At 42.6% G+C, this 72,089-nt stretch overlaps 1 protein-coding gene across 1 annotated transcript; it reads right to left on the bottom strand.

Annotated features, from left to right (window-relative positions):
* Nucleotides 1-23,456: 23,456 nt before the first annotated feature.
* LOC126260884 (odorant receptor Or2-like) lies at nucleotides 23,457-69,361 on the bottom strand. The gene is made up of 5 exons (XM_049958326.1): nucleotides 69,290-69,361; nucleotides 66,493-66,595; nucleotides 54,478-54,579; nucleotides 41,480-41,635; nucleotides 23,457-23,533 (listed from the first exon to the last, which is right to left on the bottom strand). The coding sequence occupies exons 1-5, from the start codon at nucleotides 69,337-69,339 to the stop codon at nucleotides 23,477-23,479; spliced, it is 468 nt and encodes a 155-aa protein (XP_049814283.1). The 5' UTR covers nucleotides 69,340-69,361; the 3' UTR covers nucleotides 23,457-23,476.
* Nucleotides 69,362-72,089: the final 2,728 nt, after the last annotated feature.

Genomic DNA, 72,089 nt, shown 5'->3' with positions numbered 1-72,089 from the left:
TTATCGTACCCAGTTATGAAAAAATGGTTTTAAAGCAAAATTTTATACAGTCATTCGATACGGCAGTTCCATATTAGTCTGGATTGATATTAGTTTAATCGATGTATATTAACAAGGACATTAAGGAAACCCAAAGAACACCCAGTTCCCCAATCGTAGCAAGACGCTAATCCGTATATCTCGCATAGAGGCCGTAGGAATAAGAGAGAGAGCCGGAGTAAAAAGTAGATTTAATGTTTCGAGATCTGTATCGTTTAGCAGTATTACATACAGAAGAGCGAAATTTGTAAATATTTAGCGCATTGTTCACTTCCTTCACATGCTATTTGAGCATCAGTGACTTCGATCTTGAATATAGGGTCTGTTGCAGTAATCTCTAAGTAATTTCTTTAACAGTCTGTTCGATACAACGCCATATTTTCTTAAGTCGAGTAACAAGATATACATCTGGATACAAAGCAAGCGTTGTCTTTAAGTATTTTCAATTACATGTTTCACAATATTATCAACAGAAAATCTGTACCAACTACCCTTCACCCAGTTGACCGATTGCGAAAATAATTACAGAAACAGAACTGCTAACGACAACAATGTAATTGTATTTTCAGAATCAGAAAGCGGAAATTTGGTGTTATCTCGAAGAGGATGGTTTTGCAATGGCGAGAATATAGATGGAGGCAGAATTATAGCTCTCCAGAGCAACGACGAAAAAAACCTTTAATTTTTATAATACTATGCCTACTAACTTAAACACCTTTCGAAATAAAACCGCATTATGAGAGGATCCTAATTTCTATACGGGGACTGTAGTGAGATGAGAAAATCAGATTCGTAACACCTACATGTCACCTTAGAATGTGTGGTGAAGAGAACATTAAAAGCCATGCTGTTCCATTTGTGTGGAAAGAATGGCTTTAATTCTTCGTTTCAGTCGTTTTGCCAGATGTGCGTCAGAGGCAATAATATATCGCCTCAAAATACTGTCATCTCGCTGTTGTGCACAGCTCCTAAAATGTAGTGCCCGCCATCTAGGGGAATTTAAAGATATTAAAGTGACATATCGTAGCTTGACAGATGTGCTTCATCTTTGTGCAGTAAAGCAAAACACTGCAAAACGTGAATCTATCTGCACCGTTCTCGACAACTCTTCTCGCACACAGGAATTATTAACTTATTGCCCGCGAAAGGCAAAGGTCCCGAGTTCGACTCTCGGTCCGGCACACTGTTTTAAACTGCCAGGAAGTTTCAATTGACTGACTGTTTCGATTGGAATTAGAAATCACGCCCTCACGTAAAACACGCTTCGCCAAAAGTAGTTTGTGCTAGTTTATTATTTGTCATGTATCTTGCTATCCACGCAATGGATTTAGCGCAGAATTGATGATAAATATTTTTTGCACCAGTGGCAAAAACTTCGGGGAATACGGAGCTGTTGTCTGCCATAGTTCATGGTTCTTCACTGAAAATAAATATGTCTAGTATCATGATCTTACACAATCTTAGTTCAGTGGGCAACTTAAAAAGATTGCGACCCCAGTAAGTTTGTTGCTGAACCGCAAATAGTGTAGAAGTCTCTTCAATCGATTTCCACGTGGTTCACCACTCCACCAAAATGAATGCTCGTTAAATATAATTATTCCACATGTTTTAAAAAACTTAGCAACGACACTAAAGAGTGTTTGTTGGTAAAACTACATATCATCTCTTGTTTCTAGGATTTTCTCATTGCTCTCTTATCACGATACATATGTCGGAGGAAGTAATATGATGCACTTGTACAGATATGCTTTTTGTTACTGTCCATTCATGGTCTATCTAACATAGTTCGATTATCAACTAACATACACTTAGACATATGTATCATTTATTGTTCATACTTATTCCATCAGCAAAGAAATTATCCACACTAATGGCAACCACACCCTCAACCTCTATTCATCTCTCAACCCCTATTCATCCTGTATGCTACTATGACTGTCCGCACTATTAATGTGAAAACCATTTAAAGTTATATATTTAAAAGGAAGTGCACTTTTTTCGGTGTTCTGACTCCAGTGTACTGTTGTCATTATGGGTGAGAAGGAAGTGCGAACAATAGCACAATATTTTACTCAACTGGTTCTTGTAACTACTTATTGATAATGAACCTTGTTGAAAACATGGATTGCTGAAAATAGTTTTTTCTCTGTTTTTTTTTTACATCTAGAAGATTTGATCGGCTTTGTTACTTTTCAACACTGTAGGATTCTGTTTCTTCCATCCATTATCATTTGTATTTTCCTCATTTCATATTTCCACATTACAGTACTTCACAGTTCAGTCTCTATTTTACTACAGACAGTAATCAACTCCCAGCTTCTACACACCACAACTCAATTCCCTCATAATACATGTGAAAACCAAGAAGAATATAGATGATACAAACAGTATTAGTCATCTTACAAAATACCTATCTTTTACGTTCAAAGAACTTTATGCAGGATTAATTCGTTATTACACAAATATTATCAATTTATTACTCAGAAAAACATCCAGTATGACGCTGAAATTTTCAAATGTGATTACAATTTCGAATTAAATTACATATATGAAAATAGTTATCTTATACTAATTTTGCTGTTTATAAATATAGAAAATCATTTTAGTTAAGCTGCAGAAATTACTCTTAATTCATATATTACAAAATGTATACAAATGAGTCATATTGTAAATTTATCTGTATCTCATCCTACAATGTGTTGGAAAAATGTGCTGACCAGGTCAGTTACAATGTGTACTACACTTCTGCATATAAAACATCAGGACCCACCCAGTATATAGTTATCCTCCAGTGGTTCTACAACACTCATCATGTAAATCGAACGTTTGTAGTTTTGCCTGCAGTTTAATTGAATAGTCCTTAATGATGAACAAATATTACATATGTATTTGTCTGTATTATGGAGAAGAATGTCCTGGATTGAGAAAAAAATCTTCGCAAGCTTTAATACAATAACTATGTCATCTTTACTAACAATCTATTCCTCTTAGTTTATAGGTATAAAAACTAAAGGCAAACAGAGAATTCCCATCAGTAGACAAACTGAGAAGTAAAAGTAGTGTAGTATATGGGTGTTACATTCGGAAATATCTACTATGGAATGGTTTACGTCTTCTCAACACATTTAGGCATTATCCAAATGAATATAGAATTTCGACGCATTGCGTATCGCTGTAACAAGCTCTTGCCTTTAAATGTCAATATAATACCTCTGTAGTGTTTGTTGGAGTCAGTATTAACAAAGATCATCTACAAGACACATGTCAGCTGTCATTCTGCAGCATAGTATCCTACAAGTTTTGTTATGTGCAGCTGTCGGTTTCTCTGTTTTTTTAATTAAAAAATGTTGTTAGTGGCACTGGCATGAAGGACACATCACATTCATTTGGAAATGAGGTATTACTCCAGAAGAGCAATGGAGTCAGATGTGTAACACGGTTAATCAGCTTCCTTCTCAAGGAGAGTAATGGTGTCCCTAATACTGCTTCCTGTCACTGATGTCAAAGCTACAGCATACACATCATACCGATTTGAAGGCAATTTACTTATGAAGAATAGCCATTACAACAGCAGAGCGACAGAATCAGATTCAAAACAAAGATTATCTCCAAGAGGTAGTTTACAACATGCCTGACAGTCCTACTTTTTAGAAGAGTAATGATGTGTGTAGTACTTCACAAAAATTTTCTATCAACAAAATCCTATTGTCTTCTATTGTGTATGTACCAAATCATGATTTTGAAGTACAATTTGCTTCTGAAAACGACCTATTTCTAGCAGAGCAATGAAATTGTATTTATAACTAGGATTACCACCCATAGGTAGTTTACGATATGCCTGTCAGTCCCGCTTCTGGTAGAGTAATGCTATGTGCAGTACTGGCTCTTGCTATTGCCTAAAATTGACCATTAAAAAGACTACACTCATCTACAGCATACACACGCAGCTGACATACAACACTAATATATAATATATATTATGTTAACAAACTCATCCTAAGTTACAAGTCCACCTTATTAAAACTATAAGCAGACAGAACCTAGCACACAGAAATGATAATCTGTACGGCGTACTGCTACAGCAGTCAACTTTCATATGCTCTTATTACTAGAGAATGACAGGAGTGCTACATATACACTCCTGGAAATGGAAAAAAGAACACATTGACACCGGTGTGTCAGACCCACCATACTTGCTCCGGACACTGCGAGAGGGCTGTACAAGCAATGATCACACGCACGGCACAGCGGACACACCAGGAACCGCGGTGTTGGCCGTCGAATGGCGCTAGCTGCGCAGCATTTGTGCACCGCCGCCGTCAGTGTCAGCCAGTTTGCCGTGGCATACGGAGCTCCATCGCAGTCTTTAACACTGGTAGCATGCCGCGACAGCGTGGACCTGAACCGTATGTGCAGTTGACGGACTTTGAGCGAGGGCGTATAGTGGGCATGCGGGAGGCCGGGTGGACGTACCGCCGAATTGCTCAACACGTGGGGCGTGAGGTCTCCACAGTACATCGATGTTGTCGCCAGTGGTCGGCGGAAGGTGCACGTGCCCGTCGACCTGGGACCGGACCGCAGCGACGCACGGATGCACGCCAAGACCGTAGGATCCTACGCAGTGCCGTAGGGGACCGCACCGCCACTTCCCAGCAAATTAGGGACACTGTTGCTCCTGGAGTATCGGCGAGGACCATTCGCAACCGTCTCCATGAAGCTGGGCTACGGTCCCGCACACCGTTAGGCCGTCTTCCGCTCACGCCCCAACATCGTGCAGCCCGCCTCCAGTGGCGTCGCGACAGGCGTGAATGGAGGGACGAATGGAGACGTGTCGTCTTCAGCGATGAGAGTCGCTTCTGCCTTGGTGCCAATGATGGTCGTATGCGTGTTTGGCGCCGTGCAGGTGAGCGCCACAATCAGGACTGCATACGACCGAGGCACACAGGGCCAACACCCGGCATCATGGTGTGGGGAGCGATCTCCTACACTGGCCGTACACCACTGGTGATCGTCGAGGGGACACTGAATAGTGCACGGTACATCCAAACCGTCATCGAACCCATCGTTCTACCATTCCTAGACCGGCAAGGGAACTTGCTGTTCCAACAGGACAATGCACGTCCGCATGTATCCCGTGCCACCCAACGTGCTCTAGAAGGTGTAAGTCAACTACCCTGGCCAGCAAGATCTCCGGATCTGTCCCCCATTGAGCATGTTTGGGACTGGATGAAGCGTCGTCTCACGCGGTCTGCACGTCCAGCACGAACGCTGGTCCAACTGAGGCGCCAGGTGGAAATGGCATGGCAAGCCGTTCCACAGGACTACATCCAGCATCTCTACGATCGTCTCCATGGGAGAATAGCAGCCTGCATTGCTGCGAAAGGTGGATATACACTGTACTAGTGCCGACATTGTGCATGCTCTGTTGCCTGTGTCTATGTGCCTGTGGTTCTGTCAGTGTGATCATGTGATGTATCTGACCCCAGGAATGTGTCAATAAAGTTTCCCCTTCCTGGGACAATGAATTCACGGTGTTCTTATTTCAATTTCCAGGAGTGTATGTTTATGTATTTTGAGATTAGCTAATCCTTCAACAACACTTTGTAGCAAGAATGTAATTGTTGCTTCTTTGATAATCGTTAAAAATGAAAACCATAGGTTTAGGACAGCTACTTCTTGGCAGCCAGATAGATATAACTGCTGGGTGGCTCCCATGAGTCAGTGAAGACATTCATGAAATACCACATCGTGGGGTAGTAAGAGTAAAATTCTTGAGGACTGTATCTTTTTTCATCGCAGAGAAACTGACTTTAGAATCTGCGAATGTATATCAGTGAATTTTATGTAATATATCTTCCAGATGTATATTTGTCTCAAGCAGTGGATCTCCCATATCTTGTACTACGAGAGAAAATTGCAAAAAAGGGGCTAAAATTGTGGTAACAGGCTTAAAATTACGCAAGCAATGATGGCAGCTAATATTATTATGAATTTATTTGAAGCATATACTGTCAGTTGCGTCAGGCTTCCTATCGCTCCATGACCACCCAACAACAACAACATCTAGTCGGCATCCTCGTTGTATGTACTAATGCAGAATACAGTACAACTAATGTAGCTACAGATTTTTATATACTTTAAAGATACAAGACGGAAATAATGTTCAGAATACAAATCAAATTTAGCTATCGAAGCTTCTACATATTTATCCACTAAAGATCCAGGATGTATGAATGTAACAGTGGAATTGATAATAGTAATTGAGCCGTGGTTGGCTCATGCTATGCGCTGCATTAAACCTTCGTTGCAATTCTGTGTTTAGTCTCCCGCGGTTATCGCGATTATGCTGCTATCCTCTCCTTCCGCGGATTGCAGCAGCGGTGTGTATCGATATTCGCACCCTGGACTATCTTTGACCTGCCGCTTATAGTTTCCGGCTGGGCGGTGTGTAACCAGTCGGTCGGTTGGCGTGGAGCAGCGAGGAATTCTCTGCGGGACGTAGTTTGGCCGGGGCCGCTCGCAGTGCCTACGTGGTGTCGGAGTGTGTAGGGCTGTTCCCATTGCTACGAGATCCGTGGCTCACCGACCCCAGATACGAAAGTTGAGTTCTGATTTCACCTACCAGCAAGACAAGACTGTTCCCATTGTGTTGTTCGGAGTTTGTTGTCCGTTATTGGGATATTCCCGAGAGCAACAACGTGGTTTTCAAGTTGGAAAATTCTAGCCACCCTCCAGTGGAGTCTCATTGTATTTGAATTGAAGTGCACCAGCGGAATCTTCTGCCTTGTGGCCCTTAAAGTTTCGGTTACCTGCCCTGGCCATTGACGTAAATTTCAGACAGTGTAGTTTCTTCATCGTGTTGTTGCTGTCCAGCACGGTGTGTAGTTTGACAGCTCCAGATATGAGTGGTTGTGGGCGCCAATATCTTTTGCGTTGTTCCGTTGAACTCCCTGTCGGGTGAAGTGGAAGTTATCTTGTCGGTGGGACCATTGACTGTCGGTCGGTTGGGTTGTCGGATCGTGAATGGTTGGCCCGACTGCCTGTCTCACCTAAGCGAGCGTTAGTGTTTGAATTCCAGGCCGCCCCTCGAACATCTGAGTGCCCTTAGGTGTACTGCCATTTTGTTTTTAATTGTTCTTGTTGTTTGTACTTCTATGGCTTCCAGCCGATTTGTTTTAAATTAAGGTTGTTTTGACCTTAAGGTGTACGATTCTTTAGGCCTTCAGTCTGATTCAAACAACTGCTTCACGTAAGGCCGGCCGGAGTGGCCGAGCGGTTCTAGGCGCTATAGTCTGGAACCGCGTGACCGCTAAGGTCGCAGGTTCGAATCCTGCCTCGGGCATGGGTGTGTGTGATGTCCTTAGGTTAGTTAGGTTTAAGTAGTTCTAAGTTCTAGGGGACTGATGACCTCAGAAGTTAAGTCCCATAGTGCTCAGAGCCATTTGAACCATTTGTTTCACGTAAGGCCTTTGGTATTGAAAAAAATAATGTTATGGAGTTTTAAGTGATAGGCCTTCAGCCGATTTGAATTTAACTCGTTTGCTCTTCAAGTGTCGCATTCCTTGGGTCTTCAGCCTAACTAAAGAACTGTTTTAAGATAAGACTTTGACATTTAAATTTCTGTTTTGGTTGAATTTTGCCTAATTAAGAACATTTTTTTTATAGAAACGAGTGTGGTTTAGCCTTAAGTGTTGGGCTTTCAGCCGATTTTGGATTCAAATTATTTGCTCTGAAAATCTCAGATTCTTTGGGCCTTCAGCCTAAATAAAGAACTGTTGTAAGATAACGCTTGCCTTTAAAATTTCTGATTGTGCTTGCGTTTTAAGTTATTGGCCTTCAGCCGTTTGTAATTAAAGTGGCTTTCAGCCGGTAATTAAGTCCCAAAGATTTAAGCTGTGTGGTTAAAAAATAAAATATTGGGCTCTTGTAAAGTTTGATCAAATAATGAAGTTGTATATTCGAGTGTAACTGACAGCCCCTCATTTTGGCCCCTTTCCACAATTTAAACTACCTGTCCTGTCCTTCTGGTTAAGCTGGGCGTTTCATTGGTAGCAGAGCGTGGTTGCGCTTGTGCCTGCCATTCTAGTTGCCGTGAGTTTCACTCTTGTTTCGTTTGCGTTCTGTGGCACCATATTGTTTTGTTTGCTACTTGTTTCAGATGCTTACCGTAATGACTGTTAGACAGTGTCCGGGTATCGGCCTGCTTAGAAAAGACGACCTTGATTACGAGTTGGTAATTAGGTGCCAACTGATTGAGGGCTGTGTTTCGGGATTGGTAACCCGTTTGCGCGCTGCCGTTCTTCAGCGAGTTGACGTCATGCAGGCGGTGGTGGGTGAGACAGGAGCGGCAATTGAGTTCTTGTTTGAGGATATTAGAGGCCTTGAGGACTCTATTTGTCTTTTGGAGGGAACCCAGTCTAGTGACAGTCAGCTGGACTGGGCGCGGGCACAGTTAATGGATTTAACTAATCGGATAGCGGATTTTAGCACGTTAGATTTGGAAGATCATCACAAAAAATCAACCGCTGAATTGGGAACTTTGGTAAACGCATTACAGTTTAAGCTTACGTGTTTGGAGTTCGATGGGAGGAAGCTTGGAGATAGACTTGCGCTGTCAGGGAGAGAGTGAGAATCAGCACAGGGGTGGTACTGTGACAGCCACTGTCAAGTTAAATGCTGTGTTTGCTAAGTTGACTAATCCTCTGGCCTGTTTCTTTAGAGATACTACTGAATTGGTTGTGGAGCGACTTGATCAGGTAGAGGAATTATTGTGGTTATTGGTTTGCTTAGAACAACACGCGGCCGCTTTTCGGGTTCCGCACCAAGTAATTTTGTCGTTGTTGTACCCGTTAGCTAGAGGCGAGCTGCACAACCTCCTCTCGCGAGCCATGGCGGAAGGGTTTTCCTTGCAGCAATTAAGAGAACTCGTAAATAGGCGAAGGTTGACCACCGGGGCTCGTAAACAGCTTGATTGTCGTTATATGTGGGAAGTGCAGTGGGGTGAGGAGCAGTTACATCACTATGTCGATAGAGTTCAGACAGCCTCTTTGGCCTTGCTGATTGACTGACCTGAACAAGAATTGGTCTCTATCGTTCTTAGGGGAATGTGTGCGGCGGATAATTCGCATTTTGTCTTCCGTAAGCAGCCTTCAACCTGGGAAGAGCTCCGTGAAGTGGTTGTAGCAGCATCTGCGTTACCACTTGAGAACCGTGTTCGTCACGAAGCTAATGGACGAGACGTCAGCACTGATGCCGGAGTATCTACATCTGCTGAAGTTATCAAAAGGGAACCCCGGCTTGGTTTCAGGTGCGACAGTACCACTCATTTGTTGCGCTCTTGTGTTCAGCCTCGTGCACCCAGAGCCAATAGATGGCGCCGGTTTGGGCGTAAAGTCGGGTTCGAGCTTCCCGACACTGGTGTACTCGGGTGGTCGCTCCCTCATCACCCCTCTTGCCGTATGTTTGTTCTCAGCTGGGTGGCGAGCCGGTTTGTGCTCTTTTGGATTCTGGTAGTTCCTTTTCATTATTGAGCTTCGAGTGGTTTTTGGAATTTGGACATCTCACGAAACTTAGGTCGGTCCCTTCGTCGGTGCAGAGATGTCGGGTGGCCAATGGATAGATGTTGCCTCTGTACGGTTGGGTCCGGTGGAGTATATGGGTCGGCGATGTTTCCTGGCCTATGTCTGTAGCCTTGGTTAAGGAACTGCTCGTTAATCTAATTTTGGGGTGTGATTTCATCAATAAAACCGACTTGGTCTTGGATAATTCCAGACACACCTGTTTCTTTAAATTCGCTCCTCGAGAGAAGTCTGGCCTTTGCGAGTGCCCTAAACTAGTTGTGCATCGAACTGTTGGGGCGTTGGCCATTGAGGCCGTAACTAACGAGTTCGATCTAGCCCATCTCTTGCCCCATCAGGCTTCTCAGTTACGCGATTTGTTGCACAGCTTTCCCTATCTCCTTAGTGATAACCTAGGTGTTACTGAGTTCTTGATTATTGTATCCGTCTTCCGAGAATATTCCAGTTAGGCAGTCTCCATACCGCCTCTCACCCCCTAAGGTGAAGATGCTCAAGGCTAAAATATATCAGATGCTCCAACAAGGAGTGATTAGGCTTTCTATATCTGCTTGTGCTTCCCCAATATTTCTTGTACCTAAAGACACGGGGTGTGGTTGACTACCGCCGTTTGCCCGCATCTCGTGGTCGTGCGGTAGCGTTCTCGCTTCCCACGCCCAGGTTCCCGGGTTCGATTCCCGGCGGGGTCAGGGATTTTCTCTGCCTCGTGATGGCTGGGTGTTGTGTGCTGTCCTTAGGTTAGTTAGGTTTAAGTAGTTCTAAGTTCTAGGGGACTTATGACCACAGCAGTTGAGTCCCATAGTGCTCAGAGCCACTACCGCCGTTTAAACGCTAAGGTTGTCCTTGAATCGGTACCCCTACCTCATCTGCATAATTCTTTTACTTGGTTTGCTGGCGCTAATTGGTTTATGGTTCTTGATTTGAATCAGTCCTGTTATCAGATTCCATTGGCTGAAGAGTGTAAACATGCTACTGCATTTTGTACGTTTGCTGGATAATATCCTCCAATGACTGTAGCGCTCTTATCTGCTGTCCACAAAACCAGAAACTCTCTGTACGGTGATGACAGTATCGACATCAGTAATGTGCGATGATGAGTTGTTCGTGCTAGCAACAAAGGAAACTTTGGTGCTAGCCTCAACGTGCGTAGCACAGTTCTGAGTGGTCGCTCTCTTACGGCAACCGACGAGACTCAGAGGAAGCTGGTTAGTCAGCTCTTCAGAGAAAATCGTCAGATAACACACACATAGCTCTCAGGTAAGTGCGGCATATCACGAGAGCGTCTGCAGGCGACCATTGCTGAACTGCGGTCCAGAAAGCTATGTGCACGACGGGTGCCTCGGATACTCACACCTAACGTGAAACATCTGTCAGCAATTTCTTCTGCGTTTTGAGCGTGAGGGTAAGTATTCCTTAGCAACATTGTGACAGGAGATGAAAGCTGCGTCACGATTATGACCACCAAAATACACCAGTGCAATTCCGCGCCAAAGGGCACCAACGTCAAAAAGGTTCAAGACCATGACATCTGCAGGCAAAGCGATGCTCACAGTGTTCTGGGACGTTCAAGGTACGGTGCATTTGGAATTCAGTCCTGAAGGCATCACTATAAACTCTGAAAGATACTGCGAGACCTTCAGAGGACTGAAAGTACGAATTCGAAGAAGTCGTCCACAGATTGAGCACTCTCTCTTCAGCATGAAAATGCCAGACTACAAACGAGCGCTGCGACATCTGGAACAATCTGTCACCTTTGGTTCACTGTCATCGATCATACACCTCCAATTTGACTTCATCAGATTTTCATCTGTTTCCGAAACAAAGTTAACCAACGTTAAACATGCTACAACGACGGTATCAACAACTGTGCTCGTCTAAGGGTCGACTATAAGAAAAAGGTACGCACGAAGGCTAAAAACGTATAATGTTAGTAAAGTTTGTTTTATTTAAAAGGTTTTAAGATTTTTCACATAAAACATTCGGACGCGTTAGTTTTCAGCACGCCCTCTTAGTTTACAAAACACTACTTCGAGCAATACTTGAATACAGTTTGTCAATCTGCGATCCCTACCCAATAGAGTTGATATAAGAAATGGAGAAGATCCAGAGAAGAGCTGCACGTTTCGTTACAGGTTCATTTACTAAGTGCGAAAGTGTCACGGTTATGCTCAGTCAACTCTGATGAAAGACACTCCAACAGAGCTGCGTCACGATATGATCTAATGTTAAAAGTTCCGAGAGTTTACGTTCCTAGAAGATTCAACGAACAGATTCCTTCCTCTTACGTAAATCTCTCGGTAAAATATCAGAGATTTGAGCCCACAAGTTGGCTTACCAACAATCGTTCTTCCTGTGAAACATTCGCGACTGGAACAGGAAAAGGGAGAACTGATACTGGATCATAAAGTAGCCTCTGCCACACACCGTAAGGTGGCTTACGGAGTATAGATGTGCAGAGTAAAATTACAAAATAGTTACAAAATGTAAGTCAAACTTGAATTACTGAAGATACATAAAAAAGGACCTGAAAGAGCAGCTGAACGGAATGGACAATGTCTTGAAAGGAGGATATAAGATGAACATCAACAAAAGCAAAACGAGGATAATGGAATGTAGTCGAATTAAATCGGGTGATGCTGTGGGAATTAGATTAGGAAATGAGACACTTAAAGTAGTAAAGTAGTTTTGCTAATTGGGGAGCAAAATAACTGATGATGGTCGATGTAGAGAGGATATCAAATGTAGACTGGCAATGGCAAGGAAAGCGTTTCTGAAGAAGAGAAATTTGTTAACATCGAGTATAGAATTAAGTGTCAGGAAGTCCTTTCTGAAAGTATTTGTATGGAGTGTGGCCATGTAGGGAAGTGAAACATGGACGATAAATAGTTTGGACAAGAAGAGAATAGAAGCTTTCGAAATGTGGTGCTACAGAAGAATGCTGAAGATTAAAAGGGTAGATCACACAACTAATGATGAAGTGTTGAATAGAATTGGGGAGAAGAGAAGTTTGTGACACAACTTTACACAAAGAAGGAACCGGTTAGTGGGACATGTTCTGAGGCATCAAGGGATCACAAATTTAGCATTGTAGCGCACCGTGGAGGGTAAAAATCGTAGAGGGAGACCAAGAGATGAATACACCAAGCAGATTCAGAAGGATGTAGATTATAGTAAGTACTGAGAGATAAAGAAGCTTGCACAGGATAGAGTAGCATGGAGAGCTGCATCAAACCAGTCTCTGAACTGAAGAACGCAACAACAACAACAACAACAACAACAACATAAAAAAGTATGTTTTTGGAATACTTACACCTCTAAACCGATACTGCATCACCCCCTGCTGTGGATTACTATCAAATAAATTCGCAAGAACAAATTTTTAACAAATTACTAGCTAATTCAAACAGCAAGACGAAATAGGATGACCTATTTTAATCTGCGTCACAAAGAATTAATGTCTACAAGGCGCGAGTGATCGAACTTAAATTTATGTATTGTTTGTCTTATTAATACAAATGTCGTAGATCACTTTCTTTGGTGAAACTTCGTGAGTTATGAGTCTCATTTCAGCTCATTCTCAATTGGAGAGTCTCGTACTTTTGTGATGTTAGATTCATTTTTCTTAGGGAAATTAGTTTTCTCGAGATGAACCGCGTAATTTTCATTGTGTCTTAACGATGATGCTGACACGTCAACAGGTTTTATATCAACAAGTTTTATTTTTATTGCTGGAGTGATTTCTGTTTCATTCCTTAAACGAACTACATTACTTTCGTGTCTTCTGTGAATGCAGTTCATCTTGTTTTGATATGCTTTTATATAAATACACTACTGTTCATTAAAATTGATACACTACGAACATGACGTGCTACAGACGCAAAATTTAACCGACAGGAAAAAGATGATGTGATATGCAAATGATTAGCTTTTCAGAGCATTCACACAAGGTTGGCGCCGGTGGCGACACCTACAACGTGCTGACATGAGGAAAGTTTCCAACCGATTTATCATACACAAACAGCAGCTGACCGGCGTTGCCTGGTGAAACGTTGTTGTGATGCCTCGTGTAAGGAGGAGAAATGCGTACCATCACGTTTCCGACTTTGAAAAAAGGTCGGATTGTAGCCTATCTCGATTGCTGTTTATCGTATAGCGACATTGCTGCTCGCGTTGGTCGAGATCCAATGACTGTTAGCAGGATAAGGAATCGGTGGGTTCAGGAGGGCAAATTCGGAACTCCGTGCTGGACCCCTACGGCCTCATATAACTAGCAGACTAGATGACAGGCATCTTATCCGCATGGCTGTAACGGATCGTACAGCCACGTCTCGATCACTGAGTCAACAGATGGGGACGTTTACAAGATAACAACCATACGAACAATTCTACGACGTTTGCAGCAGCATGGACTATCAGCTCGGAGACCAAGGCTGCGGTTACAGTTGATGATGCATCACAGACAGGAGCACCTGCAATGGTGTACTCAACGACGACCCTGGGTGCACGAATGGCAAAACGTCATTTTTTCGGATGAATCCAGGTTCTGTTTACATTTCTTCTTCATGTAGCAATTTTAATGACCAGTAGTGTAAATTGCTATTTGCAATTGTAGTGTAGACGAATTCTGGAAGTTTTCAGATATGTTAATTAGTTTTTTATTATATTAAATTAATTTACACGTATGGCGAGCAGATAAGTATTGAATATATAAAATTTATTCCAGATTTTTTTCTCTTTCCTTAATTTTCTATTTACTTTCATGCGCCCAACGTTTTTACTTTCTTTGGCGAGATTATTATTTTGCCATGTGGTATGTATTTTCTTTTCGCACTCTCGATTAGTGCCTCGGCACCGCTGGCCACAGCAGTGGATCGACCGGCGGATCCACCACGAGAGGGAGGGTCGCGCGATTTGATAGCAGTCGCGGTGGCCAGCAGGCAGTGAGTTACCGGCAGGTCAGTGTCTTCGGGCCCGGCAGTAGGCTTCGGAAGGAGCTGTGCTTCAAACGCTACTCTGTGCCGGTTGTTCCTGTTTAGTCAGTGAATATCGCCTGGTGGCAAACTTTTTCCGACGTGGCGGTTGAACCTTAACAGGCGCATTGAGTTTGAGTATCTGAAGGAACCCCATGGCAGTTGTGGTGCCACTTTCGCCAGCTGTCTGTCGGTTTCGAACTTTGTTCATAGAGGCTGCCTGTAAATTACAGCCTGCTGAGTCCTGAATGACAGCTGCACAGTGAAACCACCCACTTGATAGCATCCTCCGTTACTTGGGAGTTGATGCTGCTTTTGCCATTGATTCTCAAGAAGGACGATGCTCATTTTATCTTATGACTGTTATGTTGTTATTGATCTGGCTGTCTCTGTGGTCGTCGTCCTGCTGACACCAGCCCCAACTCTTATTGAAACTTGTGTGGACAAGCGATTCCTTAATCTGAAAAATGGTTCAAATGGCTCTGAGCATTATGGGACTTAACATCTGAGGTCATCAGTCCACTAGGACTCAGAACTACACTACTGACCATTAAAACTGCTACACCAAGGAGAAATGCAGATGATAAACGGGTATTCATTGGACAAATATATTATACTAGAACTGACACTCCACATCTTCCATACCTCTACAGCCTTCGCCCGTCGCACTCCCCATCAATCGCACGGTTCACGACACACCCCGCGAAATCTCCAAACGTTCAGAGGACATTCTCCGCAGACATCGACGCAATACCATTTCCACTTGCAATGCATTTTCGCAGTCACTCCACAGAAAAAAACGACGAGTTCCGACATCGTATCGCTACCACTGCCACGGCCCTAACAGCAACATACGAGATACTTCGCAAGACAGAGACAAAACAGCTAGCTTGATGCGGCCGCACCTCCATCGTGCGGGTACACCCGTCCCTCCTCCAGACTAGACTACACCATGCCACGATAGACGCCACCGGCCACCGACAGCTACCTAAAGGTCAGTAAACCGCGGCACACAGTGTCCGTTAACAGTGCTCCTGACCTTTGCACCTCACACATACATGCACTCGCCTTTGCTGTTCGTGACAGAAGCATGCATCGCGTAATACAGTACTGGCCATTAAAATTGCTACATCAACAAAAAATGCAGATGATAAACGGGTATTCATTGGACAAATATATTATACTAGAACAGATTTGTGATTACATTTTCACGCAATTTGGGTGCATAGATCCTGAGAAATCAGCAACCAGTACGACCACCTCTGGCCTTAATAACGGCCTTGATACGCCTGGGCATTGAGTCAAACAGAGCTTGGATGGCGTGTACAGGTACAGCTGCCCATGCAGCTTCAACACGGTACCACAGTTCATCAAGAGTAGTGACTGGCGTATTGTGACGAGCCAGTTGCTCGGCCACCATTGACCAGACATTTTCAATTGGTGAGAGATCTGGAAAATGTGTTTGCCAGGGCAGCAGTCGTACATTTTCTGTATCCAGAAAGGCCCGTACAACACCTGCAACATGCGGTCGTGCATTATCCTGCTGAAATGTAGGGTTTCGCAGGGATCAAATGAAGGGTAGAGTCACGGGTCGTAACACGTCTGAAATGTAACGTCCACTGTTCAAAGTGCCGTCAATGCGAACAAGAGGTGACCGAGACGTGTAACCTGTGGCACCCGATACCATCACGCAGTATGGCGATGACGAACACACGCTTCCAATGTGGGTTCAACGCGATGTCGCCAAACACTGATGCGACCATAATGATGCTGTAAACAGAACCTGGATTCATCCGAAAAATGACGTTTTGCCATTCGTGCACCCAGGTTCGTCGTTGAGTACACCATCGCAGGCGCTCCTGTCTGTGATGCAGCGTCATGGGCAACCGCAGCCATGGTCTCCGAACTGACAGTCCATGCTGCTGCAAACGTCGACGAACTGTTCGTGGAGATGGTTGTTGTATTGTAAACGTCCCCATCTGTTAACTCAGCGATCATGACGTAGCTGCACGTTCCGTTACAGCCATGCGGATAAGATGCCTGTCATCTCGACTGCTAGTGATACGAGACCGTTGGGATCCAGCACGGCGTTCCGTATTACCCCCCTGAACCCACCGGTTCCAGTTTCTGCTAACAGTCATTGGATCTCGACTAACGCGAACAGCAATGTCGCTATACGATTAACCGCAATCGCGATAGGCTACAATCCGACCTTTATCAAGGTCGGAAACGTGATGGTAGGCATTTGTCCTCCTTACACGAGGCATCACAACAACGTTTCACCAGGCAACGCAGGTCAACTGCTGTTTGTGTATGAGAAATCGGTTGCAAACTTTGCTCATGTCAGCGCGTTGTAGGTGTCGCCACCGGCGCCAACCTTGTGTGAATGCTCTGAAAAGCTAATCATTTGCATTATCACAGCATCTTCTTCCTGTAGGTCAAATTTCGTGTCTGTAGCACGTCATCTTCGTGATGTAGCAATTTTAATGGCCAGTAGCGTACTTAAATCTAACTAACCTTATGACATCACACACATCCATGCCTTAGGCAGGATTCGAACCCGTGACCGTAGTGGTCGCGCGGATCCAGACTGTTGCGCCCAGAACCTCTCGGCCACTGCGGCCGGCCGTAATCTCAAGGTGGTCCGTTCTGTCTATGTGTGGGTCGCAGAATAAATTCAGTGTTCAGCTGTGTCTCAGTATTGCAGGAAGGGCACAAGCAATCTACAAGTTGCAACAGTAGATCTGGTGGGCAGATGCTGTTTAACTCAGTAGATCATTTTTACTAAATTCTCCCACCAGTTTGTTTCAGTGAGTTATAACATATGATGGGCAGTTGCTGCTTTGCTCATGGCAATGATTTTTCTATTAAATTATGACAATATTTGCTTTCTTGATGTCTGTTGTATAGTTCCCGTTAACTCATTGTATCGTTTTGTAAATGCTGCCAGCAGTTGCTTTTCTAAAATAGTAATAGTAAGTGTTCTTGGGAATGGCTGCTTCACCGCTCACTTCAGTCAACAGTTGATTTTCTCAAATTTTTATAGTAAATTGGAAGTGTTACTTAATATTGGTACCATTAAATTGCTGTATTGGTGTTTAGCAAACTGTGCCACTAGCGTCCTTTGGTAAGTCATATGCATGGATGTTAGAGGTATGAGCTGTTCTCATCTTGCATATTTTACTCTTGTGAAATTTTCTCCTTGTTTAAATTAAGTAGTTTGTTTGAATTCGAATGTGTTTTGATACAGCGTGTTACCATCAATATCAGCTCCCCACCGCTTTCAGTGTTGTCTAGCTGTAATATCGTTGTCCTCAGATATGTATTATTCTCTATTGGTTACATTAAACTTCTTTATATGAGTTATAACCACCGGTGGTCTATGGGTAGCGTCCTCGGTCCCGAGTTCGAAACACGCCACCGCTAAAATTTTGATTAATAATCAGCGTTGGCGGCCGAAGACTTGCGGGATGGGGATGAAGAAGGCAATGGAAACCAGTGCATTAAATACAAGTAACGTGTATCCACAGGATATCTGGCCTGTAATTGCAAAAGTGTCACGAAGATCTCTCCATTGGCAAAAGATTCCGGAATATTTCCCCATTCGAATCTCCGGGAGCAGACTGCCAAGGGGGAGGCGACCATGATAAAAAGGATGAATAACCAACCGAAGGATAATGTTCTACGAGTCGGGACGTGGAATATCAGAACCTTGAACGTGTTAGGGAGCTAGAAAACCTGAGAAGGGAAATGCAGAGGATCAATCTATACGCGGTGGGGGTCAGTAAGGTGAAATGGAAAGAAGACTAGGATTTTTGGTCAGATGAGCATAGGGTAATATCAACAGCAGCAGAAAATGGTATAACGGGAGTAGGATAAGTTATGAATAGGAAGGTATGGCAGAGGATGTGTTACTGTGAACAGTGAGTGATAGGGTTGTTCTTATCAGAATAGACAGCAAGCCAGCATCGACAACGATCGTTCAGGTATACATGCCGACGTCGCAAGCTGAAGAGAGAGAGAAAGTATTTGAGGGTATTGAAAGGGTAACACATTAGTAAAGGGAGAGGAAAACCTAAGTCATTGGGGACTGGAATGCAGTTGTAGGGGAAGGAGTAGAAGAAACAGTTACAGGAGAATATGGACTTGGGACAACGAATGAAACAGGAGAAAGACTAATTGAGTTCTGTAACAAATTTCAGCTAGTAACAGCGAATACTCTGTTCAAGAATCACAGAAGAGCAGGTATACTTGGAAAAGGCGGGGTTGTACGGGAAAATTTCAGTTAGATTATATCATGGTCAGGCAGAGATCCCGAACTCAGATACTAGATTTTGAGGCGCAACCAGAATCCGATGTATACTCAGATCACAATGGAGAATAGGCTAAAATTTAAGAGACTAGTCAGGAAGAATCAGTACGCAAAGAAATGGGATGCGTAAGTACTAAGAAATGACGACATGCCCTTGAAGTTCTCTAAGGCAATAGACACAGCAGCTCGGTATACGTCAGTAGGCAGTGCAGTTGAAGAGGAATGGACATCTCTAAAGTAGGCAATCACAGAAATTGGAAAGAAAAACATAAGTACAAAGAAATTAACTGCGAAGAAACCATGGGTAACAGAAGAAATACTTCAGTTGATCGTCGAAAGAAGAAACAAAAATGTTCAAGGATATTCAGGGATACAGAAATACAAGTAATCGAGGAATGAAATAAATGGAAAGTAAGCTCAGATGAAATGGCTCCAGGAAAAAATGGGAGAAATCGGAAAAGAAATGATTGTCGGAAGGAATGACTCAGCGTATAGGAAAGTGAGAACAACCTTTGGTTACACTAAAAGCAAGGCTGGTAACACTAAGAGTGCAGCGGTAATTCCAGTCTTAAATGGTTCAAGTGGCTCTGAACACTATGGGACTTAACATCTGAGGTCATCAGTCCCCTAGAACTTAGAAGTACTGAAATCTAACTAACCTAAGGACATCACACACATCCATGCCCGAGGAAGGATTCGAACCTGCGACCGCAGCGGTTGCGTGGTTCCAGACTGAAGCGCTTAGAACCGCTCGGTCACAACGGCCGGCCACTATTAAACGCAGAGGAGAGAGTGGATAAGTTGGGTCGGGTTGTTATGGGAAGAGACCAAACTGCGAGGTCATGTGGCTCATCGGATTAGGGAAGGAAGTCGACCGTGCCCTTTCAAAGGAGCCATCCCGAGCGGGTAAGTGGAAAGAGTACATTGAAAGACTCTATGAGGGAAAGATTTGTCTGATGTGATAGAAGAAGAAATAGCAGTTGATTTAGATAGGGGATCCAGTATTAGAATCAGAGATTACGAGAGCTCCGGATATCTTAAGAACAAATCATGCAGAAGGGATAGATAACATTCCATCAGAATTTCTAAAATAACTGGAAGTGGCAACAAAGCGGCTATTCACTTTGGAGTGTGGAATGTATGAGTCTGGCAACATACTATCTGACTTTCGTAAAAATATCATCCACACAATTCTGAAGAGTGCAAGATCTGACAAGCGTGAGACTTATCGCACAATCAGCTTAACAGCTCATGCATCCAAGTTTCTGACAAGAATAATATACAGAAGAATGGAAACGAAAACTAAGGATGTATTACATGTCGATCAGTTTGGCGTTAGGACACGTAAAGGCTCCATAGAGGCAATTCTGACGTTGCGGTAGATAATGGATGCAAGACAAAAGAAAAATGAAGAGACGATCATAGGATTAGTCGACCTGAAAGAAGCATTGTACAATGTAGAACGGTGCAAAACGTTCAAAGTTCTGAGTAAAACAAGAGTAAACTACAGGGAGAGACAGGTAAGATACAATGTGTACAAGAGCCAAGAGCGAATAATAAGAGTGGACGACCAAGTACGAAGTGTCCGCATTAAAAGGAGTGTAAGAGAGGAATGTAGTCTTTCGCCCCTACTATTCAATCTGTACATCGAAGAACCAATGACGGAAATAACAGAAAGGACAACAGAAAGGTAGAGGAGTGGGATTAAATTTCAAGGTGAATCGGTACCAGTTATACGATTCGCTGATGACAGTGCTATCCTGAGTGAAAGTGAAGAAGAATTACATGATCTACTGAATGGAATGAACTTTCTAATGAGTACATGATATGGACGGAAAGTAGATGGAAGGAAGACGAATGTAATGAAAAGCAGCAGGAATAAGAACAGCGAAAAGTTTTATAGTAGGATTGATGATCACGAAGTAGATGAAGTTAAGGAATTCCGATACGTAGGCGGCAACATAACCAATGACGGACGGAGCAAGATGGACATCAAAAACAGACTAGCACTGGCAAAAGGGCTATTCCTGGCCAAGAGAAATCTACTAGTATCAAACATAGACCTTAATCTTAGGAAGAAATTTCTGGGTATGTACGTTTACAATACAGCATTTTACTCGTATGTTAGTGAGACATGGACTGTGGGAAAACCGGAACAGAAGAGAATCGAAGCATTTGAGATGTGGTGCTACAGAAGAATGTTGAAAATTATGCGGACTAATAGAGCAAGGAATGAAGAAGATCCGCGCAGAAACGGAGAGAAAAGGAATATGTGTAAAACACTGACCAGGAGAAGGGTCATGTGATAGGATATTTGTGAGGGCATGAACGAAGACTTACAAGGTACTAAAGGGAGCTGTAGAGAGCAAAAACTGTTGAGGAAGACAGAGATGAGAAGACGTGCAGCAAACTGTTGAGGACGTAGATTGCAAGTGCGGCTCTGATATGAAGAGGTTGGCAGAGGAAAGGAATTCGTGGCGGGCTGCGTCAAAACAGAAAGAAGGCTGATGACAAAAAAAGGAAGTTAATCTAGGGCTATATTTTTTTGTTCTACTAAAAGTGCTTGTAAAATTTATCTACAAAGCAGAAACTGATAGTTTCCGTAATTATAGCTTCATAGGGTACAGTGGTTTGCAAATTATGCAGCTAGTTTATCTTTTACAAAAGGGTCTGAAGCTGCTATGTGAACGCGTCAATTTCAAAGCGAACCTGGGTGGCACATTACAGTTCTAAGAATAGTGCAGAGAATTTTAAACTATAGACTGACTGTATGCAAAACACATATAAAATACTATTACAAAAATGAACATAAAATTTCGACTTTAGTGCCTGGTTGGAAAACGTCACGTGCCTCAGAGCCTGAAAGCTTTGTGACGCTTACTGTCCTTTCATACTTGATACCGGTATCCACAGAACACCGTCTTTTGCTGATGAACTGTGGCGAACAAAGTGCCGACCAACCATAGTATAGACGTGCTGGATGGGGGCCTTGTCTGGCGATCATCCAGTGAAGGGGGACATATCCAGCGATTAAGTAATCTTCTGGATTTTGTGGCGCTTCTTGCTTTCCATGCGTGCTACGAAAGATTTGAGAGAAATGATGCCTTATGCAAGACACCATGTAATTAGTTTAACTCAAACAAGCTGCAGCGATTTCTGTGCTATCTTCAGCGTGTTTTATTTTTTTCTTTTTCACATAATGCTTTCAGTTATGTATCATGGTTGCTTTGCATCTACCATACACTCTGTTACTCGTCAAGATTTCCTTTATTGATGCTGTAGATTTCATTACTTTGTTTCTGACAAGTTAAAACATTCAGTATTTTTACTTTTACTGTTTTTAGCTGTTACACACCCATCTGATATATTGTACATGTATGTTTGTAACTTACTGTCGCGGAATTTCGGCAAAGAAACTTGTGGTCATCTTAAGGTGTATTCTGAAGATGGCACAAAGCTTCGCATAAATAACGCAGCAGCAAGATACAGACACCCGACACGTCACCCGAAATTTCACGGAAAAACTGTATTTTTGATAAAGTATACCAGAGGAAAATGTAACAGTTAAAAGTGGCAGTAGCAAAAACACGTGAAAAAAGGGATTCGAAATTAGAGCACCAAATAAGCCATAATAAGTGTAGAATCCTTGGATGATATAAAACACATATCTCATAGCATCACGTGAGAAAGAAAATAAATAAAATCCACTGAAGTTAGCACAGAAAGTGCTGAACCATGTTTGGGTTGAATAAAAAATAATCAAACTATGTCTTACAAGCTGAATTTCTCCAGTTTTTTTCCGTGAGTGACGATCCTTTGACATTTCATAGTACACAAACATGGACTACTCAAATGACACGTCTTCATCTGAAGCGGAAGAAGTGCCATATTGCATTAAAAGCTTTGAAGGTAGTGGACAATAAAGGGTTACATAAGCCCAATGTGTACTGCATTTCTCATTACTTGTTGTCTTCCTTTATTGTTTGTACTATTATAAAAGTAACAACCAAAGAGGTTATAAGCTACACAGTCAAAGTAATTTACTCATATATTGTCTCATATATTATAAAGATTGGTAAGTTGTTAGTCATTTCATTACTTGTCTCTAAACCGAATTCCATAAAGTACATTGGGTGAAAGTCTGTGGTAGAATTTATCACACATTGAGCTATGGTATTCAGTTCTACGAGCGAAATCTTCTGCTGCAATTATCAGTAAACTATTATGGTAGTTGTAAATTAATGTCGTGGGGTAGCGTTGTCATTTATGACGGCACAAACATGATGAATATAATTTTGTCATTAAACGTTTAACTCGGCGAAGTGTAAGGCACGTGATTTGAGTACCTAATGTAAAACAATATGATCAATTTAATAATTAGTGCAGACTATTTAAACAATCTCATATCAGTGTTTTAACAGCATTGTATCCTTCATGGCGCGTATTTCTTCTGTGGTTGTGACGGGCAAACAGTGGCAGAACCCCTGAAGCCAGATGAAGTTTTGAGGCAGACAATTATCTGCTAATCATAACCTGCTCATATTCCATTACATTTCCAAAGGGAGGCAGCACGACATCAGTCATTCGGAGCTCAGCTGATTCAACAGCGCGAAGTACGAATAGGAAGCGTTCATCAGCTGCAAAAGAAATCATATGGTTAATCACATGCAAGAAGAAAAAGAAGTAACATCGGCGACACTAAAGGCACGTAATTGTTAACATAGTAATGATTGTGGCAGTTTAAACTGTCCTTTAAGTCATCTGAAAGAGCTATCAGTCGTTGTGTAGAAGTTATGACGTATCTTTCAGTGAACATGGATAATAAGACGGAGAGTATGCAGCCATATGTCATCTATGGCTGGTACAAAAAATTACCCGAAATATTAATTGTATTTGTAGCACTACCAACGCTGCTAACGCAGTACAAAAGATCCAGCACTTGTAATTATATGTAACCTCCTACTTCTAATGAAAATAACTTTTGATTAAAGTGGTTGTGCTATAAAACACGTTATATAGATGACAAAAATGTTTAGTGAACAGATTATTTAATTCAAGTAGAGAGGTTGTCTTGCATGTGGATTTGTAAATACATATGCCTTTCTACAATTCTCTAATGTAAGAGACAATGGAACATTCTCTACATATAAAAGACAATGTCCTGACTGACTGACTCATTGCTGCCCAGCCGAAACCGCTAACGACAGAAACCTGAATTTTGGAGAAGGTGTGGATTTTATACTGTAGGCGTCGTTCAAGAAGGGATTTTTCAAATTTTCAACTTTTTGGGTGTGAATTAGGGGATCAAGTTTTTTTAAAAATATTCGCTATTAAGGCAGTTTTGAAGCTATACCTACGAAAATTGGTATTTGGTTTGTAGGTCAGCAATAAAGAAATACATGTGTCAGCATTTTTGGAAATTTAACACTGTGGGTGTGAAATAGTGCTTGAAAAATTTTGTTTGAAAATATTTCATTATTAAAGAATTGCTAAAGTATTTAGAAATGTGCATCTATAAACCTAGGTATTTGACTTCTCAGTTACAAATAAAGAAATACGTGCTTCAGTTTTTTTTGTAAGTTCAACCCATATGGAGGGGGGGGGGGACCAGGGGATGAGAATTTTTACGGAAATATTTCATTGTGCAAGCATTTTTGAGGTTAAATCTATGAAAATTTGTATTTGGTTTCTCTGTTAGAAATAAAACATACACATGTCACTGATTCTGGAAATTCAACCCCTATGTGTGTGAATAGGGGATGTAATGTTTTATGGAAATATTTCATTGCCAAAGAATTTTTAAAGCTAACTCTTTGGAAACTGGTATTTGGCTTCTCGGTTAGAGACGAAAAAAATACGTATTTCACTGTTTTGAAAATTCAACCCCTAAGGGGATGAAATAGGCTCAGACTGATTCACTGACTCATCATCGCTCAACCCCTACCACTCAGGATAGAAACTTGAGATTTGGAAAGTGTGTGGATCTTCTACTGTAGGTGTCGTTTGAGAAGGGATTGTCAAAAATTCCATTCCTAAGGGAATGGAATAGGTGATGAAAGACTTTTTGAAAGTATGCCGTTATTAAGGGAACTTTGAAGCTAGAACTACAGAAACTGGTATTCCGTTTCTCAGTCAGAAAACAAAAAACACATATTCAGCATATTTGGAAATTCAACCACAAGGGGGTAAAATAGTGGGTGAAAGTTCGTTTGAAAATAAATAGGTACTAAAGCACTACAAAAGGACTTTTAAGGCTACGTCTCCGACAGTTGTTACTCGACTTCTAGCTTAGAAATAAATAATACGTGTTTCAATGTTTCTGGAAAGTCAGCCGCTAAGGAAGTGCAATAGGGGATGAAAATTTTTAAGAAAATATTTCGTTATATTGAAAAAAATTTTAAAGCTAAATTTATGAAAGTTAGTATTTTGCTTCTCAATTAGATATAAAGAAATATTTTGTTAGAGGATGACAGGTGCTATGGAAATATCTGCACACCATAACACCTCGGCAGTCGGTTATCAGTACTACTACCAGCAAGATAACAAACTTATCTCAGGGTCTCTTCTGTCGCCAGGTTAACTTTCGGTGGCATGTTATACAACTGGGTGACTTATATTCAAGGTCGGCCACCAATATGAAGGCTGGGTCAAATGCAAACGAGATCTCCCCTTTATTATATTATGAATCCAGCCGCCTGTGCCTCCTCATTCTGATCTGATCTTCACAGTAAAAGGATGAAGAATCAAGTAGAAACAGAAACCTCCCCCAGCTATAAGAACAATACGACTGTTAGATATGAAATCAAATGTCTAATATCATTATAATTAATTTTAATATTGTTATTAATAGATATATACTCGATTAAACTTATGGTTTGTTATTGTTCCAGGAAGCAAACGCGCCTCTGTTGTCGTAGTTACAGAACCGCTACATACTATTAGCCACACTCACACAGAAGCAGAGTCCCATGGATGGTCTTCCTTACTTATTGGAGCTGGTGTTCAATTATACTGTATCACGGCTATAGACACAGTAGCAGCCACTATCACAGCCCACCAACATGCAGGCAAGTTCCTCAAAAGCAGTAGGGACCACCAACGCTTATAATGGGACAGCAAGTCAATCTAAATGTGTAAATGGGGGTGTATCATCAGCTAACGACTTCGTTGTGTTGGTTGAAGTAGAAAACACACAATACATTGGTACCAGAGTTCAATATTCATGATAAAAGGGGGAATATTTGTGCAATATTATAGGGTATATAAAGAATAAGATAGCAGAAAAATGTGATCTATCACATACTCCAATAGATGTTCATATGTATGGCCATAAGGTCTCAATAGTACAGCGTCCAATGAGACAATGCTGGAATTAACATAATAGGACACAAGCATGTAGTTAAAACATTCAGTATTGTACTACAGAGATTGGCACAGAAGTCTGTGCCATTAGCATCCCTAAATGAAAAGTAGTTTCCTATGAGTGTTTTGACTGTTGGAGCAAAAGTAGTATATGTACCAGGTGAAGTGGTGTATCAACACCTGCATTCCATTTGTACCAAGTCTGTAAGTGCAGAACCTGTCAACTCTGTAGATGCTTAGTTCACTGAAGGAATTCCTATACAGTGAATGCTGCCTATTGGCTCAAAGAGGATACAAGGTGATTTTAGGGCATACAGATGATAGCTATTTACAGACTTTTGTGCTGCCAGTACACAATGAAATTTTTACATAAAAATAAACAAATCACAATGTGTATTGTTGTTATTTCTCATACATCCCATATCCCCTGCAACCACCTGTAAAAATACGTATATAGCTTCGTATCAAAAGTCAGTGTGCTCAAGTGCCACCACTACCACCACCTTTGCTGCCGCCACCACTACCTCTGCCAGCGCTACTGTTGCTTCCTCCAGCATCTCTGATGCGCCGCCATCTCTGATACTCCTGCCAGTGCCATTGTGTTAACACTTATGCAAAAGTGTCCCATACAGACATACAACAATAGCCACAGGCTTGCTGCTTATTCGGGCCTGATAACCAGCCTTCCACGGGGAGCAGATCACAGTAACGAACAGATGGAGCGAGACTTATCTATCTCACCGTAACACGAAACACAAGTTCTTGAAAAGATGTATATACTCTGGCTTAGTTAGTAACATCCCATACATTACCTGATATTTCCTAGGCCACCGTGACCTACACACATATTATTACAATTTTTAAACACAATGTTTAGAATAGAATCACTTATTATTTCCCTTTTTACAAACAACACCATGCAGTTTAGTGGGAGTCCCATCACCGTGGCACCATGCATTCACATCATAATGTTTGTAGCAGGAGTAATACATAACAAGAAACATGTCAGTTTCAAACATTTGAGTCTGCAAGTTAAATCTCTGTGAAATATCACATAGAAATGGTAAAAAGTGTGTAGGAAAAAAGTAATAGTCTACAAAATTGAAACTACGATGTCTTTCAGTAAGTATCTTACAAATTTTCGAAAGCACATAACAAATATTTATTGATTTCGCCTGCTGGAACATGTAATAATGAAATGATAGTCTTCCTGCTGAAGCTTTGTAGCATATCTGGGAATATCCAGAACATGTAGGTAGTTTTCTTTAGTGCACCGGCGTTGTGCAGTCACTGATCTCCTTCAACGGAGAGGTTATCGCTGATGTATCAGCGGACATCACCTGCAATATACAGTCACTGCCCTCAAACTACATTGCACGACACTACCGCAGTTTCAGTGAAATAGCGGCCACTACTATAATGGACATGGATTATGAACAAGCAGTGAAAGTTTCTAATTGAGAGGAATATGCTAGTTTGTACATGAACACCTATATACAGCTGCTCGCAGACATTTTCCAGAAATTCTAGAATGTGGGCCTGGGCACATACTTTCTGATTCCTGCCTTCTGTTTCACCAAATCAAGACTTTTGTAGGTGGTACTGTTAAGGGAGACATGTGTCAGGATTGACCTCTTGACTAATGACATATTGCTCTTCTTTGAACGCTAGTTTCGTGTGGGACTTTGCCAGTGCAGACACAGGCATGGCAAGGCGAATAATCCATGAGTGAGTGAGTTGCATCCTTTACTTGGATGTAAACAACCTGCACCAGCACGCAGTGTAACTAAGTCTGCCATTCAGAGAGTTCTGATGGCTGCCTGAAGAGGAAATCGTCAGACTGCCGGACGAGATCCATGATGTAGCTGGGGATGCTGGTGAGGGATACGTTCTTGAGGTAGAACTGGCATGCCCCACATACACTACTGAACATCAAAATTGCTATACCACGAAGATGACGTGCTACAGATGTGAAATTTAACCGACAGGAATAAAATGCTATGATATGCAAATGATTAGTTTTTCAGAGCATTCACGCAAGGTTGGCGCCGATGGCGACACCTACAACGTGCTGACATGAGGAAAGTTTCCAACCGATTTCTCATACACAAACAGCAGTTGACCGGCGTTGCCTGGTGAAACGTTGTTGTGATGCCTCGTGTAAGGAGGACAAATGCGTACCATCACGTTTCCGACTTTGATAAAGGTCGGATTGTAGCCTATCGCGATTGCGGTTTATCGTATCGCGACATTGCTGCTCGCATTGGTCGAGATCCAATGACTGTTAGCAGAATATAGAATCGTTGGGTTCAGAAGGGTAATACGGAACGCCGTGCTGGATCCCAACGGCCTCGTATCACTAGCAGTCGAGATGACAGGCATCTTATCCGCATGGCTGTATCGGATCGTGCAGCCACGTCTCGATCCCTGAGTCAACAGATGGGGACGTTTCCAAGACAACAATCATCTGCACGAACAGTCCGACGACGTTTGCCGCAGCTTGGACAATCAGCTCGGAGACCACAGCTACGGTTACCCTTGACGCTGCATCACAGACGGGAGCGCGTGCGATGGTGTACACAACGACGAACCTGGGTGCACGAATGGCAAAACGTCATTTTTTCGGATGAATCCAGGTTCTGTTTACAGCATCATAATGGTCGCATCCGTGTTTTTCGACATCGCGTCGAACCCACATTGGAAGCGTGTATTCGTCATCGCCATACTGGCGTATCACCCGGCGTGATGGTATGGGGTGCCATTGGTTACACGTCTTGGTCACCTCTTGTTCGCATTGATGGCAGTTTGAACAGTGGACGTTACATTTCAGATGTGTTACGACCCGTGGCGTTGCGAACAATTTACGTGTGCAACAACAAGAATGCAGTAGGAATGCATTTACATCTGTTGGAAGCATGTTATGAAAACAAACACTCCAAACCGACGTTTCATGTAAGTCACATGCAACGAAATTCTGTAACGCAACCATCTGTGTGTGGCGTGTTTATAATTATGTATTATTTATATTTTAGGAAAATTAATCTGTAAAAAACACAACATGTCATTAAGAAAGCGTGTAAACCGTCTGAGGATGAATCACAACGATTCGAAACCGGTAACGGTGCCCTTTAAATAAAGGAACTGAAAGTAAATTTGTGGCTGGTTGCTGTTCTAACACCATCAAGCCAAATGGTTCCATTCCAAAGCTGTTGACAATGCTGGCGGATAAGTTGGGATATATTCTGCACTTCAGAAACACCAAACAAAGCGCGCTCGTGATTTGTGACTTAAAAATGATTTTTACAAGTTAATGAATAATTCAGCTTTCGGGAAAACAATGCAAAATGTTGGAGAATAGCTCAAAGTTTATGTAGTTTACCTGTGTGATGGACGTTATGGTGCAAGAGATTACATCGCCATGCCGAGTTTTATGCAGTTCACCATCTTAAGCGAAGGATTTGTCACTGTGGAGATGCCCGAGGTTTAAGTGCAGTTCACAAAGCCTGTCTATATCGGTATGTGTTTTCTAGACCTCTCCTGACTCCACTTCGTTCAAATGGCTCTGAGCACTATGGGACTTAACATCTTAGGTCATCAGTCCCCTAGAACTTAGAACTAGTTAAACCTAACTAACCTAAGGACATCACACACATCCATGCCCGAGGCAGGATTCGAACCTGCGACCGTAGCAGTCGCGCGGTTCCGGACTGCGCGCCTAGAACCGCGAGGCCACCGCGGCCGGCTGACTCCACTTGTCCTGATTCCACAACGAGTTTGTGAAACGAAATTTCTTCGATCCAGAGTTGCTTTACATCGACACAGATAGTTTCACCTATTAGGTGAAAGGGTGTGATCAATACGAAGTTAATAGGTATGATCACGACGGACCTGACAAGTCTTGATATGCGATGTTTTTGGAATAACACACGAAACAAGAAGGGTATCGGCCCAATGAATGACGAGGCGATTGGTTCGCAGATTGTGGAGTTTGTGGGACTCGAGTCGAAAACGTACTCATATCGCACAGATGCAGGTGCCACCCAGAGGGCAGCTAAGAGCGAGAATCGTGCGGCCTGAAAGGTGCTCACGATTGAGGATTAGATAAGATGCCTGCTCAAGGGCACTGGCACCGCTCCGCATATGGTGTGCCAGGTAACTTTTAGTCGTGAGGGCATGGGGTATTTCATGCGCTGCTGATGTAAAAGGTCTCTCGTATCATGACGATAAATGGTTCATCTGTGGAGATGAGCTCTGCACCTTCCCGTATTTACACTATACATTGAGTGATTGTGTGGCTGGACACTTATTTGTAAATGGTAGAAGTATGAGCTACTATGTACTGAATAATTGGATGAAGCGTTTGTCATAGTTGTGTGTTTGTTAGTATGCATGCCTGATTGCACACTATGTATGCATATACTGTTTACATTGTATACTAAACAGCACACCGTAGATGTGTGTAAATATTGTATATATTTGTGTGTATGTGTGCAATTTGTTTTCACCTGCTGCTAATAGTTCCTGTTTCCCAGCCACGGCGGGTAGCCGTGCGGTCTAGGCGTCTTGCCACGGTTCGGGCGGCTCCCCCCTCCCCCCTCCCCTCTGGCGGGGGTTCGAGTCCTCCCTCGGGCATGGGTGAGTGTGTCGTCCTTAGCGTAAGTTAGTTCAATTTGTCTGTAAGCTAGGGACGGATGACCTCAGCAGTTTGGTCCCATAGTCCTTACAACCAATTTCCAATTCCTGTTTTCCAAATTATCAGAAGGCAATGAATAAAATGTAAATACTGTATACATACTCGTGTATAGAAAAAAAAAATGTAAACGCTGTACTTTTTTTTTTTTTTTTTTTTTTGTCTTCTGACTAGTCTGAGGCGGCCCGCCACAAATTCCTCTCTTGTGCTAACCTCTTCATCTCTCATTAGCACTTGCAAGCTACGTCCTCAACTATTTGCTGCAAGTATTGTAATCTCTGTCTCCCTCTACAGTATTTGCCCTCTACAGCTCCCTCTAGTGGCATGAAAGTTATTCCCTGTTGCCCTAAGAGGTATCCTATCGTCATGACCCTTGTCAGTGTTTTCCACACATTCCTTTCGTGTCCGATTCTGCGCAGAACCTCCACGTTCCTTACATTATCAGTCCACCTACTTTTCAAAATTCGTCTGTAGCACCACATCTCAAATGCTTCGAGTCTCTTCTGTTCCGGTTTTCCCACTGTTCATGTTTCACTACCCTACAATGCTGTGCTCCAAACGTACAATCTCAGAAATTTCTTCCTCGAATGAAGGCCTATGTTTGATACTAGTAAACTTCACCTGGCCAGGAATGTCCTTTTTGTCAGTGCTAGTCTGCTTTTGATGTCCTCATTGCTCCGTCCGTCATTGGTTATTTTGTTGCCTAGGCAGCACAATTCCTTAACTTCGTCCACTTCGTGACTATCAATCCTGATGTTAAGTTCCTCGCTGTTCTCATTTCTGCTACTCCTCATTACTTTCGTCTTTCTTCGATTTACTCTCAATCCATATTCTGTAGTCATTAGACTGTTCATTCCATTCGGCATATCATGTAATTCTTCAATCTCACTCAGGATAGCAATGTCATCAGCGAATCTTATCATTGATAGCCATTCACCTTGAATTCGAAATCCACTCCTGAACCTTCCTTTTATCTTCATCACAGCTTTTTCGACTTACAGATTGAAGAGTAGAGGCGAAAGGCTATATACCTGCCTTAAACTCTTTTTAATCCGAGCACTTCGCTCTTGGTCGTCCACTTTTATTATTTTCTCTTGGCTATACTACATATTGTATATTACCCGTCTCTCCCTATGGCTTTTTCTCAGAATTTAGAACATCTTGCACAATTTGCCAGGTCGACAAATCCAATGAAAGTGTCTTGATTTTTCTTTAGTTTTGCTTCCATTACTAACCGCAACGTCAGAATTGCCTCTCTCGTGCCTCTATCTTTCCTGATGTCAACTGGTCCTCAATTTTCTTTTGCATTCTTCTGTATATTATTCACGTCAGCAACTTGATTGCATGGGTTGTTAAGCTGATTGTGCGATATTTCTCGCACTTATCAGTTCTTGCAGTCCTCGGAATTCTGTGGATAATATTTTTCCGAAAATCAAGTAGTATGTCGTCAGACTCATACATTCTACATACCAAGGTGAATACTCGTTTTGTTGCAGCTTCCGCCAATGATTTGAGAAATTCTGATGGAATCTTATTTATCCGTGATTTTAAGTCCTCCAAAGTTCTTTTAAGTTCTGATTCTATTACCGGATCCCCTGTCTCTTCTAAATCGACTCCTGTTTCATCTTCTATCACAGCAGACAAATTTTCCCCCTCATAGAGGTCTTCAATGTACTCTTTCCACCTATCCGCTCTCTCTTCTGCATTTAACAGTGGAATTCCCGTCGCACTCTTAATGTTACCATCTTACCTTTTAATTCACCTAACGTCATTTTCACTTTCCTATATGCTGAGTCAGTATTTCCGACAATCATCTCTTTTTCGATTTCTTCATATTTTTCATCCATCCATTTCATCTTTGCTTCCTTGCACTTACTATTTATTACATTGCACAGAGACTTGTATTTCTGTATTCCTGAATTTCCCTGAATATTTTTGATACTTCCTTCTTTCGTCGATCAACTGAAGTATTTCTTCTGTAACCCATGGTTTCTTCGCATTTACCTTCTTTCTACCGATGTTTCTCTTTCCAGCTCCCGTGATTGCCCTTTCTATATATTTCAATTCATCTCCAACTGTTCTGCCTACTGAGATACTCCGAATTGCTGTATCTATAGCGTAAGAGAACTTCAAGCGTTTCTCGTTATTCTTTAGTACCTCTGCATGCCACTTCTTTGCGTCTTGATTCTGTCTGACTAATTTCTTAAACTTCAGCCTACTCTGTATAACTATTATATTATCTGACTCTACATCGGCCTCTGGTTGCGCCTCACAATTAGGATTTGATTTCGGAATTCTGTCTGACCATGACGTAATCGAACTGAAATCTTCCTGTATCACCCGGCCTTTGTCAAGTATACCTTCTCCTCTTGTGATTCTTGAACAGAGTATTCGCTGTTACTAGCTGAAATTTGTTACAGAACTCAATTAGTCTATCTTCTCTCTCATTCGTTGTCCTAAGCCCATATTGTCCTCTAACCTTTTCTACTACTCCTTCTCCTACAACTGCATTCCAGTTCCCCATGACTATTGGATTTTCATCTTCCTTTACGTACTGTATTATCCTTTCAATTTGGTTTTCTGTCGAGTCTGAGAAGAACACCCCTATCATTCAACTATTCACAGTAACACATTCTCTGCCAGACCTTTCTATTCATAACGAGCCCTACCCCCGTTATACCATTTAATGCTTCTGTTGATATTAACTCACCCGACCAGGAATCCTTGTAGTTTTTTCCATTTCACTTCACTGACCCCTACTGTATCTAGATTGACTCTTTGCATTTCTCTTTTCAGATTTTCTAGTTTCCCTAACACGTTCAAGCTTCTGACTTTCCACCCTCGACTGGTAGAGCTTTATCCTTGCGTTGGTTATTCAATCTTTATCTCACGTTCACCTTACACTGGCAGTCCCCTCCAGGAGATGCAAATGGGCGTCTATTTGGGAATCTTTTACCAATGGAGAGATCATCATGACACTTTTGCAATTACAAGCCACATGTGTGAATACACGTTATTCACCTCTAATGCAGTGGTTTCCATTGCCCCCTGTATCCTCATACCGTTGATCATAGCTGGTTCTTCCAACTTTAGGGGCAGTTTCCCACCCCAAGGACAAGAGAGTGACCTGAACCTCTGTCCGCTCCTCTGCCCATTTTGGCAAGGCCATTGGCAGAATAAGGGTGACTTCTTCAGTCGCCAATCCCGATTATTAATCGAAACTTAAGCAGTGGCGTGTTTGAACACGGAACCGAGGATATTTTGACTACTAATCAAAGACGCTACCCCTAGACCATGAGTTCACCTAAATGCTTTATATAGAAAGAAAATGTAAATATTCTATGTAGAAACAAGTGGGAAACATAGTATTTAAGTCCATCTGGATTAAGTGTCGCAGATAGTCATAAGCCACTAGTAAAAATAATAACTCAATAAATAAAACCAATATGTGTAAAAAAATTGCAAAAACTCACCAAAATGGTAAATTGTTGTACACGAAAGACAGATTTCTAGAAAAAAACACTGTGTTTGTATGTTACAGAAACAAACAACTTTGTAAATAAGGGAATAAGTTTTTTGACGAACAGCAACTAATTACTGCATAAAAATTTTATTGCAAAAAAAGAAAATTGTTTATAAGAAACCATTAGTTAATTTGTTACACCATTGTTATTTCCATACCATACCACTATATTATTATTGTTTGCAGCAAATCCTAACTCTTCCCCATGACGGACAGGCCTCGAATGAAGAGGCCTATACAACTGAACTTTTTGTAAAAGATGATGAGGGAGAAGGGGATCACAAATCTTATCGGTACAGGGCGGGGGGGGGGGGGGGGGAGAGGCTTGGGTGTCGGGTGAAGGAAAGGATTTCCCAGCTTTTTAATGTAGTCCCACAACTCTAGACATTTCCAGCTAGTATTATGTCATGTGACTAATATCAAGTTACATCATGATCTTGAATAGCACTTGCCAAGGTGTGTGGATAGTGCAAGTGTTCTCGTGGATGACCTTGATGGTTTCCCGAGGAGACGGGAGTGTGAGGTGACCTTGAATATACATATAGTGCAAGTGTTAACCTGTGTAATCTGACACAATAAATCATCAGCGACCTTGAGATAAGATCGTTAAGCATGAACGACCATCCAGTAGTTGTCATCTGAACTGGATGGAGGAATGGAACATCCTACCACAATAACCCATTGTCAATCTTGCGGGGAGCATGGACGCACATTACAGTACGCTTTGATCATAGATCCTGTTAGGAAACACGTCCCACCTTTTGTAACGTTCAGAGGACTATCATAAATCGCAGTGAGTTCAGAACAGTTATTGTCTTTGAACAAAAGTGTCATTTCTGCTCGTGCAATTGCGTATTTCGTTATTGCTTGTTCACGAAACTGTAATCGTTCTTCCTATGTACGGTGCAACTTTCATCGCACTATGTTTCTTGACAGTGACACATCATGCGAAAGTTATTTTCGTCCTTGGGTTTTATACGCGGGTTGGAGAGCCACTGGAAACACATAGTGTTTAGTCCATGGAAACTGACGTACATGTGTGACTATGATAATTCAAGGTAATGCAGGACGGTTACTAATGTTATTCGTCAATTATATCTATTTATGGAAAGAACGGTAGGAGAAAATAATATTGTGGATGGAGGAAAGGTGAAAGATTAGAATTTATCATCGTACCGACGAGAAAGTCATTACAAACAGAGCACACTGAGCCGTGGTAAAATTTGCTGTTTTGAAGAGCGCGCCGCAGCGCGTAGTGCCGGCCGCGATGGTCTCGCGGTTCTAGGCGCGCAGTCCGGAACCGTGCGACTGCTACGGTCGCAGGTTCGAATCCTGCCTCGGGCATGGATGTGTGTGATGTCCTTAGGTTAGTTAGGTTTACGTAGTTCTAAGTTCTAGGGGACTGATGACCACAGCAGTTGAGTCCCATAGTGCTCAGAGCCATTTGAACCATTTTGAGCAGCGCGTAGTGTAAAGGCCGGTTCCCACTAGAGCGCGGCAGCGCGGCGTGCGGCAACGGCAGCGGCAAGCGTTTTCCGCTTTGACGCGGCAGCTTGCGGAATTGGCGTTCCCATCTGGAAGCGGCAGACGCTAGCGGTAGCCAATGACGGACAGCCACTGTGGTACGGGGTGGGACCCACCGAAAGGACCGGTGTGTTTGAATAACTATATCTTACACCTACATGAAGGAAAGACGAAGTTGGGTGAAGACATACCAATTTTTCATTTTCTGTACAATGTACTCTTTCACATATTTCATTATTCATGTTTTCTCATTTCACCATAAGAAGATTTCATGACTACTGTTCATGATTGTTTACTATCTCCTAACACATTGAAACAGTGTACGATAAAAGAGATTATTCAGATAGTTAAGGGAGACAAAAATTTAAAATGTGATACGGTAGCAGGTACACGAAAACAGTAAGAACACAGAAGCTAGGTGGAAGGGATGAAAGTGGAAGCCACCTGATAGAATTTCCCACAGAGCATAATGTAATCATCGCCAGCGCCTTGCTTAAGAATCACGAAAGAATAATATACATTTGGAACAGTTTTCGAAACCAGATTTTAAATTGTAAGACTTTTCCCGGTGCAGACGCAAATATACAATAATCTATTGGTTATGAGCTGCAGTTTACAACTAAAGAGACAATAAACGGTAGCAAATTAAGGAGATAGAACTTGAATAAGTCAAGACCCACAGTTTTTCGATAATCTTAAAGTTACCGTAATGCAACGACTGACTGAAACAGAGGAAGGAATCCGCTAGAATACGAATGGATATCTTTGAGAGAAGAAGTGGTGAATGCAGCAGAGTATGAGAACGGGAAAAAGGTACAGTAGAAATCGATAGATAAAACGTGATATATTAGATATGACAAGAGGGAAAAATATAAAAATGCAGCAAATAAAGTAGGCCATGGGAAATAGAAACGTCTAAACATGACGTTGACAGAAAGTCCAAAATCGCAATGAAAATGAGAATGAAAACGAGAAAGAAGAAAGAAAACTTTGACCAAAGGAGAAGCAACTCTCAAGAACTCACTTGGCAAGCCAGAACTAAGCAAATAAGAGAAGACTAGAAAGTGGAAGGAATATGTAGAGAGGAGAGGGGGGGACGGGTTGTACAAAGTAACATAAGAACAATGTTAGATTCCTGTGAAATAAATGTCTGAACACGTAAGGAAATACTAATCCTACCACTTAGCTAAGTAGACTGACTGAAGACCTGTGAAACTGTTTATAGCATTTGCCTGTTTAGAGAAAGGTTTTGACAATCTTAATTAAAAAAATTCTTTGAAGCTCTGGAGATGTCATCGATAAAACACAGGACACAAGATTACCTACAACTTGTACAGAAACCAAACTGCATTTCTAAGACTTCAATGACTTGAAAGGGAAACAGTAATTGAGAAGGCAGAAGTAGAGAGGATATAAAATGAAGACTGTCAATAGCAAGAAAAGCGTTCTGAAAAAGAAAATTTGTTCACATCGAATATATATTCTAATGGTTGGATACTATTTTACAAAGGTATTTGTGTGGAGTGCAGCCTTGTATGTAAGTGAAACGTGGACGATGAACAGTTCTGTCAAGAAGACAATGGACGCTTTCAAAACGCGGTGATCAATAAGAATGCTGAAGATTAGATAGGAGGATCGTGTAACTAAAGAAGAGGTACGGAATTAAATAGAGGAGGAAGAGGAAATTGCGGCACAACTTTGGCAACAATAGGGGTTAGTTGACAGGACATATTATGAGGCAATAAAAATAGTTTTCTTATTAAATAAATGGATAAACATTAAAAGTAGCGGTAGTACTGTGAACTTTAAATATACAGGAAATTATTTAATGTATAATTTAAATTGTTTGTTAATATTTATACTTATAAATCCAGAGGACAAAAGGGGTTGGGTGATAGTATTCTGATAATAATCATCTGTTGAAATGCTATTCTACTATTTTATCTATTAATGTAAGCAGTGAATTTACTCTTCCATGCACTCCTCCACAAAACATTTAAACCAAAACTGAAATCAGCTGAACACCAAATCTTTCAACCACTGTCTGACAACTACTGGATTCACTTTCAACTTTCTATAACTATCACTGGCTAGCCACACACACATACAGATATAAGGAGAACAAAAATAAACAAACATTAGTTTTCAGCATATAATTCTTTAGATTGGCAACATGTACATAAACAAACCAAACAGGAAGGGACATGAGGTGAACACACTGTAGTTACGACTTCAAATCAGTGTTTTCGGTAAAATGTCTACAGCTAGTGACAGAAGAAAAAAGAGTGAACATGAAAATGTGCTTAAGTTTCATAATCTAAGTTTTAGTTCAACCTCCAGCATGTGACCAGGCGAGGGGAAACGCAGATGTCCGCCAAAAACTCGATTCACTGTAAGGAATCAGTTATTCACGTAAAAAAAAGATGTGAATTGTTTTATAATGTGCAAGTATCACATATCAAAACAAAACTGAATCATTCTAGATTCCACCGAAGATGCCTTAAAGTAAAAGGCGAAACGCGTCTTGAACCAATAAAGTACACTGGATAAAGAAAAAATAATGTTTGTTACTTCCAAAGGAAATAATCAATAGCTGTAGATACTTAGCAAATTACATCTTATGACATACCAGTAAATTAGTCTCGGTTTAACTTCTCATTCCACATGCTATTAAATCCCGTTTAAAGAAATTCATCTATCCCTTCCGAAAAAACTGTAGTTTCTTTCATATCTCGATAGATAAACAGATTTTGGATATTTATCATGCAACGAAATACATGACTTTTTACAAGTTATCGTTTGCAAAAAAACACGTTTCGATTTCTTGAGCCGTTTACGAAATTTGCAGTTGATACAACCACATGGTTTACGACGAGCAGGACGAAGTATCGGTCGCGTCGCGAGCGATCTGCGCGCGGTCACTGTACAGCCCGTCCGCCGACATATCATTCGATATCTCGAGAACGGTGATAGCTATCGTTCTGCTCTCAGCTTTAAAAACAATTTCGATATGTTGACTAAATTTCATACGCAATAATGTATTACCTAAAATGAACTGTACGTAAAGTCCACGCAATGCGTTTTTACCTCTGCACACTCATTCAAATTTCGTGTAAAGGTTTACGTAAATGCGATACAGCAAGTAACCACGATGAATAACGAAAAGAAATTCGGTCCTTTATCGAGAGAAGATATCAGGCTGTAACATGCCCAAGAATCAAATTTTTCTACCGAATAGTTTCCTTGGAATCGGATGATAAGTATTTCATAGCTGCCGCCGCGTCCGCGCCAGCGGTTTGGCGAAAGTTCGTGTGGCCCGGGGTTCCGTACCTGACGTCACGCTCAGCGCGTTCTGTGATTGGCGGCGCGCACCTGGAGCGCGTCACGCGGCAGCGGAAGCGGTTCGACATGGTCAAACCGCGACGCAGAGCCCGCCGCGCCTTGCCGCTGACGCCATTTCCATGGCAACCACGCCGCTGACGCGCGGTTTTGACGCGCGGCAGCCCTAGTGGGAACCGGCCTTAAAGCAGTCGCCTTCCGTTTCTGGCGGTGGCGCCGCTGTGTCAGTCGCAGCTTTGGTGTGTCCCTCTAGTGGGAAAGGCGAAAAGTTGCCTGTTCACGTGCATTTAAGGGGCGCTATAAGCTCGCAAAGGGGTAGTTCGTCAGTCGGAGTGAGTCTGGTCAGTTGATCAGCCGGGTCAGTGTGGGGCAGTCAGTGTGTCTGTCGTCCGGAGTGCTAGTATGTGTTAGGCCTCCAGTCTGCTCGAGTTTGTTCACGCAGTGGTTATTGGCGGTTGGTTCGATCGGTTGGTCAGTCGCGCACTGAGACACAAGATGACTTGCCCGTCTTGAACGTCGGCGCATGTGAGGTCGCCACGTCAGTACAATGGGGCCGCGCCGTATAGCGAGGGGTTGTGGCTTCGCGGCCGACACGAGAGCAACAGGAGTTAACCCACGACATCGGTCTGGCCGGGGCGAACTGCGACGCCATGAGACGGGAGATCGGTGCGCCTTCCTGCGTCTGTTGAAGCGGCTGGCAGCGGACGGTTCGGGAGAGCGTTTTGGGGGTGCTACGACAGGTCTTCGCCAGAAATCGCAGTTTATTAGAAGTTAAGTGACTGGAGATATGCTGTTCATTCACTTGTTAAATTCTACTTGTTTTCTTGGTCAGTCTCTCGTCCCCAGCTTGCTCGTCTGTCTCTCGTCCGCATTTGTTAAGCAGTTAGTGTCTGTCTGTTTGTCTGTCGGTCTGCCGTACGTTAATAGCTGCCTCTGTCATGTTTGTCGGATTCGGTGTTAACGATTTTATTGCTTAAGGTGAAAAGGCCGAATTCCTGAAATATGTTTTCATCATACCTATCATCTTGAAAGGTGGTATATATGTAATGTAGAGCATGTTTGTACATTTTATGTAAGACCGCATTTCATGGGTTTTAATTTAAATGGTCATTTTAGTATATAAAGTTGCCACCCTTCCACCGTAAGAGTTTTTTTAAAAACAAGTTGCACTTTCGGTGGCAAATAATTTTTAATGTGAGCGTTTTGTACCATTTCCATCCCTCCTACGGGGTGCATAATTTATGTGTTTGTGTGAGTTGTTAAAATTTTTAGTTTAAAGTAATCTCGTGTGTTGCAGATTTGCACCAGTGTAGTCTTTCAGAGGTTGTTGTGAGCGGTCGTGACTACGGCCGTGTTAAAAGGCAGTGGCCATGTTCACAGTCCGAAAGCTCATACTGCCCAAAAAAAATTTTTTTGTTATTTCTGCCTCTGAATAAATTGTAACTTGATATTTACAGGGTGCTTTCTGATTATAATTTTAAATCTGTTTTAAAAAAAGGGCTTTTAGGAATAAAATTTCCATTTATTGAAAAAAAATTGTTTTCATCAGTTACCCACTGGCAACTACTTCACGCTCAAAAATGGTTCAAATGGCTCTGAGCACTATGGGACTCAACTACTGTGGTCATCAGTCCCCTAGAATTTAGAACTACTTAAACCTAACTAACCTAAGGACATCACACACATCCATGCCCGAGGCAGGATTCGAACCTGCGACCGTAGCAGTCGCACGGTTCCGGACTGCGCACCTAGAACCGCGAGACCACCGCGGCCGGCAACTTCACGCTCACATAGTGTGATTCAATGTGTTAGTGTTCTTGATGAGTCGCTAGTATATAAAGTGAATTCTTAAGAAAAGTTTTGAAAATAAATCCACGGTTCACACGCGATTGGAAAGGGGGAATATGGGGAAAGAAATTGGTCGGGTTCGTATAAAAGCAGCCATTCCGGCATTAGGTTTAGTTGATTTACGGAACCTACAGTGAAAGTAAATCTGGATGGCCTGATGTTGATTTTAACCGTTGTCGTCCTGATGTCAACGCAACATCATACAATTGTAGCAACGTACTAATTGATACAACACAGAATCGGTACGGTGGTACAGACATAGTAAGGAATGTTAGCAAAGTACAAATGTCGACTGACCCGGAGGAATGTCTGCCTGGAGATGGCGCAGAACTTGCTGGCGGTGAGGATGAGCGGCCGATGGCTGCGGCACAGGAAGATCCGCAACTCCTTCCGGAAGCGAGGCGAGGCGTCCGCCCAGTCGCTGCTGTACGCCGACAGCTGCAGCCGCTCGCTCTGCCGGCACAAAATGGTTCAAATGGCTCTGAGCACTATGGGACTTAACATCTGAGGTCATCAGTCGCCTAGAACTTAGAACTACTTAAACCTAACTAACCTAAGGGCACCACACACATCCATGCCCGAGGCAGGATTCGAACATGCGACCGTAGCGGTCGCACGGTTCCAGACTGTAGCGCCCAGAACCGCTCTGCCACCTCGGCCGGCTCTGCCGCCACAATAGCGGAGGGGGGGGGGGGGGGGGGTTACTGCTGTAACTCTACTGCCTTCCATTTCAGATAATCGGTATTATTCTTTGACATAGGTACCCTACTTTGTTGCTATTAGTATAACAATAAATGTCTAACTTTAAGGTGAAGGACGTCAAACGGGCCGAATGGAGCAGGAGATGCATCATAGGACATTTTAATTTCCAGTGTCTATACTTTTACAAATAAATTCATAAAACTTTGTCAGCATCACCAGGAAGGATTCAGGATTCACACTCATTCCAGTGGAAGTTCGAAAACATAACAAAATAATTTTTTTTTACGTTTGAAATTTCATCAGTTTTTCACTTACTAATGGCTGCATTTGTTGCTATAGGTACACTTTTCTTCATACGTTACAGAGATTCTTCGATGAATTTTGCACATCATTCATACCATAGTCACAGTTGTATGAAACTCTACAATTTATTTAATTTATGAAAAAACGAATGAACTGTTATATTTTAAACTTCATGTTTAGGAAAAACACAAATTTTATAGTTAATTACCTCAATTTTTACCAGCTTTCGAAAATTCTAGAGTTTCATACACCTTTAAGTATGGTTAGTATGCTGTGTACAATTCATCGAAGAATCTCTCTTACTTATGAAGAAAAGTGTACCTATAGCAACAAATACTGCCATTAGTAAGTGAAAAAAATGATGAAATTTCACAAGTAAAAAAATTATTTCGTTATGTTTTCGAATTCTGAATCCTTCCTGGTCATGCTGACAAAGTTTTATGATTTTTTTTTTTTTTGTAAAAGTATAGACAGTGGAAATTAAACTGTCCTGTGGTGCCTGTCCTGCTCCAAGTCGGTCAGTTTGACGTCCTACCCCCCTTAGGAGATCACTTTATACAAAATGTTGCAATGTGCAAGAGGACTAGAGGAATATATTATAAACGGCCACAGTTTGCGCCGACAAGTATGGCAGCGATTGCCCACCCACGGTCGAGCAGCATCTGCAGAGTTGTAAGGAGAGCTATCCAAGCCTCAGACGAACAAATGCCCACGTAGGTGGGATGTCACCAGCAGACAGTGTCACGTGTTAATTTTGGTAGCACTACCGGGAGGGGATAATTTAAATGATGAGCGAATGATATTCAGAGCTAATGTAAGGCAAAAGCTAGAAAAAGACTACACAATGTCCAACTGCAATGCCTGAAGATGATTGCTGCAGCCGCAGCTGCCTTGAAGTGACCTTTAGAAAAAATTCAATTACACCTGAAACCTCAATTCGAAATATTTTTGTTAAAAATTTACGAATTAACAATAATTGTTTATATTTAGGTGTGGTGTTTCGTCTTTCCGACAGGTCCTAAAGAACAGACAGCACACATGTAATTGTATAGACATTCCTCCACCGACATACGGCTATTTCAATGCGAATGCATACCATTGCGGGAATACAGTGACGATGCGAGCAATGGGGAAAGTGGAAGGGCTCACAACATCTGTGGTGACCAGGACTTGGAATTCTGAGTTCGTTAAGAAGCATATACGGGTGGCTGAGGCGGTCAAGTCGACCGTTTGCAAGAAGAAGAGAATCTGGGTTCGAGTCCTGGTCCAGTTATAAATTTTCAAGTGCAAGTGTTGAATTGAATAAAATGTTCTCGGGTTTCCAACCGCGTCAATTGCTTAAAACTACACGAGCTTTCGCCCAAGCACTCCTTGGTCATTGTCAAGTGGTATGACTGCCAGTGGGCTGTTGGTGCGCCCTCATATACGCTAGCTGCCGGCTATGACGTCACTGGTGCCCGTGACATTGCCATTTATGGGCATGTTTTGAGTCTGCGTTCGATGTGCGCTCTTCAACCGCGCAATCGCTGGATCCCACGCAGCACTGAGCTGCAAGCACCGTCTCTGTTCAGGGTGTTTGCGGTAATTTTTATTCCAACAGCTTCCTTCATTAAACAGTCTCAGAAACCGTTAGTGCGAGCCACGGCAGAGGTATCGTCAAATTTTATGTGGTGACCGTTTTCTAACGCATGCTCAGCTAATGCAGATTTCTCTGGATAGCGTAGGCGATAATACCTCTCATGTTCTTTCCTGCGTTATTCCACAGTGCACACTGTTTGTCCGATGTACTTCTGGCCACACTCACCAGGAATTTCGTAGACTCCAGGTGTTCTGGAACCTACTGCGTTTGTAACTGGTCTCAGTAATTGACGGATTTTCGTTGGTGGCCTGAAGATTGATTTCATCTTGTGTCTTTTCAACAGGCGGATTATCTTGCCCGATACAGAGCCATAGAATGGCAGCAAAGCAAGTTTCTTTTCCTGCTCTTCATCGCTGGTCTTATTCTGACATTTCCCAGAAATCTTTTCTTTCACTTGATGGGCGCTGTGGCCATTATTCCTGAAAACCTTGCGTCGGTGGCTCAGTTCATGGGGCAGGTTATCGTTGTCTGATATTACTCCTGCACGATGCACCAATGTTTGTAATACTATGTGCTTCTGCGCTGGATGATGATGGCTGGTGGGTTTTCTGTAGACGCTGTTGCCAAGGCACCCATTTGGTTTACGGTGGACAAGGACGTCGAGGATGTGCAATGTATTATCTTTGCACGATGCACCAATGTTTGTAATACTATGTGCTTCTGTGCTGGATGATGATGGCTGGTGGGTTTTCTGTAGACGCTGTAGCCAAGGCACCCATTTCGTTTACGGTGGACAAGGACGTCGAGGAAGTGGAATGTATTATCTTTTTCCACCTCCATGGTGAACAGGATATTACTGTTGATGCCATTGAGGTGGTCCAAAAACTCGTCTAGTTTCTCGCGCCCGTGTGGCCAAATGACGAACGTGTCGTCAACGTATCGAAAGAAACACTTCGGCTTCAATGGCGCAGTATCTATGGCAATATCCTCAGAACCCTCCATGAAGAGGTTTGCAACAGCTGGAACCAACGGGCTATCCATTGATACGCCGTCTGTCTGATCGTAATACTGGCCGTTGTACACGAAGTAGGAGAACGTAAGAGTGTGCCTAAATAGTTCGACCACGCCACTTAAAAAGTACTGGGAAATTAGGCCCAAAGCGTCTTTGGTAGGCACATCCGTAAACAGCGCCACTACATCAAAACTGACCATAATATCATCCTCATTAAGGCGTAGACGGTTGATTCTGCTGAGTTTTTTTATATGATGTTCTCAGTGTCCCACATGTGGAGCGAGGAGCTTGGTCAAGTACTTCGCCAGCTTGTATGTTGGTGAACCTATTGTGGACACAAGAAGGCGAAATGGCGTCCCGTACTTGTGTATCTTCGGTAAACCATAAGGCGCCTGTGGGAGAAGATTCTTAACCACACTGTCTTCCACCACTGAAGATCGCTTAAGAAGTTCTGATGTTTTTCTTACTATTCTTGATGTCCGGTTGCGTGGGAGGTTCCGATAAGTATCTTCGTTCAGTAGCGCACAGATCTTCGTATCATAGTCCTCGAACTCCATAATTACGGCGGCATTGCCCATGTCAACAGGAAGTAATTTGACGATACCTCTGTCGTGGCTCGCACTAACGGCTTCTGGGACAGTTTAATAAAGGAAGCTATTGAGATAAAAATTACCGCAAACACTCTGAATAGAGACGGTGGTTTGCAGCTCATCGCTGCGTGGGATCCAGCGATCGCGCGGTTGAAGAGGGCACATCGAACGACGACTCAAAACATGCCCATATATGGCAATGTCATGGGCACCAGTGACGTCACAGCCGGCAGCTAGCGTATATAAGGGGGCACCAGCAGCCCACAGGCAGTCATACCACTTGAAAATGGCCAATGAGTACTTGGCCGAAAGCTCGTGTAGTTTTAAGCAATTGACGCGGTTGGAAACCCGAGAACAATTTATTCAATGTTATCGCCTCGAGACTCTGCATTCATACAAATGTTGAATTGTTTCAATGCTCAAAGTAGCTACGTCACACAAATTTCCCTTTAGTTACGCAAGTCGGTCCTGTGATTGGACATGGACATGTTCAAAGGAACAGACGTCACACAGACGACTGCATATTATAATTGACCACAGTTAGTTTGAGTAGCTTAGTAGGGTAGCGACCACCCACTAACAATCGAGCAATATCACCAAGTGTAAGGAATGCTACACAAGTATCAGACTTACAAAGGTCCACGCAGGTGGGATGTCGCTAGGAGAAAATTTTAGATCTTAATTGTGATGGCAGTAACGTAAGAGCAGGATTTGAATGACAAGCGAATGATATTTAGAGCCGACGTAGGACAACAACAGAAAAAACATAACAAGATTTCCAACAGCAATGTCTCAAGATGATTGCTGCCACACCGCTGTCTTGAAATGACTTTTAAAAAACGTTTACTGTAACTGAATTCTCACTTAGAACCATTTCCTTTAAGAATATAATAATTAGCTATAATCGTTTTGGTAATAGGCATCTTATAATACTTTTGCAATACCTGCTCCTGACTGTTGCCAGAAACTGCCTACTGTGTAAGTAAGATACTTTTTGAGTTAATACAAAAATCTGCGTACCACGAAGGAATTATCCGAACAAGACGGAAATCGGTAGTTCACGTACAAACAAATGGTTAAAATTTCAGCGGTGGGATACTAACCTGACTCTCGACCGCCATGTGCACCGACAACCAGGAGTGATTATTTTGGGTGCCATTTGTTTTCATAGCACAACCCCTTTTGCTGTCGTTGCGGCACCCTTACAGCAGTTCTGTGCATCGACTATATTCTACGTCCCTTCTTGTTGCCCAGCACAACAAGCAATCGCAGGCTTAAATTTCAGCAAGATAATGCCCGCCCGCACAAGGCGATATTTACTACTGCCTGTCGTCGTGCTTACCAAACCTGGCCTGGGCCAGCAAGATCGCCGGATCTTTGGAGTAATACCGACAGGGCCCTCCTGACAGCTCGGGATTTTGTCGATCGAACACGCCATTTGCACGTGACTTGTCATGATATCCCTCGGGAGGACAGCCGACAACCCTATCAATCAATGCCAAGCTGAATAACTGCTCGCAGAAGGGCCTGAGGTGCACCAAGGCGTTGTTGACTTGCTCGGTTTGTGAAGCTCCTCTTGATAAATCATCCAGTTTTCTGAAATTGTAGCCATATATATATATATATATATATATATATATATATATATATATATATATATATATATATATATATATATATATATTGTACGTGTACATCACATCTACCGATTTCGGTCCCAGTCGGATAATTCCGTCGTGGAGTACCTTTTCTTGTCTTAGAGAGTATATGCTACTCTGCACTATATCCAGTATCTCGTATATAGCATGTGCAGAACGAGTGTATTTTCTATCACTGTGTACATCAATAAACTCATTAAACTACACCAATTATATCCCAAAATCAGTGAACAGTTAAAACGCCAACAAGCCACATTGCCTATAGCGCCACTAACAGTAGATATTCGTTACTGTGCCTAATGAATGAAGTTCTTTTTCTTGTATGTTGTGATCTTGCTATCAGTTGAAGAATGATGATTGCTTGTGTGGTAATGAGCTCTTAGTGCCACCCCGTTTAAGTTCACCGCGTTGTAAAAATTCAGTATAAAAGTTGTTTATAATTTATAAGAAATTAACGGTTGTCTGACGTTGCATCAACAATGGCGGCATACAACGAACACGTTAGTTGACTTAAATCCTGTCAATTTCACAGAAAGCTCCGAGTGCCTTCTCGATCATAATCATCTCTGATCGCCACGTTCACGTAACCCGCATCTTCCGCGCCACACAATGTAATTCAACAATCGCAATTCTCCATGCAACAGCCAACTACGCATAAACAATCGGCAGCCACTTCACGCACATAGTCCGCCCACCGGTAAACCGACATGTTCGGACGCCACTCATCTCTAATTACCACATTTCGACGCCAAGAATCCGTACTTGTGGTTCACGGTCATGGAGCACATTTTTCACACAACCGGCAATTTCGATGACCTGTCGAAGTATATGCATCTGATCAGACACCTGGTGGGCCACACTGAGCTAGTTTCCGATATCACCGCCGGACAAGGCGGTGATATATTTTCTTGGGTGGAGAATAGATACGAGACGGACAAGGCGGTGATGTTACGGAGACAATTCCGCACGCAGGAACCGCAACTTCAAGAAGTCATGTATGAGATCAAATTGGGGGTACTACACAGTTACATCTCTGGCGCCACCGCCGCACCTCAGCCGATTCAGCTCAAATATCAGACGCCATACTGTGGGCCATGCGGTTGGTCAAGCAGCCGACAGACCCACCGCTCGCAGTGATCGCGAATGAGAAAGAGCCTATCGGATGGTGCTTGGATGCAGCTGACAGGAAATTCACTGCCATTCGACTTAGGCAAAAAGTAACAGCGTCCCAAGATTCGACTCAACGACACACGCAGTAGACCCCACCACCTGCGCCTCACGAACGCAGCAGACCAGACAACTAGGGGCCAGGATCACGGCAGATTGCAACATTTCCAGCCGTCACCACATCATTGCACACCAGCACCCAAAATTACACACAGCTACAGCGTCACGCAACCTGCACCTGCTACACGTCTTGCTCCCTCCTGGTATCATATGCAATTTGGCAACGCTGCTTGCAAATATCAGGATCCTTGCAGATACCCAAACTCTACGAGCGGGTCGCAATAGGCGCTCAGGCCCGCGACACCTCTCCAAGTCGCCTCCAACCCACCAGAATATCTAATACTCGTACGTCCGCCTCAGCTGTTGCTCACGGACGCCTCGTCACGGAGTAATCATCAGACCAATATCTACTAACTGACATGGTCCCCGACGTTAGCTCGCTTTCACGCTCCTCTGCTCTGACTTTCGAGCCTGCGACCGCCCTCATGTTTCAGGCTGCCGACGACTGCAATGTTACTGTATACGGCAGGGTCACATGTACACCTGGCATAATCCAGCGTCCATGGACCTTCCTAGTTACCGACGTGGTAGAACCAGTCATCGGAATAAATGTGAAATATCCCCTTAGAAAAATTTATGAATTACTGTGCTGGTAAACCTCTTACAATATTTGATTTTCAAACAGCTGAGCAAAACTGAATGTACTCAGACATTTCTCTCTTTACTTATTCTGATCATCGCTAAACTGACACACAATATTTTTAGCGCAACGCAATCTGACTTTCAATAATACCTACAAAAGAATGGCCGTGACTAACAATGACCTATACCTTTCATGACTCACTTACCTCACAAAAATCTTCGTTACTCGAACTACTGCAATACAGCGAGCGCCAATACTGTCAGCTAAATAAAAGATTCTAACTACTGAAGGCACTAACTACTGATAGACATAGTTAGCAAATGAAAGATTTTGGTAGAAAACAAACAATGTATTTACCTTAATAGTGTTCAAAAGTCATTATATATCAGTTCATGACATTCAGTCTTACAAATTTCGTTTTTCTGACGGACATACGTCCAGATCGTCCGCTCTCGGAACTCCGCCATCTCTCTTCCCACATCCACCACTGCTGGCGGCTCACCTCCAACTGCGCTACGCTACGCGCTGTTCACATCCAGCTGCCCAACACTACAATAGCGAATATTCCAACAATTCCAACCAGCCACTCATGGCCCGGATGCGTCGTCTATCTGTGCGTTTCTACTGCCGTAGTATCCCTCTTCCTACAAGGTAGATACATTGGCTTACACTCTCCACGTATCGCCTTATGAGGCTGAGTGGAAACCCCTCGTAAACGTCCTACCTCAGAAAGATCCCGGTGCTAAATTGATTGCTGTGGCATGAGTTCCCAAAATCAATATGTCCTAAGATTTTCTATGGCAACTTAATGAGGCTTTACGCTCGTTAAAACATTGACACTCACTATAAAAGCAGCTAGCTGTTTCCTGCATTTGAAAGTTATTCGCCAGACTGTGAAGTCGCGAATGAGACGCTTGTGGTAAAACGGACGAACTGTAACATCACAACCTGCGAGTTGAAGTGAATTTTACACACTTGCAAAACTGTGTACTTGCCCTTAATAACTGCGTTGTGTTTCGAAATTTCGTCATCCTAGATAAACGAACAAGTTGCTCTTGACCATCCTATACCCAACGGAAGTCGACGGAGGCATGATATTACCAACAGGTTGATAACACACCCAATAAAATATAAGATCTGTAGTAAACAACTGAGTTCTCTAGTATAATTTCGCCGCAGCCACCGACTAGCTGCTGACATCACATACCATCTCACACACACATGTAAGCAAGAAACATTACCTCGAAGCTCTCCATCAGAAAAGAAGGTCCAATCATTTTAAAGTAATTTCATATTTTGACGAATATCGTCAAATAATAGCTATATGAAAGCTACTGATCTGTCGTTTCCAAGCAAGGAATCATGTAATAACTTTCCATTAATTTTAAGAAAGCTGCTAAGGATATTTTATACACTACTGGCCATTAAAAATGGTACACCAAGAAGAAATGCATATGATAAACGGGTATTCATTGGACAAATATATTATACTAGAACTGACATCTGATTACATTTTCACGCAATTTGGGTGCATAGATCCTGAGAAATCAGTATCCAGAACAACCACCTCTGGCCGTAATAACGGACTTGATACGCCTGGGCATTGAGTCAAACAAAGCGTAGATGGCGTGTACAGGTACAGCTGCCCATGCAGCTTCAATACGATACCACAGTTCATCAAGAGTAGCGACTGGTGTATGGTGACGGGCCAGTTGCTCGGCCACCATTGACCAGACGTTTTCAGTTGGTGAGAGATCTGGAGAATGTGCTGGCTAGGGCAGCAGCCGAACATTTTCTGTATCCAGAAAGGCCCCTACAGGACCTGCAACATGCGGTCGTCCATTATCTTGCTAAAATGTAGGGTTTCGCAGGGATCGAATGAAGGGTAGTGCCACGGGTCGTAACATCTGAAATGTAACGTCCACTATTCAAAGTGCCGTGAATGCGAACAAAAAGTGACCGAGACGTGTAACCAATGGAACCCCCATACCATCACGTCGGGTGATACGCCAGTATGGTGATGATGAATACACGCTTCCAATGTGCGTTCACAGCGATGCCATCATACACGGATGCGACCATCATAATGCTGTAAACAGAACCTGGATTCATCCGAAAAAATAACGTTTTGCCATTCGTGCGCCCAGGTTCGTCGTTGAGTACACCATCGCAGGCGCTCCTGTCCGTGACGCAGCGTCAAGGGTAACCTCAGCCATAGTCTCCGAGCTGTTAGTGCATGCTGCTGCAAACGTCGTCGAAATGTTCGTGCAGATGGTTATTGTCTTGCAAACGTCCCCATCTGTTGACTCAGGGATCGAGACGTGGCTGCACGATCCGTTACAGCCATGCGGATAAGATGCCTGTCATCTCGACTGCTAGTGATACGAGGCCGTTGGGATCCAGCACGGCGTTCCGTATTACCCTCCTGAACCCATCGATTCCATATTCCGCTAACAGTCATTGGATCTCGACCAACGCGAACAGCAATGTCGCGATACGACAAACCGCATTCGCGATAGGCTACAATCCGACCTTTATCAAAGTCGGAAACGTGATGGTACGGATTTCTCCTCCTTAAACGAGCCATCACAACAACGTTTCACCAGGCAACGCCGGTCAACTGCTGTTTGTGTATGAGAAATCGGTTAGAAACTTCCCTCATGTCAGCACATCGTAGGTGTCGCCACCGGCGCCAACCTTGTGTGAATGCTCTAAAAAGCTAATCATTTGCATATCACAGCATCTTCTGCCTGTCGGTTAAATTTCGCGTCTGTAGCACGTCATCTTCGTGGTGTAGCAATTTTAATGGCCAGTCGTGTAGTATTTTAAAGATTGCGAAATATGTAACAACTGCATAAATTTTACAAAAACTGGGATGACGATCGGCCATCTGACATGTGGAACTCATGTGCTAAACAGAAAAACTTTGTAACGGCGGTGGAAAATGAGATTCTGATGACTCAGTAAAACGGTCGTGCGACCCGTAATAGCCAACGAATGAGGTACTCTGGGTCACTACTTTACTGGAGAGTGCCGCTGGCAGTCCTCTGCTAGTTATGTCGCGAGGTACTGTTCATTTAAGTAAGAGAGGTTCGAAGGTGAATGGTATAACTGCCACGCTGTTGAAAATTTCTGTGAGGGTGTGAAAAATACTCTGGTTGAGGTACGACAGTCGCTGGACTTCGAAGTCGTGGGGACTGATTTCATGTTGGTCTTGGCCGGCCGCTGTGGCCGAGCGGTTCTAGGGGCAACAGTCTGGAATCGCGCGACCGCTACGGCCGCAGGTTCGAATCCTGCCTCGGGCATGCACCATGTGCTTAGAGCCCTTTGAACCATTTTTTGTTTTTTTTGGTGGTCTTGAAATTATTTGATGAAGCCCACACTTTATTTTTTACGGGGCGGAAGTGTGTGATAGTAGACTGAACAGTCGTGTATTGATTAATAAGCCGTCTTGACTTTGTGTTTTGAGAGTACACTAAATTCAAAGAACTTTGATAAACTGTTTAATTCGGAAACAACCCCTGTTACCAGCCTTTTGATGTGTATCGCTGCTCCGAGATTTTAGGATTTTTCTAATTTAGGGTTGGGTGTAAAGCATAAACTAATATCTTCTTTGTGGTCCCGCTAGACACCCATAAACTTTATAGCTACACATTCTGTTAATTGCGACGGGGCGCTAAATAAAGAAAGTGCTGTTACAGAGAGTTCACACGAATGTGCATATACAAATGTTGGTTAAAAAATGTTAATGCAAGTTTTGGCTCTCACGTAAGTTTCAAGGGATGAGTTCCACACTTGGTGCATTAGTTATACTGTTCCACACCCGCGCATTTGTTATAGTTTTTTAAGTAATTATTCACTCAGACATGAGTACAGTTCATGCTAGGGAACAAAAATTAAGGGATTATTATAGCAAAATCAGTTTTTTCACGACGCAGTTGAATCACTATTTACTAGCGTTGTCCTTTTCTTTCACACAATGAAATTAGCACTGGTGAGACGGTTTACAGTTTTACTTTAATAATAATTTGTCTCCGAGCCCCCAATAGCAGTAATGTAGGCTGCTATAAACAGAAGTTATTCAAATAATTCGAACAGAACCACAAGTCCCACTGTCCTCTTTGTTCTAGCAGTTTTGGCGCGAAATTACAGTTCGTGACATGTTCACTTACGACGATGTATACCTCGTAAATCGTACTTACACAAATAATCGTAGCACTTCCAGTTCACCAAATATATGCTTGCAGACTTGCACTATTAAACAATACTCTTTGTCGAAATAAATCGGAGCGGAAAAGAATTCTCAAACGACCACAGGGGCACGCTCAAGTGGGGCTTGCTCGCCACCAACCCTCCAAAACGACTGACCAACGACTGACCCCTGGCCAAGATGGACGAACGCTTATGTAGGCTCGGACGTCAACCCCCTGGTTATGCAAGTACCAATCACACCAGTTAAGGTTACAAATTTTGATACATACTTCCCTTGACAGAAATAAGTACACCATCGGAATCGCGCTAAAAAGTACATCTTATATACTATGTTACATTAATTACTAGGAGTATTCTATCTCCTGTAAATCAAGTTTTAGTTTTTGCAAAATTTAGCCACTTAGCGCAAATTTGTTTGCTGACACCTGTGCTGCAAAGTTTTAACATATAACTGCATATGGCACCGTTTTTAGACATAATCTATAGCGAGCTACACATTGCGCTGCTCAAAATCTTCATATCTATAATAATTAATTAATTATGGGCGATAGATGTTAATAATAATTTGCAAACAATGGAAACTCTTTCAAGTTAAGTGTATAGTATAACTTAACTAGTTTAAGATACGTGTGATGCCACCCAAAATATTATATAGCGCCGTTCTTTACGTCATCAATTTTCTATTGAATTTTATAAACAATTTTCCCTCAAACTTTGTTTATTGCTCTTTACGGTCTTAATTGTTTATGAATCTTAACATACGACTACGGCACTCGATCCGCTATGACGAAATGTTTTTAATGAGTGCTCGCTCATCCCTGAAAGTTATTATTTACTATTTTTATTAATCTTTCAGTATTCGTGATATTAACCGACTTTGAGGTTACTATAGCTTTTGCGCCTCGTGAGTTGAAATAAAGATCGATCTTTCCGAAGGTGCATATAGCTGACCACAATCCACTGCCTCATCGCTCTTCACCGTACGTTACACAGCTTCCGCGTAATGCGCGAAAAACCAAACAATGCCCCAAGCTGCGGGCCACGTGACCGCCCGGCGTCGGAGACCATCCCACCGACCGTTGCAAATTTCGCGCGGGCGCGCCACGCGCTTCCGCGAATCACGCACCATGTAGCGTGCTCGCTCTCCACAAAGCAATCCTTGCATACTAGAAATATTCGTCTAGTAACGGGGGTTCGTACCATCACAGAATTAAGTCTCAGTAGCACGAGGTCAGATCGCAACTGGAAGTGAAATTGCCTCGGATAAGCCGCAAACGTCAGTGAACCGTCGGCGATCCGTAGGTAGGGCACACTGCCCTAACATTAATCATACTGGATGGAGTACTGTTCGGTAAGAGGTGGGACCTACCTCCGTCAAAATGTCGTTGCCGAACCAACAGAACAGGAACATGTGCTCGATCGTGCCAGACAGATATGAGCCGTACTTCAACAGCCACCCCGAGTCCGCTTTCTGTAAAAAGAACAAAACATTTCTCGTCTCGTATGAAATAAGCAGAAGATAATATACTTGTTAACAATCTAGTGTCCATCATAAGTAATTCAGTAGCTTGGAAGATAACAGTAGTATATTTGCGTACAATAATGTTTATGAATTAAAAGTTGTTAGATAACTTGTCAAAGTTGGATAAAATCTCAAGCCTTCGATGACGACCTCCATCTATATCGTCGGAACTAAACCTGATACTTATGATTTTATCCATGTATGACGCGGCAGGTTAACCAAGAACTCCATCGTGAAAGACTTCGTAGCCATATAAATTTAGTTCACCCAATGCTAACATAATTGTTTAGTGACTATATCTCTTTCCACTGTCTAGCCATTATCAATAACCCTTAAACGTTGCTTGGTCGGTGATTGCGTCATAACGTGCTGGGAATCAGCTGTTACTAGATATTCGAAAACAGGGTTGCCGATAAACAGTTTTGAAAAGTTTTGTGAACATGTACTGAATCAAACTGCACGGTGAAAAGCAATGTCCTGACTGATGTTCAGTCAGGAATACACTGAAGAGCCAAAGAAACTGGTAATGGCATGCGTATTCAAAGACAGAGATATGTAAAGAATCAGAATACGGCGCTGCGGTCACCAACCCCTATATAAGACAACAAGTGTCTGGCGGAGTTGTTAGATCGGTTACCGCAGCTGCAATGGCAGGTTATCAAGATTTAAGTGAGTTTGAACGTGGTGTTATAATTGACGCACAACCGATGGGCCACAGCATCTCCGAGGTAGCTATGAAGTGGGGATCTTCCCGTACGACCATTTCACGAGTGTACCGTAAACATCAGGAACGCAGTAAGACATCAAATCTCCGACATCGCTTCTGCCCTAAAAAGGTCCGGCAAGGACGGGACCACGACGAGTGGAAATAGTCGTTCAATGTGACAGAATTGCAACGCTTCCGCAAATTTCTGCAGATTTCAATACTGGGCCATCAATAAGTGTCAGCGTGCGAACCATTCAAAGAAACATCATCGATATGGGCTTTCGGAACCGAAGGTCCACTCGTGTAAACTTGAAGATTGCACGACGCAAAGCTTTACGCCTCGCCTGAGCCCGTCAACACCGAAATTGGATTGCTGCTGACTGAAAACACGTAGCCTGGTCGTACGGTTCTCGTTTCAAATTGTATCTAGCGGATGGACATGTACGGGTATGGAGAAAACCTCATGAATCCATGGACGCTGCATGTCAGCAGGGGACTGTTCAAGCTGGTGGAGGCTCTGTAATGGTGTGGGGCGTGTACAGTTGACGTCTAGATACCACCGTGACAGGTGACACGTACATAAGCATCCCGTCTGATTACCTGCGTCCATTCATGTCCATCGTGCATTCCGACGGACTTGGGCAATTCTAGCAGGACAATGCGACACCCCACACGGCCAGAATTGGTACAGAGTGGCTCCAGAAGCATTCTGAGTTTAAACACTTCCGCTGGCCACCAGAAATCATCATTATTGAACATATCTGGGATGCCTTGCAACGTGCTATTCAGAAGAGATCTCCACCCCCTCGTACTCTTACGGATTTATGAGAGCCCTGCAGGATTCATTGTGTCAGTTCCTTCCAGCACTACTTCAGACATTAGTCGAGTCCATGCCACGTCGTGTTGCGGCACTTCTGTGTGCTCGCGGGGAACCTACATGACATTAGGCTGGTGTACACTTTCTTTGGCTCTTCAGTGTACGAACAAAATAGACTGGCACGGGCGATGAAAACTTTCATCCATAAGAAAGCTTTGGCTGTATCCGATAATGTTGTGGAATTGGAGAAGTTTCTGAAAGGATACAAATGGATATCTGTATTGTAAGAAAATAAAACAGGTAGCGTCCGAAATTAAAAAAAAAAAAAAAACACTGCTAGCATCTGAAAAATGGTACCATCAAACGCGATTAAAAATTAAGTGCACAGATAAAGTATCGAATGAAGAAAAAAGATTAGGAGAGAATGAAATGTATCTAACAATATGTATAAGACAGTCATTTCCAAATTTTTCTTCTCACACAAAACAAGTAGAGCTCCGATATCATGATACTGGCAAACTCCGGCAAACATGTTGAATTTCTAACGAACGAAATTACTAGTGACATAATAAATGGTAATCAATACAGCTGTGATAATTTTCATTAATTAAAATTGATACGTAAGACTTTTAATAGAGAAGGGAATAAGTTAAGGGAACATGTGCTACGACATTCAGGAACAGTTCAATGAGCCTGCAGGTAGCAGGAGTAGGGAACAATAGTGGGAGCTGGCCAGGACTAGAATACGTAAAAGAAAGTGTCAAGGATGTCGGATTCAATAGTTCCATAGAGACGAAAAGGTTTGTTTACTATTTCGGTAATATTAAACACCTCCAGTGTTGAAGGCTTTTACTGTATCATAGATACGAAGAAGATAACTGTGAAGAAATCTTGGGTAACAGAAGAAATGCCTCAGCTGATCGAAGACCGAAGAAAGTACAAGAATGTTCAGCGAGTGACAGGAAGCCGGGAATATAATTCACTTACAAATGAAATAAATGGGGAAGCGAAGGTGAAATAGCAGCAGGAAAATTGTGAAGAAATTGGAAAAGTAATAGTCTTCGGAAAGACTGATTCAATGAACAGAAAACTTAAAACAATATACGGTGAAATTAAAACCACGGACATCATCATTAAGATTTCCGTGGGAATTGCTAAAACACAAAGGAGAGAGGGAACGGATAGAGAGAACACACCGAAGGCCAGTACTAGGAGGAAGACTAGTCTGACGACGTGTTAAGAAAAGGTAAGGTGGGATGGTGGGGGTTGTAGTGTTAGAGCGAAAGTTTAACATAGCTTTGAAAGACTTGGGATCAAATAAGGCAGAAGGGATAGGTAACAATCCTTCGGAATTTCAAAAATTGTTGAACAAAGTCTCAATCAAATTATTATTCAAGTTGGAAGGGATAGACAATATTCCTTCGGAATTCCTAAAATCATTGGGGGAAATGACATCCAAACAACTACATAAGGTTGTGCGTGGAATCTATGAGATTGGTGACATAACATTAAACTTTCGGAGAAGTATTTTCCATGTGATTCCGAAGATTGAGAGGGTAGATAAGTACGAGAGCTGCCTGACAATCAGTTGAACTGTCCATGCATCCAACTTGTTGACAAGAATAATATACAGAAGAAAGGGAAAACACTGAGGAGCGGTTAGATGACGATCACTTCTGGCTTTCGAGAAAATAAACACAAAATAGATGGCGTTGCGATTGGTAATGGAAGCAACAGTTCAGAAAAATCAGAACACGTTCATAAGATAAGTCGATTTAGAAAAATTGTTGGATTGAAAGTAAACGATGATAAGAAAGTAATGAAGAGTACCAGAAAAATTATTAACGGTGAACTTAAGACAGCGAAGTGTGACAATGAAGAAGGTTAAGTTAAGGAACTGTGCTATCTTGAAAACAAAATAACACATGTCCGGCTAAGCAAGGAGGACATAAAAAGCGGACTAGAGCAGGTAAATCGACCATTCCTACCATCAAAAGTAGTTTACTAGTATCGAACAAAGGCATAATTTCTGAGAATGTACGTTTGGAGTACAGCAATTTATGATAGAGAATCACGGACTGTGGGAAACCGATAAAGAAGAGAACATGGTGCTATAGAAGAATGTTAAAAATAAGATGGAATGATAATATCATGTACAAGGAGATTCTCCACAGATCTGGGAAGAAAGGAACGATGAAAGTCTTGACAAGAAGAAAAAACAGGATGATACAACGATCACGGATTATTTCTATGGTACTGGAGGGAGCTGTAGAGGATGAAAGTTGTAGGGGAAGACAGAGTTTGCAAAACATCCAACAAGTAATTGAGGAGGTAAGACGAAATTACTGTGATAATGACTGGCGACTAAAATAAAAAAAATTAATACTTCACCCTTTGTGGAACCTATAAAATTCTAGATCCTGTACCACTTCTGCTAATTAACCTCCTTTGAGAAACTCATTGCGTTCTCGATAACTGATGCTTGTGAGGTAAGGTAAGTGCACCACTGGTGTATATGGCGTATATTGTGTGGAACCACTAGCCTTGTTAGTAGGCGCGTAACAAAACATGGCCGGCCGCGGTGGTCGTGCGGTTCTAGGCGCTCCAGTCCGCAGCCGTGCTGCTGCTACGGTCGCAGGTTCGAATCCTGCCTCGGGCATGGGTGTGTGTGATGTCCTTAGGTTAGTTAGGTTTAAGTAGTTCTAAGTTCTAGGGGACTGGTGACCACAGCAGTTGAGTCCCATAGTGCTCAGAGCCATTTGAACCATTTGAACAAAACATGAACACAGGGTTTTGGCAACAAAATAGAGCCCCAGCCACAGATTTTGTTTAGTGTGTGTTGTGAAAAATTCGGTGTATTTAATTGCCTAGTGTCAGTCAACTTTCCTGTTTAGGTATCTGTTCGTGCATTTGCCTCGTGTTAGCTTTCTAGTGTAGATTCACGCCGCCATAAGCGGTACTGTCATCTGACTTAGTTTCAATTTTGCAACTATTGCATATACAGTATATTTGAATAGTCAGTAAATCCGCAATTGTGAAGTTGAGTCTACGCACTAGCGACAGCAACAGTTTCCGTTTCTACAGAGCTTTTAGTTTATTTGCTCTCAAGTGCCTCTATGAATAAATGAAAAATAGCTGATTATGAACTAAGTTGAATGGAGTCGATAAACTTATACAAAATGTTTCCGTATTTTTCGAGCATTTGCATCGCATGAAGTTTCTTTGTGGTCTATTGATAACCAGAAGCAGTATAGTAGGAGTAATCAGATTGTATCTGACGGCTGCTTGGGTAAGTGCTACATTCCCTACTGTGCAGACGGACTATGACTAAACGTGAATAGGGTCTGTGTACGGATGAAGGGGCAGCTGTCCATTGTCTCGAGACCGTTGGAAGCTGCACTGGCTACGCTCGACAGGTTTCCGGCCGCTACCACAGGTTGTGTTGACAATGGGGCACCTGAGACGAATTCCTTGCCATCTGTGATACCTACAGCTTCGCATGGGGTCTCTGGTGTCACAGCGCCTTACGGCTCTCTCATTACGACGGTGATTAGCTAACACTGGCAGGGTTTCATGAAAGATGATCAGCGAAAAGCGACGGATCGCATGCGTCTTGGTGGAAGGTGACGGTGGGATGCTACTCATACGACTGTCCACTTACACCTTAGAGACGGGTTTAAGGTATTGTCCATTGCTGACAGCACATCTGAGTCAGCACGGGACGCCTCGTCTGTTCTTCTGACGGCGCAGCGACCTACTTTCCTGAATGCTCAAGACAAACGCAGTGGATAGTTTTTCCGGTCATGGGGAGCTCCATCGTAAGGCGGCTGATGGGATGCCTTAGGGAAATAGCGAGAACTTCCGGCTCTGCTTGCCAGGAGGACTCGTCCGAGATGTGGAACTGGTTCTTCCTCTGGCAGTTTAGCACAATTGGTGCTCACTTGGCTGCAAATAGTGATTCATGCCTTGAGAGTGGCACCTACTGCGTGTACTCAGAGGCCATTGTCGGTTCCTACAGGCGGCTGGCTGCTTATTTGAAGATAGTTGGCCTCACGTGCTGTGTGGATAGGGAATTAACGTTTTGTAGCGTCGTTCCCAAAAACGATCACGCTCCTCTGGAATGGATATGAGTGAAAGGCTTAAACCAGAGGCTCACAAGAATCTGTTAATATCGTGGATGCGAATTTCTTCACCTTCGCTAACGAGTAGAGAACTGAATGACGCGTCTCAAGAGGTCACTTCAGGTCAGAAAACAACTACTAGGGTAGGAAAGAACATGTAGGGTGCACATGTGCGTTTTTTGAGAAATTCCTTGAAGGCCCTATAAGGACGTGGAAGAATATCAGCCCCATTAATTGAAAGTAGTATGGCAAATCGGAGAAAGAAGCTGTTCGCTGACATCTTAACATATGTTCGATCATTCTGTCTTTTCTTCTTACGAATTATGTGATCAGTGGGCTGTTCATTTCATTCAGTATGTCCTGTAATTTACTGTCGCTTTCTCTGAGGCTAGCATAAGCGAAACTTATCAATGTTTTTCTTTCACCCTTAATTTTAATCCCACTCCCGAGTCAATCTTTGAGAACTGTAGTATTTGGCAACTCGGCTGGCCACATATCGCTGTAGAACACACTTGCGGCTGGAGGGTTCTCTCATTCCTAGGCGTACTCTACCGAAGCCAGGGACACACGGATTCTGGTCGTACAAACCGCGCCGTGTACGTACCAGACCACAACAGCAAATTTCTCATTGTGTTCTCGAAGGACAACAGCAAACTGAACTTTCCTCTGTGAACAGATGGGACTGCAGTGGATTCCGCGAGAGGCGCCATCATCGCCCGTCAGTAGCTGTCCGCGGTGCTGCAAGTCGTGGGACTGCATTCAATCGCGCGCCGCGTGATACGCACGAAAATCCATCCGCCGGATTACATAAGGCATAGCGCGGTGACAGCTAAAGACACTCTCGATCCGGGCATGATGCCAGCTGCTGCCTGCAGCCCATCAATCGGTAACGGACCCTGACAGGACGTCGACTCAGCAAGGCTCAACAACACCGGCAACATCACCGACCCGGCCACCGACCATATCAGCGCACAGCTCACTAATCGGACATCGACCCAATGCCGATCAAGACGTCTGTATGGACTATCGTGTGAAATTTTATTTCTACAAGAAGTGTTTTTAATTTTCAGGCTTCACATCAGAATAATGAACTGTTTATTTTCCATGTTACCAATAAAAGTGTTCGTTTTTTGTAATTGGTGCATTGAGTTATTTATGTGCTTTCCTTGGCCACCCCGCAAGACCAAGGCTTAAAAACAACATTCATTGCTTCTTAGATATACAGACTGATGATTAGGGGAGAAAGACTGCACTATGTCGTACATCGTTTTTAATTCGAACAGTTCGCTCTTTGTCTACCATTCTTACGGGTGCACATTCGTTCTTACACATATTACATCTGTTTTCCTCTAGCTTATACCTATTTTTCTGAGACTGTAGAAATCTTGCACCATTTTACACCAATCTTTTTCTAGACCGACAAACCCATGAACAGATCTTAATTTTTCTGTATAACTTCCGTTATGTCACAACTGCCTCTCTGCAGCCTTAGCCTTTCCTATAGTCCAACTGATCATCGTCTAAAAGATCTTGTGTATATTATTCTTATCAGCAACTAGGTGCATGAGCGATTAGACTGATTCTGCTCTAGTTCTCACACTTATCTGGCTTTGCCATCTTCGGGATTGTTTGAATGGTATTTTTCCGGAAGTCTCTTGGTACGTCGCCAATCCTACAGATTCTACACACCAACTTCAATAGTCGTTTAGCTCCCTTTTCTCCCAATAATTTCGGGTATTTAGAAAGATATTATCTATACTTTCCACCTTATTCAATCGCACTTCTTCCAGCGCTCTGTCAAACTCTGACTGTAATAACGGTTCCACTATCTCTTTTAAATCGATTTTAGTTTCTTCTTTTATTACGTCAGCCGACAGTTTTCCCTCCTCGTAGAGGCCTTCAGTACACTCTTCGCAACTATCCGCCCTCTGCTCTGCGTTTAACCGTGAAGTTCTTTCATCACTCTTAATGTTGACACAAAGTTTTTAATTTCACCGAAGGTACTTTTCACTCCTGAACTCACATCAACAAAAGTTTTTCGTCCCCTAGATACGTCGAGATGGTGTAATGTTGTTGTGAGTGTTCCTCTACCGATCGGAAGGCTTGTAAGGATAGAAACATTTACCATGTGCGGTATGATGGGTAGAACGATTCACTCGAATGCACTGCAGCATTTCAGCTAAAGTGTAGCACCACCCTGGACGCATTAGAGACGCCTGTGGCACACTAGAGTAAATATCCATCATGCCACGAAGGATAATGACGACTAGTGATCGGGTGTGCATAATTTCTATCCACGCGGAAGTCTTGTCAATCAGAGAAGTTGCTAGACGTGTGCACAGGATTCGACGTGTGGGCATGGAATCGGTGCCAATTGATGGGTAATGTTGAGGACTTAAGACGCACAGGCTCTCCACGTTGGACAGGTGCTCATTGTGATCGATATCTGCGACTTTTGAATCGAAGGTACCGTGGGCTGATTGATCCAGAACTGAATTCGGCGTTCGAAGAGGCTACAAAGACATATCACATGAAAAGTTAGGAGACGATTGCATGACGCGAATCTGCATTGCCAACAACAGTGGTGAGTACCACGTCGTGCACCACAACACTATAGACTCCTTACAGATGGGCAAGAAATCATGCCCCAGTATTTGGCGCTTTTCACGGACGAAATTCGGATGTGTTAGTACCCTGATAACCGCAGACAACGTGTTTGGAGACAACGCGGTAGTATCCAACGCCTCCAAAACTGTGTACCACATGTACAAGGAGGTGGTGGTGGAGGATCTTCTAGCGTGGCATTACGTGGGACTACCGTACACCTTTCGTGGTTGTTGAAAGGAAGCCTCGTTGCTTTACGATATAGGGACGACATTATGCAACGAATAGTGGGACCGTGTTGCGAACATTTCGGTGACAGTTTCATCTGGATGAATGATAACTCTCTTAATCAACGTTCTGTTCTCGTAAATTCTTTCCTTCAGCATACTAGGACGATCAGAATGGAATGAACTGCCTGACCTCAGCACACGAACTCAGTCAAACATAAATGGGATGGACGGGAACGAGGTTTGTTTGGGCGTCGACAACGACCATGTACGAAATGGAAACGAGTATGAAAATCCGATAAAGCTTTGCAAAGATGTGTTGGGCAGTGTCTCTAGTATGACTCTAGGTAGAATTATGTCGCTCTTTTCATTCCTGAGCTCTTAGTGAGCGCGTAAAGATGTTATAGAAAATAGTGTCTCCCGCCAAGTACGAGGGCCTGGTGATAATTTACCCCTGAAGCTAAGCAACCAACATTACATAACTGTCGTGCGGTTTCTTCTTCAAGACAATTCTCAGCCTCATTCTGTAGGGGCAATGAAAATGTTCCTACACCGTTTCAATTGGAAATGTTTGGTTACCCACAGTACAGCCCGTAATTATCTCCCACTGAGTTTCATCTCTGCTCAAACGAACCGCTGGCTATGAAGACAACATTTTGGCACAGACAACGAGCTTTAGTCCAGCGTAGAGAATTGGCGGAAAGCACTGGCGGTTGCCTTCTATGATGAGGGTATTGGAAAGTTGCTACAACGCTACGACGAATGTCTGAGTCAGAACGGCGACTACGTAGAGAAGTAGCTGAAAGGTGTAGCTAACTGTTACAAATGAAACATTTCTGATTTTCACTGTGATTTTCATTTCGCGATCAATCGTAACTTACTTTCTGGACAGCCCTCGTATTCTACGTGACTTACGCAAAATCACTACTAAAGAGTGGCAAAGTGTGGATCATGGCTGGCTTGATGATGCAATCGATCGCATGCCGCGACGGACTGATGCCTGAATCCGAGCAAGGGCACGTTCTACCACCTAATGACGCTACTCGGGAGTACTGTTAAATACTCGCCTTTGGACACAGACGATTTTGTCGCTGCACGAACATTTTGTTTCAATACAGTTCAAAATAAAATGGTGATGCAAAACTTTTGCTGATGTTTGTACATGCCGAAACTGTCCTCTCGACGACCATTCCTTTTTCGATTTTTTCTTATTTTTCTCGTACCCATTTTGCCTTAGGTTTCCTGTGCTTTCTATTTATTCCATTCCTACATGACTTATATTGATTTATGAATGAAATTATAATCCTGTCTTTTCCTGAATATTTTTGTACTTACTTCATTTATCGCTCATTTGAAGTATATTTCCGTTAATCAATGATTCTTCAGAGTTAACTTCCTCATTTATATATTTGCCTGTTCAACTTCTATGGCTTTCATTTTCAGAATCGTCCGTGCACATCAACTGAAATACAGTGGTACTCAGTAGAGCAGTATCCACAACCTTAAAGAACCTTAAACGCACATCACAGTTCTTCAGTATTACTGTATCACACTTCCGCCTGACGTTCATCTAACAATTCAGCCTACACTTCATCACTGCTAAAATATCTGATTACGGAATCGTCTCACCAAGACATAGGCCGCGCGGGGTAGCCGCGCGGTCTTGGGCGTCTGGTCACGGTCCGTGCGGCTCCCCACGTCGGAGGTTCGAGTCCTCCCTCGGGCACGGGTGTGTGTGTGTGTGTGTGTGTGTGTGTGTGTGTGTGTGTGTGTGTGTGTGTGTGTGTTTTGTCCATAAAGTAGGTTAGTTTACGTTAGATTAAGTAGTGTGTAGGCTTAGGGACCTTAGCAGTTTAGTCCCAAAAGACATTACCACATATTTGCGAATTTTTTTCCACCAAGACATAATCCTGTTCGTACCTTCCCTGTCACCACAATTTTCCAAGGACACCTTCTCCATTTGTGATTTTTCGAAGTATATTCGCTATTACCAGAAGAAATTTACTGTACAACTCTAAGCTTTCTTGTATTCATACCTACTGCTGAGACCACCGCATTTCATTTCTTCGGCTACCCCAGCGTTCCAATTATGAGAGTATCATCCCACTTACATAGCAAATTACCCATTCAGTGTCCTCGTATGCTCTCTCCATCTGTTCATCTCCTGCTTGTGATGTCGGTATGTATACCTGAATTAGTGTAGTGTGCGTGTTTATATCGCTAAATAATGTCAAATAAGGTTGGTACATATTCCAAATGCGACATAATTTGAGTTAATATAACTGTTGAAGGTTGTTCAAATATGGTAACTGAATGCATTTACAGATCGCCTACCTCAGGAGCTGTAGTGGCGGAACACTTTAAATAAAGCTTCGTGAAGGTTGCGCGAAAATATCTTGGTTACATTATTTTACCTGGAGATTTTAACTTATCCACTGTAGAGTGTGAGACTCATGTGATTTGGTGGGTAGTGTGGACAGGAAATCGCCTGAAATTATATTTTAAGTGCTTTATCCACGACTTATCTTGAGTAGTTAGCCGAAGAAACTATTAATCAGAATAACATATTAGATGCCCTTGTCAACACAGGCACCAAGTTTTGGACTCAATTAGCAAAGAAATGCGTGATTATACGGCCATTACAGCATCACTGAATACGGCTGTAAATTGGACTGAAAAGAGAGGTAGGGAGATATAGCTGCTTAAAGAGAGTGACTAAAAGCAGGTTTCATCGAACATCGATCTCTGACACACAAAATAATGAATTTAGGTGGACAAAGATCAAGATTATTGTGCAACAGGCTTTAGATATTTCGGAAAAGTGAGGGATGGGAAAGACCCACTGTGGTTTGACAGCCGTGTTAGAATAGTGCTCCAAAAGCAAAGGGAGCTTCACTTCATACTGAAACGTAGCCAAAGACTCGTAGTCAAACAAAAATGAGAGAAGCAAAAATTAGCGTATGAATAGCCATATGTGAAGTCTTCGACTAGTTCGAAAGCAAAATTATCTACCGATCTGACATGAAATCCTAATTGGTTTTAGCCTTACGTTAAATCAGGACTCGTGCCTGCATGGCCATTATGGCACCGAAACGGAGGGTAACAGAAAGACTAAATACTAAATCCTCTTTGCCGAAATGTTTTCACTGTTCCCCACTAGCTAGCTTCCGCTTAGGGTCTATGTAGGTGACCTGCATGAGTTCTCTCGTTTTCATAGTCAAAGTTGTCGAACGCTAACCGAGTCGTAGCTGCGGAAGCCGATATTAATAGACTATTCCTGGTGATAAATACAACTCCTGCTTTCTCGTTGTAGGCCACTAAATTACAACACATTCTGCAGCGTGTTGCGAATAAGACAACAAACTTACCGGACAGTGGGTTGCTTACCAGCATTGTAGCTACAAAGGCACTGGCACTGATGGTGACGATGTCTGTGAGGAACTGTCCCAGCATCACGGGGCCCAGCAGGGAACTCAGTCGCTGAACACACCTGAAACATACGCACAGTGGATCATCGCCACAGGTGATACTGCTGCGAATGCAGAACTGCGCTGTATTATGCAGCGGGAAAAGGTAGGGCAGAGTCGACCAGCGGGTAGTGTCTGGCGAGAGTTGTTCCTAAACCACAGCGGTAGTGGCAACAACTATCGCGCCATTGCAGTGTCAGCTACGGAAGAACAAGACGCACTCACACCATTCCGTATCAAAACAGCAGGTCGCTTGGGAGTCGAAAAATAGTTATCTGTTCCTCTTCAATTTTTCGGTGCATGAACTAAACTTTTGTGTGTTGTGCTTTGTCTGCAAGTAAATAATACCACATTTTTATTGTAGGCCTACCTTTAGTTACAACTGATTTTATTCTTGATACAGCTGGCTGTAACAGTCTATCCTAAGTAATAACAGTGGGAGTGTAAAGCTACGATAGATTTTATAGAAAGAAACAATTTCGGATTGTAGTGGGCAAAACGTATAGCACAAAACATAAATTTTTACTTTTTTCCATGAAATCTGGGTACAAACGGGATGAAAAGAACATAAAGGAAGCTGTGAAAAATAGTCTTCTTGAAATGACAAACAGAGGAACGAGAGAAAAATATTTAGTTCGAAGAAGTACAGTAGATTAGGTACAAAGAGGTTGCCATCAAATATGCTTTAGGAAATACACCACAGGGCATTAAAATTTCTACACCGAGAAGAAATACGGATGATAAACGGGTATTCATTGGACAAATATATTATACTACAACTGACGTGTGATTACATTATCACGCAATTTGGGTGCATAGATCCTGAGAAATCAGTACCCAGAACAACCACCCCTGGCCGTAATAACGGCCTTGATACGCCTGGGCATTGAGTCAAACAGAGCTTGGATGGCGTGTACAGGTACAGCTGCCCATGCAACTTCAACACGATACCACAGTTCATCAAGAGTAGTGACTGGCGTATTGTGACGAGACAGTTGCTCGGCCACCATTGACCAAACGTTTTCAATTGGTAAGAGATCTGGAGAATGTGCTAGCCAGGGCAGCAGTCGAACATTTTCTGAATCCAGAAATGCCCGTACAGGACTTGCAACATGTGGTCGTGAATTACCCTGCTGAAACGTAGGGTTTCGCAGGGATAGAATGAAGGGTAGAGCCACGGGTCGTAACACATCTGAAATGTAACGTCCACTGTTCAAAGTGCCGTCAATGCGAACAAGAGGTGACCGAGACGTGTAACAAATAGCACCCCATACCACCACGCCGGGTGATACGCCAGTATGGCGATGACGAATACACGCTTCCGATGTGCGTTCACAGCGATGCCGCCAAACACGGATGCGACCATGATGATGCTGTAAACAGAACGTGGATTCATCCGAAAAAATGACGTTTTGCCATTCGTGCACCCAGGTTCGTCGTTGAGTACACCATCGCAGGCGCTCCTGTCTGTGATGGAGCGTCAAGGGTAACCGCAGTCATGGTCTCCGAGCTGATAGTCCGTGCTACTGCAAACGTCGTCGAACTGTTCGTGCAGATGGTTGTAGTCTGTTGTAGTCTTGCAAACGTCCCCATCTGTTGACTCAGGGATCGAGACGTGGCTGCACGATCCGCTACAGCCATGCGGATAAGATGCCTATCATCTCTTTTGCTAGTGATACGGGGCCGTTGAGATCCAGCACGGCGTTCCATATTACCCTCCTGAACCCACCGATTCCATATTCTGCTAACAGTCATTGGATCTCGACCAACGCGAGCAGCAATGTCGCGATACAATAAAACGCAATCGCGATAGGCTACAATCCGACCTTTATCAAAGTCGGAAACGTGATGGTATGCATTTCTCCTCCTTAAACGAGGCATCACAACAACGTTTCACCAGGCAATGCCGGTCAACTGCTGTTTGTGTATGAGAGATCGGTTGGAAACTTTCCTCGTGTCAGCACGTTGTAGGTGTCGCCACCGGCGCCAACCTTTTGTGAATGCTCTGAAAAGCTAATCATTTGCATATGACAGCATCTTCTTCCTGCCGGTTAAATTTCGCGTCTGTAGCACGTCATCTTCGTGGTGTAGCAGTTTTAATGGACAGTAGTGTATTACGTTTTCTTCCGAGACCAGGAAACAGTATCACACGATAATGTTAAAAAATTTAGATAGCCAGCTTTTTGTTTTGAGTAGAAATGAGTTCCTGTATCTAGTGTATAAATCTGCAGCGTAATTTAAAATAATGCATGGGTTCAATGAGAGCAAAACGAAAGTGGTTGAAGGTATTTACTACGATTTTATGAAGACTTGAAGACTTAAGGCAGTAAGGTGAATCTGCGAGTTTGCAGCGTGCAGCAGTTTTCAGTAAGTTGACATATTGTTTCACAAACTAGATGAGCTGTTGGACAATTTCAAATTTATAACTAGTTACGATCCAGTTCAAATTTTTTAACAAAAAAGATGTTTTTACACATTAAAATTACGCTGATTAAAAAATTGGAAAAATTTAAACGGCCAAAATGCAAAGAATGGAAAAAAAATTATTTAAAACATCAGCGGATGTACATTCCTGTGACATGAAATTTATTAAACTATTCACTGAAGCATCATAGTATTATTTAGTTTGAGGAATGTTCCAGTATAAGGTTGAGAATAATTTCTGAAAAGACTGCTTCTCCGATGCTACCCTACCTTCTCTGTACGGCAAGTCCCACCTGTCTATGTCGTTGTGGTAGCAAACGCACTCCTTGAGGCGTCGCCTCATCTTCTCCTCCAGTTGTGGAGACCCTCTAGGAGACTTCGTGTCGCTGTCGCCGCTTGACATGTTGGTCACCATGAAGTTGAGGAAGCGCAAGTGTGCCCCTACATAGATGATAAGCGACCAGAAGAAGCCGTCTTGGGACGTGAAGATGATGCAGCCGTAGAAGAGGCCCATGGAGATGACAGCGTAGATCATCTGCATATAATACATTTCGTTGGTTTATGGACAGTCATGGCAGAAAAGACCGCTACGTCGAATGGCAAAGAAAGCTAGTCTTTAAACTGCGATTCATATCACTAGACTTTAACATTTAAAAAAAAAAAAAAAAAGGCCAAGATAGTTGGTTTATGTGGATTTGAATGTACTGAAGTTGAAAACGGCAATTAAAAATCTAGATAAGGTCATGCTAGTATAACACCCCCCTGCTTCCCGGGGTTTGCGAAATTTCAAGTTGACAATGACCGTGAATTATGAATTTTTACCCGCGTTGGGATAAAGCATCCGAATCCGAATTAAATAATGATTATTCCGCGGGAAACAGGAGACGTTATAACTTGATCGTTATTGAATGAGTAATTTCGTTCAATAACGATCGGTACATGAAATAATGGAAGTAATTTGGAAATAAATTTTGCCAGTGGAAATTTTGCCGAAAGAAATGATTAAGTTGTAAAAGCAATTAAAAAATCGGTCGCCAGCTCAACTGATGAGCGACAGTAGTGTTAAGTACGTGAATAATTGTGTCAAAAATAAAGTTTACCTCTTTGTAGCGCAGCAGGTGGAACGGGAACTTTTACGTAAGTGCTGTGTCAGGCTCAGTAGTCATATAAAACAATGCCATAACAATCTAACTACACTTATTTTGTTCATAATTTGTCAGCTAAGTGCAATGCTGACAACACAGATAATTATCTATCGAGATTTTGAATAATGGACTGTCATTCTGTCTTTAAAATTAGGTACTTTGCACAGTTTAATCTACTGATAATGAAATATATTGCCAATAATTGATTAACTATGTTTTGACTGATAATAATTCATTAATTGGGGGATTGTCAGGTGGAATAAGCTTTATAGTTTCATGAAATATCCTTGAATTAACTTCAGCTGAATATGCATTGAAATAAATCTTAATCATCAAATTTATTACTTCAGTCCATTATTAAGTTACTACGGTTGGCGTAAGCTTATTAAGTGCAACAATTAACTACGATAACCAGTCTGAAATTTTCTCTTCACCGTCTATGCAAATAATTTAATAATTAACATATTTTCTCTTGATGATGGCGTGACACACTCGGTTCAATAAGGTAAGGATTGGAAGGAACCAACTTGGTGTTACTGTCGGGTGGAATGTAACTGCAACACTTCGATTATAAAGTGCTTGTTATTAATTGTTCAACTTCAGAGAAAAGCACAGTCACTGGCAAGCCTTCTACAATTTTATCCTACGAAAATTACGTAGGTCTTACTTCCCTCGTTGTCGGTGGATCGACGGAAGTCCACGGCAGCGACACAATGTGGCATCGGGCTTTTACTGTTGCTAATCCATAATAACTCGCCCGGCCCTGCTTCCAGATATGCCGGCCATTACTTTCCCGTCGTACTTAGATCAAAACACTAGCCGTTAGATGTAACACAGCTAGGGCTAGCAGCACTCGACTGTACGTCTTACTCCGAGCACGGCGTTATTGCTACTACTGCCCGCTGGCGCGCTCCCCCGCCCAGAGGCGCGACTAAACAATCTCTCTGACTTCAACGTTAACTAAGTATGCCCTGACTTGCCAGTGTTAAATATTACATAATTTAAACATAGTATTTACAATACATATTTACACTAGACAATACATCGTATACAAACAGTTTCATGTGTTAAGTAAGCGAAAAATTTCATAGCAAGGACTGCGTTGTAGTGTCTCACTAGGAAGTTACTGACGCTTTTATGTTCTTCACATGTTATAATGGGCAATAATCTATCAAGCGTGTCACTGTCCAACACTCACTTATTTACCAGAAATATGACAGTGATTTTGTGTTTAATTCTATGCAATAATCACAAATATGCTGTACGTTTTTCTCGAATGGATCTATACTAAAGAGACAGCCTACATCACACTTGTCCGTCCTCTGCTGAAATATTGCTATGCGGTGTGGGATCCTTACCAGGTAGGATTGACGGAGGACATCTAAAAAGTGCAAAGAAGGGCAGCTCGTTTCGTGTTATCGCACAATAGGGGTGAGAGTGTCACTGATGTGATACGCGAGTTGGGGTGGCTGTCACTGAAACAAAGGCGGTTTTCTTGGCAGCGAGATCTATTTACGAAATTTCAATCACCAACTTTCTCTTCCGAATGCGAAAATATTTTGTTGACATCCACCTACGTAGAGAGAAATGATCATCATAATAAAATAAGAGAAATCAGAGCTCAAACGGAAAGATTTAGGTGTCCCTTTTTCCCACGCGCCATTCGAGAGTGTAATGGTAGAGAAGAAGTAATAAAATGGTTCGATGAACCCTCTGCCAGGCACTTAAGTGTGAATTGCAGAGTAACCATGTAGAGGTAGATGTAGGATTTTAGATACAAGGCGTTGAAGTTTATGTTTTTTCCGAAATACTGACACACATATTTTTCATGTTCCATTCAAAGATATTAATAATGACAATAATACTTAAACGGAGCTATACAATTAAAGATACGTACCAGTTTTTTTTTACATATTTCGTATGCTATATCACAGAAATATATCCACAA

This window comes from Schistocerca nitens, chromosome 5, assembly GCF_023898315.1.
Source record: "Schistocerca nitens isolate TAMUIC-IGC-003100 chromosome 5, iqSchNite1.1, whole genome shotgun sequence".
In the NCBI taxonomy this organism is placed as follows: domain Eukaryota; kingdom Metazoa; phylum Arthropoda; class Insecta; order Orthoptera; family Acrididae; genus Schistocerca; species Schistocerca nitens.
The sequence above is the reverse complement of the archived record's forward strand: the minus strand, read 5'-3'. Positions and strand labels throughout refer to the sequence as shown.

Excerpts from the sequence above, each read along its gene's own strand:
- LOC126260884 (XM_049958326.1), bottom strand. The coding sequence starts at position 69,339 with ATGAGGCGACGCCTCAAGGAGTGCGTTTGCTACCACAACGACATAGAC. Across the intron at positions 66,596-69,289 it reads TACCACAACGACATAGACAG|GTGTGTTCAGCGACTGAGTT; the intron begins GTGGGACTTGCC and ends CGTATGTTTCAG. Across the intron at positions 41,636-54,477 it reads GCAACGACATTTTGACGGAG|AGCGAGCGGCTGCAGCTGTC; the intron begins GTAGGTCCCACC and ends TTGTGCCGGCAG.